At 33.9% G+C, this 72089-nt stretch overlaps 6 protein-coding genes and 3 pseudogenes across 6 annotated transcripts; 5 read left to right on the top strand and 4 right to left on the bottom strand.

Annotated features, from left to right (window-relative positions):
• The first annotated feature begins 687 nt into the window (after window positions 1-687).
• Window positions 688-2408, top strand: LOC120189121 (annotated as a pseudogene).
• An 8573-nt stretch (window positions 2409-10981) lies between these two features.
• LOC120189042 (transcription factor MYB20-like) lies at window positions 10982-12120 on the bottom strand. The gene is made up of 4 exons (XM_039192382.1): window positions 11923-12120; window positions 11680-11809; window positions 11233-11588; window positions 10982-11178 (listed from the first exon to the last, which is right to left on the bottom strand). The coding sequence occupies exons 1-4, from the start codon at window positions 12053-12055 to the stop codon at window positions 10982-10984; spliced, it is 816 nt and encodes a 271-aa protein (XP_039048313.1). The 5' UTR covers window positions 12056-12120.
• A 4118-nt stretch (window positions 12121-16238) lies between these two features.
• On the bottom strand, window positions 16239-19119 carry LOC120189120 (annotated as a pseudogene).
• Window positions 19120-20681: 1562 nt separating this feature from the next.
• LOC120189043 lies at window positions 20682-21177 on the bottom strand (annotated as a pseudogene).
• Window positions 21178-44906: 23729 nt separating this feature from the next.
• LOC120188520 (COBRA-like protein 4) lies at window positions 44907-46719 on the top strand. Its single transcript, XM_039191921.1, has 6 exons — window positions 44907-45003; window positions 45088-45167; window positions 45248-45704; window positions 45789-45936; window positions 46029-46306; window positions 46394-46719. The coding sequence occupies exons 1-6, from the start codon at window positions 44952-44954 to the stop codon at window positions 46678-46680; spliced, it is 1302 nt and encodes a 433-aa protein (XP_039047852.1). The 5' UTR covers window positions 44907-44951; the 3' UTR covers window positions 46681-46719.
• A 1578-nt stretch (window positions 46720-48297) lies between these two features.
• Window positions 48298-52153, top strand: LOC120188594 (solute carrier family 25 member 44-like). Its single transcript, XM_039191986.1, has 6 exons — window positions 48298-48474; window positions 49288-49669; window positions 49934-50130; window positions 50406-50550; window positions 50917-51070; window positions 51769-52153. Exons 1-6 carry the CDS (start codon window positions 48416-48418, stop codon window positions 51792-51794), a joined length of 963 nt encoding a protein of 320 aa, XP_039047917.1. The 5' UTR covers window positions 48298-48415; the 3' UTR covers window positions 51795-52153.
• Window positions 52154-54971: 2818 nt separating this feature from the next.
• On the bottom strand, window positions 54972-63302 carry LOC120189123 (differentially expressed in FDCP 6 homolog). The gene is made up of 9 exons (XM_039192457.1): window positions 63195-63302; window positions 62955-63016; window positions 62787-62870; window positions 62649-62680; window positions 62457-62538; window positions 62049-62277; window positions 56207-56434; window positions 55640-55932; window positions 54972-55541 (listed from the first exon to the last, which is right to left on the bottom strand). The coding sequence occupies exons 1-9, from the start codon at window positions 63285-63287 to the stop codon at window positions 55190-55192; spliced, it is 1455 nt and encodes a 484-aa protein (XP_039048388.1). The 5' UTR covers window positions 63288-63302; the 3' UTR covers window positions 54972-55189.
• Window positions 63303-64422: 1120 nt separating this feature from the next.
• On the top strand, window positions 64423-65058 carry LOC120188643 (60S ribosomal protein L27-3-like). Its single transcript, XM_039192054.1, has one exon. It carries the CDS (start codon window positions 64484-64486, stop codon window positions 64889-64891), a length of 408 nt encoding a protein of 135 aa, XP_039047985.1. The 5' UTR covers window positions 64423-64483; the 3' UTR covers window positions 64892-65058.
• Window positions 65059-69513: 4455 nt separating this feature from the next.
• LOC120188908 (scarecrow-like protein 23) lies at window positions 69514-71063 on the top strand. The gene has a single exon (XM_039192285.1). It carries the CDS (start codon window positions 69704-69706, stop codon window positions 71027-71029), a length of 1326 nt encoding a protein of 441 aa, XP_039048216.1. The 5' UTR covers window positions 69514-69703; the 3' UTR covers window positions 71030-71063.
• The last annotated feature ends 1026 nt before the right edge of the window (window positions 71064-72089 follow it).

The raw sequence follows: 72089 nt of genomic DNA on the forward strand, positions 1-72089 counted from the left end.
TCTCTAGACGTTAGCTGTGACCGAACTTTCTCGGTGATAAAAAATGAGCTTACTTGAGATGCAAGCAAACCTTAGCTGCAATACTTCGGGGATCTTGTGATGGTGGTGACCTTTTTTTTCCTTTCTTAGCTCCATTAGTGCGTTGTTTCTTCAAAGCTTCATTGCTTTTCCCCCTACAACCTATTTCGTCAATGGTAAGATCTGGCGGTATTGTAAAAGAAACGATCATGGAATTACGCGGTTTGATTCAAAACGAAAAAAACTGTACCGTATGGGGACGCTTTAGATTAGTTGCATCGGGTGATCTGTTTCCTCTATCTTGCTTTATCTGTGTATTCTAACACTTCCGCCGGCCGAGGATAGGTAGTACTACTATTTTTCGATCGAGCAAGCGTTTTGCAGACCCTTCCCACTTTGTTCAAAGCTAAGTAGAGATCCATCGGAGCCATGAACGAAGTTTATCATTTCCGTTTTACAATCAATATTCAGGATTCTTGATTGTCTTTCCCAAGTTCCCAAGAATATAGTCCGGGTATAATGACAAATTTAGCTTTAATGTTTACAATTTTTTTAATTTGATCTTTTATTTAGTTAAATCTGACCAAATTAGGTGATTAGTTCCCAAGAATCCTGAAAACTTGTTACGTATTTTTTTAGAGGTTTTGAAATTAATCACCTAATTTGTTCAAACTTGGAGAAATTTATGGGCATGACCAACAAGTAACCAAATTGCCTGCAAACTTGTTATAAAACCAAGCCCACCACCAACAAATTCCGAAACAATCGGAAAAAGAGTTTCAGTGAGTAAGATGGCAAAGCAATGGCCGGTTTTTGCAGTAGTTGCTGTAATCGTTTCGGTATTAGGAGCTTTTGTTTCAGCTGGAACTGCTGCATCAATGGTCACATTTGTCTTTGGGGATTCATTGGCAGAAGTTGGAAACAACAATCATCTACAGTATTCTTTAGCAAGGTCTGATTATCCCTGGTACGGCATCGATTTTACCGGCAGGAAAGCTACCGGACGGTTCACCAACGGAAGAACCATAGGCGACATTTTATGTACATGTCGAATTAGTGTTTGATTTTGAAGCTTGGAACTTTGAAATTATTGACTCTTCTGTCACATGACATAGTTTTGTTGTGTTTTGTAGCTGAAAAGCTTGGGAGTTCATCACCGCCACCTTACCTTTCTCTGTCACAAAATGATGATGCAATCCTCCAAGGGGTTAATTATGCTTCCTGTGGAGCTGGAATTCTCAATGAAACCGGCCAATATTTCGTAATTTCTCTCCGGTTTTGATCGATATAGTTTTGTTTAAATCGATCTAGAATTGATCTTATTCTCTTTGTGTTTGCAGATTCAGAGATTGACATTTGATGATCAGATAAATTACTTTAAAAGGGCCAAGGAAACAATCCGGGCTAAAATAGGTGAAGCTGCAGCAAACAAGCTTTGCAATGAGGCCACCTACTTCGTCGGAATTGGTGAAGCTCTGCCCTTTGTCGAAGATTTTGAGCCGAATAGGACGCCTTTAACACACTTGATTTTGTTTTTGATGTTATGCAGGCAGTAATGACTATGTGAACAACTTCTTGCAGCCATTTCTAGCAGATGGACAGCAGTATACACACGACGAATTCGTCGAACTCTTGATTTCGACGTTGGAGCAACAGTTTTCGGTATAAGTAGTCTTTTGTTGTTCTCCATGAATTTTGTTTTTGATATGAAGCTTAAACCAACAATGGGCTGAATGACAGAGGCTTTGCCGGCTCGGTGCACGGCAGATATTGTTCCATGGGCTAGGGCCATTAGGCTGCATTCCTTCTCAGAGAGTGAAATCGAAAACGGGGCAATGCTTGAAGAGAGTGAATGAATGGGTGATGGAGTTTAATTCCAAGGTGCACAAGCTGATAAATACACTAAATAAACGTCTCCCAAATGCACAGATGACGTTTGCCGATACATATCCGGCCGTTCTCGATTTGGTCGACAACCCCAAGGCCTATGGTACGACACATAATCTTTTCTCCGTTGTCATTTTCAATATGTTAAAAGTGTACAAACTATGATTCCCTTGTTCAGGTTTTAAGGTCGCGAACACGTCGTGCTGCAATGTTGATACGAACATTGGCGGTTTATGCTTGCCAAACTCCAAGTTGTGCAACGAGCGCAAAGATTATGTGTTTTGGGATGCTTTCCATCCATCGGATGCAAACGAAGTGCTGGCTCAGAAGCTTTTCGACTCGTTACCGTCTTCTGCTTCTGCTCCTCCTTCGCTTCCACCGACACCGCGCTGATTCCTTTCTCAAACAATGTTCAGAGGAAACTGCACCATTCCGGAGCCAAAACCAGAACATGATGTACACATAATGTACTATTCTATGAAAAATGTTACAGTAAATTAAAACGTTACAAAATATGATACTGAAATCATTTGATCTCAATTAGTTCAAAATACACTACAAGAGAATTGCTGTCTATAGCATGACTTTGATTAGCAGGAAAATGCCAGTGAAACCTCCCATCAGGGTTTCAAATCACGGTTGCGGTCGTGTTTTCGGTTATTTCGGATTTACCGTGATTGCGGCCGTCGCGGGTAACTCGGACGGCGGCGAAACCGCTATATCGCTATCGCGGTCACGGACCGCTTTTTAAAACCTTGCCTCCCATGCCATAAAAACTCAGACCAGATAAATCAAAGCTAACGGAATCACATAAAATATAGGTTAAGATACTCATAAATCACAGAATATATATATATAATATGTTAAAATTAATTTTTAATGTTTTAATTTGGTCTCTATTCTTTTCCTAAATACTTTAGTCTTCAACATTTTAGTTTTGTTTCATATAACTTTTAAAGAAAATTTTGATCTCCAAACCTTAAATTGTAGATCATAATATATAATAGGTTAATTATGTATTGAGTCACCCAATTATTCTTGCAGTTCCGTTTTGGTCACTCAGTCTGTCATTAAAAACTAAGCAAAATTGTTAATGTGTCTTTACCTTATGGTGATGCATCAATATCACCGTTAATTTTTTGAATGGTGGGTGACCATAATGGAACAAAAATGTAAGTTTATGTATGATTTTGAAAAAAAAAATTAGGTGGCCAAAATAGAACCTCAATAATAATTGACCGACTAAATATATAATTTATTCGATATAATATACCATAATACGCAATGCATAACTCTTTTAGTTTAAGCATAATGTCAAAAATAACTCTCTCATTTATCAAAATGGCCATTTTGGCCCTTTTTGTGTGGTGCATTTTGGCCCCAATATTTCACTTTGGGGCAAAAAACTCCATCTATAGATGAAAATCATTATATAACACATGATTAACGTTCCAAAATATGAGTTTTTTAACCTAAAATAAGATGTTGAGGGATAAAATGTCCACATAAAAAAGTAACAAAGTGATTATTCTGTCAAATGTTATGAGCATTTTTGTTCTAAAATGGAACATTGGGAGCCAAAATGCTCCAAAAAAATAGAATAGGTGGCAAAATGACTATTTTGATAAACGTTGGGGATAATTTTGATAGATGCCTTTTTTCCCTGTACACTCTTAATATATAAAAAGTAGGATTAAAACCCATTGGAACTTTGATTTGATTTAGTGGTGATTGTATATTTTTTTTTCCTTATTTGCACAAGTTGTGTAGGATTAAAACCAAGAGAAAATAACCTCAGTGACAAAAAATGTCTTATAATATACGATTTCAACCAATTTTTTTGGATTTGTCAAAATGACCAACTAAATCGCAATGCGATCGATAATTCGCAACGCGATCTCCGGTATCGCAAATCAGTTTCCAGATTTGCCAAAAATGCCTTATAATATACTATTTTAACCAACTTTTTTTAGATTTGCCAAAATGACCAACTAAATCGCAATGCGATCGATAATTCGCAACGCGATCTCCGGTATCGCAAATCAGTTTTCAGATTCGCAACGCGAACTTCGACTATCGCATTGCGATTTACATATTCACATTGCGATAGTCCAAGTTCGCGTTGCGATTTATTCCAAATTCGTTGCGATAGTCGAAGTTCGCGTTATCGCAACGATGGTATTGCATTTGTTTCTTAAGAATTTTCTCTAAAAAGATAGTATTCGCGCGGACGTGTCGAAGACACGTATTACTACGGCCACGACCACAACCCGAGACGGACGACGGCGGCGGCGGCGCGCGAGAGTCCCCCTTGTTCTCTATCACTCAACAAGGAAGTGGGAAAGCCAAGCCTTAAATACCATTCCCAATAGTGTTTCCAATACTATGTGGGATTGAGCATTACCAACACTTGTTCTCAATACTATGTGGGATTGAGCCTTAAATAGTGATATTATTTTTGAATGTTTTGCTTAAAATTGCAATAATCACGATTGATTGTAGATTGACTTTTAATTATGACATATTTAATCGTATAATACTAATGCAATTGGTTGATGATTTAGTTGTTTTAAGGTGCATGATTGTTAATTGTTTCCTGAATAATCACATTGTATTGGAAACAAGTGTTGGTAATGCTCAATCCCACATAGTATTGGAAACACTATTGGGAATGGTATTTAAGGCTTGACTTTCTCACTTCCTTGTTGAGTGATAGAGAACAAGGGGGACTCTCGCGCGCCGCCGCCGCCGTCCGTCTCGTCTCGTCTCGTCGTGGTCGTGGTCGTGGTCGTGGTAATACGTGTCTTCGTCACGTCCGCGCGAATACTATCTTTTTAGAGAAAATTCTTAAGAAACAAATGCAATACCACCAGTCGCATTGCGATAGTCCAAGTTCGCATTGTGATAGTCGCGTTGCAAATCTGGAAACTGATTTGCGATACCGGAGATCGCGTTGCGAATTATCAACATGCAAGGATATAACATACAAATATATAGGGTAAACTACGTATCGAGTCACTCACCTATTCATGTGGTCTCATTATGGTCATCTAACTATTTATTTTGTATGTTTTTATTCTGTTTTAATCACTCACTATTAGAACATAAATATAACTGCTAATGTGGTTTTTTTTACTTTTTTCAATGATGAAGTGATATTATCTTATGATTACACATTAGCTTACCATTGATTTTTTAACGGTAGATGCCAAAAACGAAACTAAAACATAGTTGAGATATTTATATGTAGCTAAAAAATAATATTCAATTAGGTCACTAAAAAATAATATATTTATATGGATTATTTAAATATATTGTTTTTCGGTCCACAATACTTAACTTTTATTGAAGATAGGTCAAAAGGCCTAAAAAAATCAATGAATTAACAAGGACGTACGTAGAATTTTGATATATATATAAGATAAATGAAAGTATATTTATTTGTGTTCTTTGTATTATCTATGCTTATACTGGATTGTTATTTCTCTTGTCCATAGATGTAGACAGACTCGAATTATGTTAAGCCTTATTTGTTTCAAGTTGATCTTATACTATTTTCAGTTCTTTTTCACTCGCAAAGTTTTAACATAAATAAAAGTATATATTTATATTATTTGCGATAACTTATTATTATTATTATTAGTGTTGTTTTTATCTTACTGAGTAGTGTTGTTCTTACTATAATTACTTATTATTAAAAAACCATAAAGTTTGGAAGTTTGCAGCCGTTACTTAGCTATTAGATTATACTAATCAATTTTTATAAGTCAAATTTTAATTTAATTGTTTGACTGTAGATTATTTCAATTCCAGAAGAAGTGGAAATAGTCAGTAGGATTCGATTAAGTCAATTGGAATCTTTACATGAAAATAATTAAAAAAAAATTATCAACATGAAATATTAAACGAACAATGATAGAAAAATATGGTAGTTGAGATATTTATATGTGATCAGGGATGAACCAATGAGAACATGATAAAAGTATAATGATCAACAAGTTCACATACATTGGGTTGACGAATACGTTGTGCAGTTGAGATATTTACATGTGATCAGGGATAAACCAATGAGAACATGATAAAAAGATAATGATCAACAAGTTCACATACATTGGGTTGACGAACAAGCTGTGTAGTTGAAATATTTATATGTAATCAGGGATGAACCAATGAGAACATGCGAGAGGGTAGTCGCCTCCTTTGAAATTTTTTATTTTTTGTATATTTTTTATTTATAATATATTTTTGTTTTATAAAAATTTATAAGTTCACTTTTGTAATATAAAATCATGAGTCCGTCATTAGTGATGATGATTAGACCAAATGTCATTATTCCTATAAATTTTCGGTTTCCACTAACATAATATAAATACATCTTAATTTCTCATGTTATTTTATATTATATAAATTATAATTACATGATTATATAAATTTAAATTTAAATAATATTAATTATTATTAGAAACAATCATCCTTAAATCTGAAAATATTTTTCAAATATTTATTTAGATATAATAAATATAAAATTACTATGATTATTGTTGTAAAATCCATATAAACTATTACTAACAATAATAATATTTATTAAAAATAAAAAGTAAAAGTAAAATCTTTAATTATATCGAGTTTAACTAGATTCATAAATTAATTATAATTATAATTATTTAAACACACCGTAATTATATATTACATCCAACTCACCCTTTAATAAAATAAAGCCAAGAGGCATTTAAAAACATACAAATAAATTATTGATTGCTTGCATCACTTTTACGTGTTCAACCCTTTAACATTATATTTTTTTTTTGGTAAAACCTTTTAACATTATTTATACAGCTAATAAATATAGGCAACGTATTTGTCGATATTATATATAAAATAATAGAGCTAATTGCATCATATAGGGCTGTAAATGAGACGAGATAGATTGCGAGCTACTCGAGATCGACTCGATCTTGGCTCGATAAATACTCGAATCGAATGGACTCGACTCGAACTCGAACTCGACTCGAGTTCTTAACGAGCCGAAACGAGCTACTCGATACTCGACTCGAAAAGCTCGTGAGTAGCTCGAAAAAAATATTATATTATAATTTTATATTTTTAAAAATTACATTATTAAAAATATATTAAAAACATTATTGATGAATAAATATTCTTGAATTGAAAATGGTTAAAATTTATTTTTGAATAAATTTTCTTATATTTATTTTAAATTAATAAAAAAAAATTATTTATCTAATGACAAATATTTAATATATTTCTAATGATAATATTTTTAATAACTAATTTTTTAAATTGTTGTTATATTTTGAGGTTTCGAGTTCAAATATCATAAATATCAAGGGTTTGAGCATTTAATATCAATATACTATATTGTATTTACCTCATAACTAATTTTTTATTTGATAATAAATATAATATAATAAAAAATATGATTCAATTTAAATATTAATAATTTAAAAAAATATATCAAAACAAGTATACTCTCTCTCCTTTCACTAAGCCATTTCACTCCTTCTAATTATGTTATAAGGTTTAGGATTTAGAGTTTAGGGTTTAGGGTTTAAAGTTTATGTGATATGATTTAAGAATTAGGGTTTATAGTTTAGGGTTTATAGTTTAGGGTTTATATACTAGGAGTTAGGGTTTAAATTATGCACATGAAGGTAACATACAAATTATGCAAAATGATGTTATGCGACTCATAAATAAATCATTCACATACTTATACATAAACATATCAACACGCAAAATAAATATACACAACTAATTAAAGAAAACAATCTGAAACATGGACTAAATTAATAGAAACCTAAATGTGAATACTAATTTAAGCTAAATATACTAACTTTAGAATGATGATTAAATTCACGTAAATGTAAAATTAAACTTACAAAATTGTAATTAAACCAATGACTTAAATACATGATGTGCATAAATTATAGGGTCTTATATGCAATTGATCCTATTCGGTTTAACCTAAAATAATATGAAAAATAACATAAATGACACCTGAACATTTAAAATAAATAAGAAAATTTAAACAAATGTGATTGAAATACAAAAATTAAAATATAACATACCAAACTATAAATTTATTAAACATGCATATACATATTAAATTAATGACTAAATTTAAATAAACGTAAAATTCAACATATATATTAAATAAACGTAGCCAAACCAATGTCCCTGAAACTTTTCCAGTGGAGCAAAACACATCAAAGCTCTTGGCTAATCAAAAATTGTTCCTTAATGGTTTTCTTGGAAATGTCTTTATGGCTAAATCCTGCAATCTCTCGATGGATATTGATTGGGTGGAACTTGTATGCCCTAACTGTTTATCACTCCTGGGAGCTTGTCCTTTTGATAATGGCGATGCACCCATTGATGGTGCAGTTCGATTATTCAAATGCTACATTTCAGCTTGTTATCAGCTGGTGGACCAGGGGACTTATTCAGGTGAGCACAAAACCGTTTGGCAATTAGGCACAATTAGTTGTTTCATATTTAGAAAACTTTTGACGCTTAACAGATTGCATTAGTTGTTTCATATTTAGAAAACTTTTGACGCTTTTGGTCTTATGTCCTGTCTTTGTTGATAAGAATTGGGTTCTAATTTTTTGCCCATTGGTCCATACATTTGTAAATCAGGGGAAATTGAAACAAGAAAAGCAAAGTCAATGGTACTACTGATAAATGAATTACATGCTTGACTTGACACTAATAAAACTTGCTTGCTCGAAGGATGAAAAAGAAATATCTGTTAGGATTGGATTGTCAGCTTTTATTACAAGATTCAGAAATATATATGTAGGGGATGTGGTTTGCATGTCTGCACGGCAAGTAGATGAGTTAATTCGAAATCTATCATCGGCAAAAGATATATTTCCACCTTCATATAACTTTCTCCAGGGTTTACCTCTTTCATCGTTGCCACGATAGAGATTATTTTTTGTGCAATAGCTTTGATCAGCATATCCTTGTGATGCTATAGAGTCAAGTCATTGACTCATTGCAAATACAACAACAAAATTTAAACTTGTGAGTGGTATTTTATTTTGCAAGTTCCTTTTGTGGTTGGTTTGAAGTCACCACTATTTTAACGCCAAAAATCAAGTCGTCGTCATGAAATTCATCCCTTTTAAGCACCAATAGGTAATTAATTATAAACAAACACATTTGCTATCCCATAACTGGACATATAGCTAAACTAAGTCAAATATATCATCTTGATTCAGACTCTGCAAGCTCTGAATTTTGCCTTTCAGCATTCTTTTCTTCTGTTTCTTCCTCTTCTTCAATGACCCTTTCCTTCTGTTCAACTGCAGCTTTCTCTATATCCTTCTTCTTTGTGTTAAGAAATTCGGTGAGACCTTGGAGTGCAACTCTGGGTTCATCACTGATCATCAGTTGTTGTGCCACTTCAGCAGGAGTAACTTCAATACTTTTAATCAAATCATCAATGCAGCTAAACAGTTTGTCATCTTTGATTCCAATATATGAAGATGCAAGTTTCCTGAATCCTGCTGGCGAACAATATCCCATGTAAATATGCACATCCATTCGCCCTGGCCGTAGCAGTGCTGGGTCTAACTTTTCCTTATGATTTGTGGTAAAGATTATGATTCTTTCGTGCCCACAGCTTGACCACAAAACTTATGACAGATTTTCAAAACTTGCATGCGGTAATTGATGTAACAAAAAAAATTATGATCAATATAGAGTTGAAAGGAACGATGAAAGAAATAAGGCTTTAAAGAAAAAGTTAGCAGACTTTGAAAACTTGCCTTCTTCAGGATTTGCAGAGCTTTGTTTCCGCGTCGACAAGGAAAGGGTATTGCAAATAAAGCTGCTGAAATGGAAATTTAGAGGCAACGAGAAGATTCAAGTCGATGGGGTCTCGATTCAAATCTCGTGGGACGTGTATAAGTGGTTGTTTGATCGGGATTTGAACAATGGGCATGCGTTTTTCGTGTTTAAGTTTGAGGATGAAGATGAAGGCTCTGAAGTTCTCGAACAATGGGCATGCTCTCAAGTCTCAACAATATCCCACATCGTCCGGATACTATAAGATGACAGGACAAGCTACTTATAAAACAAGCGGGCTTGTGCAATTCAAAACTTACCTTTCTCGGCCTGTTTGGCTAACAATTGAGCTTGCGTTGAGCTTGAATCGAGTTTAAATCGAGTTTTAGTTTTGAGTTTCAATTAAGCTTTAAATTTGAGTTTTTTCGAGTTCGAGTAGAGTTTTAATATTATGTTTTGAATTCGAGTTGAGTTTGATAATTTTTAGCTTGTGAGTTTTTGAGTCGAGTTAAGCTTATTATAAAATTTTTTGAGTTTGAGTCGAGCTCAGCAATACTTGAGCTCGACTCGGCTTGTTTACACCCGTAGCATTATATGTCCACATACTCTAACCTTTATTAGTCTTTAAGTTTTTGAATATTTTAATTTCATCTCCAAACCATGATTCTCATTTTAAATTAATCTTTAAACTTTTGAATATTTTGATTTCATCTTTGAACTATGATCCTCTTGCTATATTGGTCCCAAAACTTTTGAAAGATCCAATTTCATCCAAATATGTAATTAGTTTCAACCATAATTTAACCTAGTTTTCTTCAAACATATAATAATATAACTTGGTCATTTTATTAACAAGGGTGTGATTAATATAAGATTAATATATACGTACATTTTAGGATGAAATTGGAATATTCAAAAAAGTTTGGGTACTAATTTATAATGAAGATCATAATTTGGGGATGAAATTGAAATGTTTAGAAGTTTGAGGACTAATTTAGAGTGGTAATCACAGTTTAGGGGTGCAATTGGAATATTTAAAAGTAAAAAAAAAACCAATTTAAAATAAAAGTCATAATAGTTAAAATAATTGAAGTGTCAAATCAATACTATTAAAATCTTTTTTTTATTAAATAAGATCAAATTGAATCCACAAGACGTTTAATTCTTCTCTTTTAGTCATCATATGTACAAATCAAAAACAAAAGACTACACAAAGGAAAGATTTACCCACCAAAATTATGTACGCTACACGAATTGATCTGAATTAATCAAGACAAATCCTTAAAATCGGGAGGGTGAAAAAAATCATATAAATGTGCAGGAATTCCAGATCAAAAGGCATTCTCATTGGATAGTACTGAATCTGGGGAGAGAAAAATGAATCATCATCAATAGCCAGTTTTGATCTGTCACTAAGCAAATCCTCCCAAGCATTTAAATCATCATCATCCCACAAGCCGATGTCGTCGTCGTCGTCGTCGTATCTGTTAGTGTTGCAATCGATTGGCCATTCAAAATCAGGGAACTGCAATTCTTCGAGCAGCTTCGAAGAATAGCAGGAAGAAGATGTTGATGACGGGGCGGCATTAGTACTGGGGACCAAAATCTCATGCGGCTCGATCAACAGAACCTCGTCAGTGCAAAAGCCATTGATATCGTTCATCGTCATCGTGTCCATTGTGGAATTCAAGGATGTTTCAGGCAGCTCCTTGGGACTTTTGTCTATCTTTTGCTCTTGGGGTTCACTTAGTGGCTTGTGGGTGAGAGGGTCAATGCCCATTTTCTTTAATTTCTTCTTTACGTGAGTATTCCAATGATTCTTTATCTCGTTATCGGTTCGTCTAGAGAGATGAGATGCTATCTTAGACCATCTACACATGCAAATAAATAATTAATTAGAATCGTTTTTTTAATTCATGTTCAAAGTTTGCCATATAATTTTACTTAAAATACTAAAATAACCTGTTGCCAAGTTGAGCATGGAGATCAATCACCATTTTCTCTTCATATTCAGATAAAAGCCCCCTCTTGAGGTCTGGCCTAAGATAATTAGTCCATCTCAATCTGCAACTTTTCCCACACCTCAACAATCCTGCAATTCCAAAAACAAAAACCATTACTGAAAATGGTGGTAACAATCGCCTTAGTAGTTCCGATCGACTGTCACTTGGAGAAGTTAAATAAAATATAGAAAAAGTAATTGACCTGCTAGCTTAGGAAGAGCCCTCCAACAGCATTGGCCATTGGTGAGGATGAAGTTAATAAGCTTCTGATCTTCATCAGCAGTCCATGGCCCTTTCTTCAACCCTACTTTATCACAACATGGTTTTCTTCCCATATTTTTTTTTCAATAATTTCCCAAAAGTATGAATTTTATTCAATTCAATCCCTGCTGAGAATTGATGTACACCAGAGGTAGAGAAGAAGAAGAGAAAAATGATTTGTATATAGATCACGGACAGAGAGAACACACTCTTCAAAGTTCTTGAGGCACAAAAGCAAGTTCCCATAATCATATATAACTCAAGGGATCAACCCCACAAGCTCCCGCCCACTATTTTTCTTCTTCTTTTTATTGACTTTAAATGTCGTAATTTTTAGTATTTAGTGTAAACTACATCATTAGTCATCAATCTATTTCTTATTTTAGTCACCAAACTATGTTTTTCTTAACAAAAACATCACTAACTTTACTTTTATTTTACGATGCTGATTTAATACTTTTTGTATATATATATATATATTTTGAACTTCTACATCATTTTCTCTCTTCTCACTAGTAGCCCATGTACCAATATTTTTAATATCTATATTTGACCAATACAATGGTATTGGACAAATAAAATTAAAAAAAAAATCATATTGCTTGAGTGTTGGGAGTGGATTCAAAATTTCAAACCCTGAACATCTTGCATTGATATTTAAGGCTTGGTTAAAAAATAATATTTAAAGTAATTAATTTACATAATAATTATATATATATATTGAGAATAATAGTAATAATTATATAATTTCTATAATGATTTAATATTTAATTTTATAAAAATAAAAAACAGTTGTTTAATTAATTAATTTTATTATTAAATGAAGTGAAAAAATAATTTTAATTTGATCTTCAATTTTAATCATAGTCTAAATTAAATATTATTTTTGTTAAAAATAAAATAATTATATAGTTTGGTTTAAAGGTTAGATATTTAATTATTTTATAAGGGTTCTCCAACTCTGAAGCAGCATGTCATTGTCGTATTGATTAAGTAAAATCAAAGATTTTTTTTGAATTTAATCAAAGAAAATTTAAATGATGTTATGTGTCATTATTTGATTGGTCAAATAAAAAAATAAAAAATAATATTATTGCTAGTGATATTTTTGCTAAAAAATAGTATAGTGACTAAATTAGAAAATAGACAATATATTGACGACTAATGGTGTAATTTATGCATATTTTAAATAATATTTGCTTTTAGTCTGGGTTTATACACGTGTACATGGAACAAGCAACGCGTAAAACACGTGCAATATCAGTTTCAGAGAGCTCTACTTGATCAAACATTTGTTATTTTCTTCAGTTTTAAGGGTGAGGAACTCTAATTTACGTACAACCTTAGGACAAGGAAAAAGTAAAAGCAAAACAACGTTCCCTAAAATTTTAATTTTTTCCTTCATTTTCTTAAGTAAATTTGGTCCAGATCCGACCAAAACCGAACTATACTTTGTCCAAATCTTACAGTCTGATCTTCCTCAAATTGTTTAATATGTGAATGCCAGTTAAAGTGAAGAACCAGTCTATATTCAAACACATGAGCATCTTGATGAGTTGAAATACTACATGTTCAGGATGTAATACAATTGGTTTAGAAGGTGACAGGTCTCTTAAGCCACTTCAAATGAAAAAAACCAGTCTATATTCACATGGTTTTGTTTAGTTCGGAAGATGTTCATGTTTGATTAAATTTTGTATTTTATGTTTTATTTTTGAATATATTTGTGTTTGATTCGGTTAGTGTACACAAATATGTTTGTTTAACGTTCGTCAACATGTTCGTTTAATGTTTGTCAAGGCATTCGTTTATGTACTTAGAAAAATTGTGAAATTACACCCACTAGTCCTTAAATTCCTTATGCTTTACAGTTTGAATTCAAAAATTCACCATATATTCAATTTAGTCCATATCTTCACTAATATTTAAAGTGTAAAAAAATAAAAGGAAAAGAAAAACCAGATAAAGCTTATATGAGTCGATAAATGAGTTTATAAACGAGACAATAAACGGGCTTTCAAATGAGTTTATTTGTGAACATAAACGAACCTAACGCACTTATGTTCGTTATTAAATGAAAATGAAAATTTTGTTCATACTCGTTTATTTAACTTAATAAACAAACATTATAAGAACAATTCAAGAATAATTTATACAATGTTATGTTCATTTACACCCTTAGTTTTAATGAGCTTTGGGTTCAGAGTATTAGCAATCTTTCCTCTGATGAGCACCCAAGTCATTGAATCTTCTCTTTCATTCGACAATGTGTTGTTTTCTGCAATTTCCACAGAGAAGATCTGTGTCGAATGAGGATGACATGAGTACTACAAGATTAGAATGAAATAATAATGACAAGGCCACCACATACCATATAGTTTATTTCTATAAGAAACAAGACAGGTCATCTTTCTTACCAGACAAACAACAACAAACAAAGACAGAACAAGAGCATAAAGATCTTAGGTAAACCATGCACGTTTAATCCAGGAAAGCTCACCTCTTGTTTATGGCAAAACACAGGCAAATTAAAGGAGCACAATGACATGAAAAGGTATAGTGGCCAGTGGGGAGGCTGTGCTCTCATTCAGTTTCCAGCAATTGGTTCATCTACACCATTGTGAAAATACAGACAATTTTTAATGTAAAGATACAAGTGTGTGTTAGTGTTTATACATATGCATATGCATATGCATATGCATATGCATATACATATACATATGCATATACATATACATATGCATATGCATATACATATGCATATGCATATGCATATACATATACATATACATATGCATATACATATACATATACATATACATATACATATACATATACATATACATATACATATACATATACATATACATATACATATACATATACATATACATATACATATACATATACATATACATATACATATACATATACATATACATATACATATACATATACATATACATATACATATACATAAGATCATTCTCTGTCTCTTCATACACAATAGGTCAGTTTCTTGCCTATACACCTCTTTACAGCTTTTAACCTTTATAATGGATCCTTTCAAACAGTTCTTCAGCCCTGAAGAATGTAGTAGCAGTGAATCCGGCTGGACGAGCTACTTGGCTTCTGCAATGGAGGAAGATTACGGATGCAGTGAAGAGAATTATAACAGCAATCATAATATCAGAGAAGATGTCTATGATGGTGAGGGAAACAGTGACGATTCGATGGTATCCGATGCCTCTTCGGCCCCGAGTCATCAGCAGCAGCAGCAGAATAAACAAAAGGATGGTCAAGGTAGTCATGGCAAGTATAATTCTAGCAAGCATTCTTCACGCAAGGAGGCGAAGAAAAAAACGAAAAAGAGTTCTGAAAACAGCAGTAAATCCAAAAAGGGACTCGGGGTCAATCCAAGTCTCGCAAGTAGAGTCCGTTCGAGAGCCTGAAACGATTTTTTTTTCTTTCTTCCCGGGGTCTCTCTTCCAAGAACATATATGTATGGTCACAATATGCATCTTTTTTTCAGTACTGAGATGATATTTGTTTTGCAATGAGTTTTGATTCCAAGAACAGAATGTTATATCTTTGATATCAATGCACAAGCAAGATTATGAAATCGTTAGCATTTAACATGTTTCGCTAATGAATCGAAACAACACATTTCAATTCCGGTTATCGGATCAGTCATGAGGTAATAGCTGCAATGACAGACCATTCATGTGTCTGTAAGTGCAAAGCCAATGAACAAAAGGAGTATGATGTGCTGGAAAGAGGATGTATCCAGAGGGACAAATGACAACTCTGACGACCAAAAGAAGACATTTTTATAATTGATTCTATACCAAGAAATGCAAGTGCAAAGCGCAACAGCTAGGCAATTAAGATCAAAAGTGAGATACACCAGATAATACAAAAAGAAAAGAAAATAGTTAAATTATATATATATTATTTTATGAGTCCCAGTAGGATAATTAAATATGACAGAAAATTGTCATAAGAGCCATAATCCATATGAGAAATGAACCTAAAAAGCTTTTACTTTTTGTTCATCTGCATAAAGAACACTGCTAATATATTACAAAAACTGACCGAATATGTGAACAGAATGATCCGTTGTTAGTTTCCCTTAACCTATGAGTGATGCAAGCATTCGCACAAATTAACAAAATCGAAACACTAGTACAAGAAGTGTGAGGACCTGTGTAAAAGATGTTGATATCTAACAGTGACCCACATCTGGTAAATATCACATTTAAGTAAAAAAAAAAAGGTAGCCATCGGCTTGATTCATATTCAAATATGGAAAAAGCATAAAAAACAGTACAACATTTAACACACAACTCTTGCAGCTGGATTTGAGAAGTGAAATTAATATAAAATTTAAAGAAATAACCATAGTAGTTGCTCTGTGTAGCATAAACTCCAGATCAGATGTTATTACACTATTGGGAGTTCTGAAGAAGTACCACCAGAGTAAACCTTAGTCTTTTAGCTTTTTGGCAATCTTGAACCATTCAGTGTGGAAAGATCCGTCTATATCGACCCTTTCATAAGTATGGGCACCGAAATAGTCTCGCTGAGCTTGAACAAAAATTAGCCGGTACTCTTTCCCTCCTATAAGTGTCGAAATAAGCAAGACTGGCTGACATGCCTGGAGTGCTAATACCTGAGTTGATAGCAAGACAAACAACTCTTCTCCAAGCAGATTGCCTGTCAATGATTTCCTTTGCAAACTCGAGATCGACAAGAAGGTTTGCAAGTTCAGGATTTCTATCATAAGCCTTCTTGATTCTGTCGAGGAAAATAGCTCGGATAATGCAGCCTCCCTTCCATATCCTAGCCAGTTCCCCCAACTTCAAGTCCCAACCCTTCTCAATGCTTTTTGCACGGATGAGATTCATGCCCTGAGCATAACTGCAAATCTTGGATGCATAAAGTGCTTGCCTTACATCATCAATTAATTTTGCCTTGTCCACAACTTGATCAGTCAATATCACCAAATCCTCCAGATTTGAAGATTTTGGCGGCTTCAACCCTTTCTTCCTTCAACCCACTAAGGAACCTTGAATCCAAAAGAAGCTGCAATTGTTGGAGCCGCAACAGACAAATCCGCAGCTTGCTGTACAGTCCATTTACCAGTACCCTTCATGCCAGTTTTGTCCAAAACCTTATCAGCTAAATAACCATCTGCCTTGTCATCCTTAATTCCAAATATATCAGCAGTGATTTCAATCAAGAAACTCAAGAGCTCGCCTTTGTACCATTCTGAGAGAACACTGTAGTTCTTCATTCAAACACTGTGTAGTTCTTCATTCGACAATTTTCCAACAGATTTCAGCACGTCATAAGCCTCTGCAATCAGCTGCATATCACCGTATTCGATTCCATTATGAACCATCTTGACAAAGTTACCAGATCCACCTTTGCCAATGTAAGTCACACATGGACCACTATCTGGAACTTGAGCTGCAACCTTAAGAAGAATGTCTTCAATGTATTTGTAAGCCTCAAAAGACCCTCCAGGCATTAAAGAGGTACCATTTCGTGCGCCTCCTTCACCACCCGAGACTCCCATCCCAAGGTATAACAAACCAAGTCCCGACATCTCTTTCTCTCGTCTCTCGGTGTTTTCATACCACTCATTGCCACCATCAATGATACAATCACCCTTCTCCATGTATGCAGAAAGAGTCTTAATGGTTTGGTCAACAGGGCCCCTGCCTTAACAAGCATGATCACCACCCTAGGTTTCTGGATTGACTGAATGAAAGATTCAGGATCATGGAAACAGTATACAGGAAGATCTCCTTCCTGCTTAGCTCTTTTGACAGTCTCATCGACTTTAGAGGTAGTTCTGTTATAAACAGAAATGGAGAAGCCTTTCTCAGCAATGTTAAGTGCAAGATTTTGGCCCATAACAGCCAAACCAGCAAGTCCTATTCTCGTAGGTGGAGCCATATTTCTCCCAGTTAAATTTCCACAAAAATGAATGAGATGCCAAAAGAAAAAAGATTTGACAACAAAGGAAAGAACTTTTTATACATATAAAACCATCAATGACTAGGCACAAAACTAAACGTAATTGTGCCTGCACAGAACTACCAAAACGTTCAAGATAAGCTTAACAGGTAAAAGGTGAGCCTCACATTATAAAAGCTCTATTCATCATGTTTAGCCTGATGAAAGAGAGCTATAAGAAAATTCCAGGTCCATGATAAACCATCAAAATCCTTAACTAAATAAGCTAACCAGCACCTTAAATGAACTCTTACATGCAAAATGTGCCACTTTGATTCACAATTTAAGATCTATTAAACACAAAGTTGATTGTTTCTATAAAAGAAAAATCAATTAAATGCCCAAAAATGATGGTGCTGTAGTTACGTCTAAAGTTAACAGATTCATAACTAGAATGAAATGTAAGTGCTAGCAATTTTGCGAGTCGAAAGAATTCGACAAGAAACAAAAATACCTTGTTATAGCAGATTAAGCAAAAGAATGAACTAAACTCTTCTTTGTCAATCAAAGGTATTGGATCTATAACTTACTGTAAGACTACTAAATTACTTTCATGCAGAAGCTATCAGATCAGACAAGACAGTTCATACCCATTAAAATGTTCATGTTTTACAAGTTCATCAACTAACCCTAGTTAAGAAAATGAATTCAAAGTTTCTCAAATTACATATTAAATAGCAACTTAAATTTGGAAGTCATTCAAAGTGCACGAATCAACCAACCGAGAGAAGGTCTACCAAACGCAGATCAGCTCAATGAACAACAAAAAAATTTAAAAAAGAAATTGAAACTGTTGCATGCAGGGATTGTTAGCCAAAAACAATCATGCAGGATCAAACCAACAGATAAAAAAGATTCAAACTTTATTGAGATTTCAACATGAGAAAAAGAACCCCAAACCTTTCGATATTTCCTTGTTTTAATAGAAAAAAGAACCGGGATGTATCAAAGATCTGACTTTGAACCAAAATAGACAATGGGTACTCAGAATTGGAGCAGATATATGTATAAAAGAGAAGAAGAAAAAAAGGAATCAAATTTCAGAAAGCCGGTTGGTCAAATTTGTTTAATCTCAACTACTTGTGGTGGTTGTTGAAACAACCTCCTACAGAGGGACAATTTACCCTTCTTGTGTTTGCCCTTTCCCATGGACCCCGCTTAAATTCCAACTAATTTAACCTGAAAACTCAAAATTCAATGAACTTTTTCTTGTAAAGACCCGTAATTTATGAAGTACACAACGATATTATCTGGTTTTTTAGACAAAACTTAATGGTTGATGTTTTTTTAAAAAAATTATAAAGAAATTACAAGATAAATCACCTATTATTGTTGTATTTCATTGAATTTTGTATTTCCTGGACCCTTTAGATACCAAAATTTGATGAATACTATAAGCTGACCTTTGAAATCTAGAAACTCTTGCAAGACTTTTCAATTGTCAAAGCCTGCCTCCCGTACAGAATGTAATTCCAGTCCATACACAAATATAGTTATATTCAATTGTCAAAGTTTGATTCTTGCATTTGGTTCAATGAATGACTGCAGCTGTGCAGCATAAATATATATATATATATATATATATGGTTAGCAGCCAGGATTTGTCCACTGACTGTATATCGGTTAGCAGCCCAGGTGGACGGGTTACCAATTTCACTTACAGCAATTGAGCTTAGCAAGAGCTCCTTTCTTTTTAACCTTACTGTTCAATTGACTAGCTGTAAAAACACATCACAAAACCACAAGTCTATGGAATACAAACACACACACACACCAGGTGTGTTTCATAGATTTAAATTGTAATCATGAATGCTTTTTATGGAAGTGATTCTCTCTATGATAAACCAACCCCAATAGCACGGATAGAGGGGGTATTGAGATGCGGTCTCACCTCAAAATTTTTAATTTTTCATATAATTTAGTTTTTTTTATATTTTATATTGATGTTATAATTTTACACCTTTAAATTTCTAATGTAATTTATTAAGTACACATCCAGTGACGGATGTAGCCTTTATTCAGAGTGGGCACGTGTCCACTTTAAAATTCGAATTTCTTTATATTAGTTGTTTATTCTATTGAGAGTGTCCACCCTAAAATTTTATTTATATCTATCTCCATACGAAAAATTTATGTTATTAATATACATGTGCCCACCCTAAAAAATGTTCATGGATCCGTCACCGTAGATGTCGTAACAAAATTCTACATCCGTCCGATTGCAACGCTAAATCCCACCACCTTTCCTTTGTGTCGTTTCAATCCTACTCTTCCCCCACCTGATTCCACTTATGGCTCCTTTTCACAGTACTCCTAACCTCACATATGACATGCATATTCAGCTCTGACATATAATGCAATATAGTTCGTAGAGTTTTGCTTATAACTCTGAATAATCAAGCCTTTTCTTTTGACCAGGTTTCATATGATGTGTTGAAAATATAAAAATATGAGTCCCTGTCTGGTAATTTAAGCAATTATTAGGGACTTAAATGAAAATGAAAATGCTCAAACATGTTATTCTCATTGCCTTAAATCTTATACATCTTAAAAAGCTAGGTAGTGGCAAAGTAGACACAGAGACTGGTTCAATTACACTTAACACAACCCGAAAATGGAAAATGGTACCTAGCAAAATAGATACAATCTTTGGGGATGAAACAAGACCGACGACTCTTAGTCATCGGCCAAAGCATGTTCGAGGTCTCTCAACGTTGAGTAAGGGATATCAGAGAGCAGCAGACGAAGTTGAGATGTTTCCTCTTTGAGTTGAGCATTCTCTTGAACCACCTTGTCATGGCTTTCCGACACGGTTCAGCTTATCCAGAAGCTGGTGATTCTCGTTTCGGAGCCAGACTACCTGTGACCATAGCTCGTCGAGGTGCCTTTGTTTCCGCATACGCGACCTGCGTGCGGACTCTCGGTTGGATATCATCCTCCTTTGCTTTCTCTCGTTGATGACACATAGTTGTTGCTCGTCGGCCTCATCAGAGGTCGAGTTGCTGTTGAAATAGAGACTATGCAGGGGATTCAAGAATCGACTCAAATCGAATGTCGGTATTGAATATGGGGATGGATTCAAAGGCACCATGTATTGGAGCCCTGAAATCTCACTAGGCTGCATGACTTGTGGAGGAAAGTGAGGGGGGGGGGGGAAACACTGAATATTGGGAATCAGTGACAATGAACACCTAATAAGATCTTGTTGGAGGAGAAGAGGGTTCTTATAGAATGAGAAAAAGACGACATGGTCCCACACACCACTCCTGCTCTTGCAAATATAATACAGTAGCAGTAGTGTGACAATTACTTAAAAGCATCTTAGATCTCTTTACTTGATATGTACAACACAGATTATGTCTGAGTGCATATCAGACTCAAATGTATAGACTTATGCACATATACAAAATGGTACATGGTATCATGTCTACTCGCATAATATGCATGCAATGCATGCATGATTGAAGACTCACATACATAAACAGGGGATGTGTTGTACCTCCCCCAAACTTCCTTAGCAAAGCGTACCTCCGTTGCTTATCTTTCACCAATCGAAATCTATGGAGTCACTACTTTGTTGAATAAAGCTTCCGGATTTCTAGTAAGTTTCTGAAATTCCATATCCTCCGACTAGTTACAGTCTCTTGAGATGACCATTAATTGACAAGTCAACTTAATCTATCAAAATCAAATATGTTAATTGATCTAAATATAATCATAATGACCTTAGACCTGTAACAACACTAAAGGGATCCATACATAAGTCACCATACAAGACTAAAAGAGAGAGGGCTGAATTCTCTCTCTTGATCTATCATGTCCATCAACTCATCAGAACCACTGATTGTGACTCTTCTCTTAAATCAGAAGAAATGAACCTTCATAACCGTCAAAATCCCACTTTTCCGTCATCATAATGCAATTTGGGTGGAATTATGCTTTACATAAAAGAGAGAGAGAGAGATTGTATTGTGGGGAGTGAAATTATATTTTCATTGGGGGAAATGTTTTGGCTAAGTAAAGAAAAAGGTGTAGCAATGGGAATAAGGGTTTAGGGTTCGTGATCTTTCCAAGTAAAGGTGTAGCAATGGAGCTTTTTTGACGTAAAGAATGTTTAACTTTTTTTTATCGTGAATGTAATTGATGTTTTTTTCTCGTTACTGAGTTCATTGGGGTCTTTCTTCTACCAAAACGACACATGTTTGTGGGATTGTCCTACATAAGGCAACTTGATTTGAGAACATGGATGCATCGGTTGAAAGGTTGAAGACTTGAGTCAATACCTAATACTACCTTTATTTTCAAAGATTAATACATCACTGCTCCACCCAAACAACCAATAAGAGCATGGTGGGATATTAAATTTGTTGATACATAAACTAAAAAGCAGTGGTTTTGGATGATTTACTCGATGGGTCAAGAGTCGTTGACTGATTGGAGTATATTTGATTTAAAAGGAGAAATAGAGAAAAAAAAAAAGAATTATTATACAGATATGCATAAACTCAAATGATACCAACAAAAAAATTATATCTTTCTCAATAATAATAATAATAATAATAATAATAATAATAATAATAATAATAATAATAATAATAATAATAACAATAACAACAATTTTCTTAATTAGAGAGACAGATAGATAAATAAAATTACGTCTTAAAAATGTAAAGACATTAATTTTACATCAAAAAAAAATCATATAATTTAAAAATAATGATACTACATATTTTATTAAATATGTCTTCTAGACTTTATGATAATTTAAAAATAACGATACTACATATTTTATTAAATATGTCTTCTAGACTTTATGATAATTTAAAAATAACGATACTACATATTTTATTAAATATGTCTTCTAGACTTTATGATAATTTAAAAATAACGATACTACATATTTTATTAATTATGTCTTAAAAATATTATTTTTTTAAAAAGTTCTGAATTCAAATAATTATGTATGTAGGTAGATGTGTATACATTGACAACGACTAAAAAATTATGTATATATATTATATTATGATTATCTTAGATTATTTAAAAATAAATAAATAAATGAAAAAGGGAGAGGGCATTTTGGGAAGAAAAAACATAGCAGTTAAGGTCATCTCCAGCCCTCATCTCTACTCTAGAGCATCTCTATCTCTACACTAGAGATAAAAAAGTAATTCATCTCCAACGCTATCTCCATATTAACATCAACTTTACTTTATTCATAATATTTAACTATTATAATATTAATTTTACAAATATAAAAATCAGAAAAATACAAAAAAAATCTGAAAAACATAAAAAATTAATATGATTATTTATCTAATTGTAATATATTTTTAATTATATTATAATTTAATATACTTTAACTTTAAAAAAAGAGAAAATAACCTCATTGACCAAAAATGCCTTATAATATACGATTTTAACCAATTTTTTTTGGATTTGCCAAAATGACCAACTAAATCGCAATGCGATCGATAATTCGCAACGCGATCTCCGGTATCGCAAATCAGTTTCCAGATTCGCAACGCGAACTTCGACTATCGCAATGCGAACTTGGACTATCGCAATGCGAACTTGGACTATCGCAATGCGAATATGTAAATCGTAATGCGATAGTCGACTATCACAATGCGAATATGTAAATCGCAATGTGATAGTCGAAAGTCGCGTTGCGATAGTCGAAGTTCGCGTTGCGATAGTCCAAGTTCGCGTTGCGATAGTCGAAGTTCGCATTGCGATTTATTCCAAATTCGTTGCGATAGTCCAAAATCGCAACGACTGGTGGTATTGCATTTGTTTCTTAAGAATTTTCTCTAAAAAGATAGTATTCGCGCGTACGTGTCGAAGACACGTATTACCACGACCACGACCACGACCACGAGACGAGACGGACGACGGCGGCGGCGGCGCGCGAGAGTCCCCCTTGTTCTCTATCACTCAATAAGGAAGTGGAAAAACCAAACCTTAAATACCATTCCCAATAGTGTTTCCAATACTATGTGGGATTGAACATTACCAACACTTGTTCCCAATACTATGTGGGATTGAGCCTTAAATAGTGATATTATTTTTGAATGTTTTGCTTAAAATTACAATAATCGCGATTGATTGTAGATTGACTTTTAATTATGACATATTTAATCGTATAATACTAATGCAATTGGTTGCTGATTCAGTTGTTTTAAGGTGCATGATTGTTAATTGTTTCCTGAATAATCACATTGTATTGGAAACAAGTGTTGGTAATGCTCAATCCCACATAGTATTGGAAACGCTATTAGGAATGATATTTAAGGCTTGGCTTTCCCACTTCCTTGTTGAGTGATAGAGAACAAGGGGGACTCTCGCGTGCCGCCGCCGCCGCTGTCCGTCTCGGGTCGTGGTCGTAGTAATACGTGTCTTCGACACGTCCACGCGAGTAGATTTGGTTTATGCACGGATGGGTACTTGATTTAACAACTTTTATGTTTAGGACCAAAGTCACCCTAGAAAATAATTACAATAATGATTTCTCTAAGGAATATGCAAAAATATATAATAAAATGAAAGAAAATAATGTTAGGCGCATGATAGTCTGAATAGTGGGTCCTTTGTTAACCAACTCGCATGGCTGCGTAGTGCACCTCCCTATAACCCTATTGCTCAGCCTGTCAACTCATCACTCATGAAAATAAAAACCCTAATTTCATTTCATTTCATTTCGTTTTTTCTTTTTTCTATTTTCTTAAAAAATATTATTTTATTTTTATTCAAAAGCGTTTTCATGTTCCTCGGCACACACGCAAGTGTGATTTGTATACCCATATCCAAATTTAATTATGACATATGAGTAAAAGAGTAATATCTATTAGAAATATATATTTTTTAAAATATGATATATGAGTATTATCTAAATTTTAATTTTTATTCAGGATTTATAATATATTTGATATCATGTTTTGAAATGTTTGTGATAAATTAACTTACATTTTTATTTATTTTGTCTCAAAGGAGGTATTGAGGGTATTACATATGATCAAACAAAGAATGCAGATGTTTAACTCATATAAAGAATCATAAGGGTAAAGTATTAGTATTTGCATGTTACAAATACTTAGACTATAAGAAAAATAATTAAATGTTAAAATTAATAAAATACAATAAGATTTATAATACCTTCAATCAACTCACCATTTCTTTTTAATCGTGTGCCTTAAACAACTAAATTTTACATGTAGTTATAAAATTAATTACTTAATTTAAAATTAAATCATATCAAAACAAAATTTAAATCATAAACTCTAACATAATGCAATTTAAGAAGGATGTCTTAAACATTAAATTACTGTTGATTGAGTTTATGATGTATTGACGAAAAATATTATTTTAATTCTAATTAATATTAAATATCGATTTCAATCTTAAACAATTTATCTTCAATTTTTAACTATTGAATATTTATTCTCATTAATAATAAATAAAAATATCGACTATGGATTGTTTGATTTTTAATTATTTTTAAATTAAAGTTTTGTTTGACACGAAGCATGAAAACGAGAAATGATGAAAAACATGTTAATCAAATTATTAAGATTGAACCAATATGGTTAATTTAAGTGGTAAACAATTTGATATCGTTTAAGCAAAGTTTTGAGTTTGAGTCTTTGTGTATGTAGAAAATCTCTGCTGGAAGACTCACCTACTAAAATTAGGTGTGCAACGCAGGTCGGTCCGGATTAGTCAAGGCGAAGTCTAGTCTTGGAATATAAATTTTAACTATTTGATTAATAATTTTTTCACCATTTTTCATTTACATCCTTTCTACTAAGCAAAGCTTAAGAGTTTTAGTTCTATCGTGTATAAATATTATATATTATTTTTCAATCCACATTTTATTATAATTTAAATCTTACATGCGTGCAAAATTTGTCTATTTATATTTCAAATGTCAGCTTAAATCATGCAATATGTGTGGATCATATCAAAATATGACTTTATAATAATAGATTTTTATGATGATTATTTGAATATAAAAATCAAAAAATAATTATTTGATACATTAATAATTAAATTCTTTAACTACAAAAATAAGTTTAAAAATTATCATGTGTCAAAGATAGATATGTTTACTACCTTAATCGAGTCATATATATATTATACTGGATTAAGATCCTTATACAATGCAAAATTCTTTAGTTTGAGTGGAGATAGATGATTAAGATTGACTCATTGTTTTTTTTTACCGTAAATATTTCTCATTTCCTATTGTTAATCTCATCCATATGTTTTTACTCATCCAACGATACTAAATATGTATAAAACTAAAAGAGTTTTACATTATTTAACAAAGTCCTATCCCTATTATAATCAAGAGTTAATTAGAATGTAATTTATTATTAGTATTATTATATGTGTTTCATCATCGGATTGGGAGAGTAGCATAAAACAAACGAAACTGTACTTGATTTTCTTGAAGCACGAGTATGGAATTTACCGTCCAACGTGCAACCTATGTTTGATTTACTCTGGTTTTCTGCCATCAAATCTGGATGTCGTCCACAATCTAAAACGTTTGTTGACCAAAGTCTTTTGTTCTTCATTATAATCACACGTGTGAAGCAGAGACAATTGAATATCAGTTGAGTTTAAATCATAACAGTTTAAATCATAGCTTGTTGTTGATGGAAAAAAATAGATTATAATAGATGTTAACATTTACTTCTTTTAATTTGGATGAAGTTTACTCTGGTTTTCTGCCATCAAATCTGGATGTCGTCCACAATCTAAAACGTTTGTTGACCAAAGTCTTTTGTTCTTCATTATAATCACACGTGTGAAGCAGAGACAATTGAATATCAGTTGAGTTTAAATCATAACAGTTTAAATCATAGCTTGTTGTTGATGGAAAAAAATAGATTATAATAGATGTTAACAATTTACTTCTTTTAATTTGGATGAAGTGCAATTGATTGTTTTTGGAGGAGAATAAACGAATAATCATATCGAAGATGACGATAAATATATTAGTTGTCATGTAAAATTATTAGTTGTCATACAATTAATAATAGTTGTATAATGCATAATAATGGTTCATAATGCATTGTAAGTTGACAACAATAATGGTTCATAGTTGACACTAATAATGGTTGAAAAGTGACATGGCAAAATCTCACATTTAGTCATTGTAATTTAGGATATTTTCAAGATTAGTCCTTAAAGCTTCTACTATAAATACCCTAGCTCATTTAGCTTCAAAATCATCCCAAAGCATTATAGCTTTCTTCCAATAATACTAGAGAGAATTTAGAGAGTTTCTTGAGAGTTGTTTTCTCCTTTTTATTAAGAGAGAATTATCATTGTTTTCTCCTTGGTAGATTGAAAGAAGTTGTAATTCCTATTTTCTCATAGTGAAATTCTTCTACCGTTGCGCGTGGTTTTTACCCTATATTATTTAGGGGTTTTCCACGTAAATTTTGTATCTCTTTTATCTTCATTTTTATTTTCTCAAATTATCAGTTGTGATTTTGCTTTATTCGATAGCCGTCTTCCGCAACAATTGATATTAGAGCCAGATTTGAGTGTGTAATATCTGCTTATTATCTTTGTGGTTGCCACCAAAAGGTGGATCCTCCAACATAAGAAAGTAAGAAGGTATTACCCATTCTTTGAAGGTTCTAGAGAACTATTCACGATAGTGAAATAGTGAGAGCTATCCGTAATAGAAGTTATAACAATGAAATTTGATATTGAAAATTTAATGGGAGAAATTTCTCATTGTGGAAATTGAAGATGAATGACATCCTGAGGAAAGACGGTTGTCTAGCAGCTATCAGTGAAAGACCGATAGATTTCACAGATGACAACAAATGGATCGAAATGGACGGGAATGCTATGGCAAACTTTCATCTAGCATTAGCAGATGAAGTATTGTCAAGCATCGAGGAGAAGAAGACATCTAAGGAGATATGAGATCATCTCACCAAATTGTATGAGGCCACATCGTTGCACAATAAAATTTTCCTTAAGAGGAAATTGTACACTCTCCGAATGTCAAAATCTACTTCAGTGACGGAAAACTTAAACACACTGAACACTTTATTTTCTCAGCTTACATCCTTAAGCTGTAAAATAGTAGAACAAGAACGTGCTGAACTTCTGCTTCAAAGTCTACCGGATTCGTATGATCAACTCATCATCAACTTGACAAACAGTAATGTCACCAGTCTAGTATTCGATGACGTTACAGCTGTTGTTCTACAAGAAGAAAATCGGTGCAAGAACAAGGAAGACAGACAAGTAAATCTGCAACAAGCAGAAGCGTTGACAAAGATGAGAGGGAGATCAACAAACGTGGCCAAAGCAGCAGTCACAACATGGTAGATCGAAGTCGAGAAGCAAGAAGAATTTAAAGTGCTACAACTGAAAGAAGTCACTTGAAGAGGATGTTAGAGAAATAAAAAACTCTAATCCACAAGAAACAAACAAACCTTCAGATGATGGAGTGCTCTATGCTGTGAAGCGTCAACCACCGTAGAAGGTAGAAAGAGATATACAGACATATGGCTCATTGATTCGGGAGCAACATATCACATGACCTCAAGAAGAGAATGGTTCCATCATTATGAACCCATCTCAAGAGGATCTGTGTATAGTTGCAATGACCATGCCTTAGAGATCATTGGCGTGAGAACCATCAAATTAAAGATGTATGATGGAACAATTAAAGTTGTTCGAGATGTGCGGCACGTGAAAGGCCTGAAAAAAAATTTATTATCCTACGGATTGTTAGATAATAATGCAAGTAAGATTAAAACACGGAAAGGAATCATGAAGGTGTTCCGTTGAGCGTTTGTGGTGCTAAAAGGCGAAAAGATAGCTGCAAACTTGTACATGCTGAAGGGAGAAACTTTGCTAGAAGCAGAAGCCTCTGTTGCCTCATGTAGTTCAGATTCTGAAATGCCATGGCATCAGAAACTTGGACACATGTCAGAACAAGGAATGAAAGTCCTTGTGGAGCAAAAGCTATTTCCAGGCTTAATAAAGGTATCACTTCCTTTGTGTGAGCATTGCATAACAAGTAAGCAACACCGGTTGAAATTCAACACGCCAAATTCTAGAACCAAAAGTGTTCTAGAATTGGTTCACTCTGATGTATGGCAAGCACCAGTTACATCCCTAGGCGGAGCAAAATACTTTGTCTCATTTATTGATGACTACTCCAAGAGATGTTGGGTGTACCCTATTAAGAAGAAGTCAGATGTGTTTTCCACTTTCAAAAACTTCAAAGCGTGGGTGGAACTTGATTATGGAAATAAGATCAAGTGTTTCAGAATAGATAATGGAGGAGAATACACAAGTGAAGAATTTGATGACTTTTGTAGGAAATAATGCATCAAAAGACAGTTCACAATGGCAAACACTCCTCAAAAAAATGGAGTGGCAGAGCGGATGAACAAAACCTTGTTAGAAAGAACAATAACAATGTTGAGGGATCCAGGCCTAAAAAATCATTCTGGGCAGAAGCAGTCAATACTGCCTGTTATTTAGTGAATCGAGCTCCATCAACTGCAATAGAGCTGAAGACACCAAAGGAGATGTGGACTGGTAAACCAGCTGATTATTCAAACCTCCATGTATTTGGAAGTATTGTGTACGTGATGTACAACGCCCAAGAAATTTCAAAGTTGGATCCAAAATCCAGAAAATGAAAATTCTTGGGGTATTCTAATGGAGTAAATGGGTATCGCTTGTGGGATCCCACTACCCGTAAAGTGATCATTAGCAGAGATGATAGCACTGAAAAGTCAGAGACTACATAGATACATATGGAAATGGAGTTTGAACAAGGGGATTCTTCTGAAGCAGAACCATCACATGATGAACAAGAACCAGAGAGTTCTGAAGTTCCAAAAACTCGTCAATCAGATGGTGTGAGAAGACGTCCCAATTGGCACTCAGATTATGTTATAGAAGGTAATATTGCATAATGCCTTTTAATAGAGGACGGTGAGCCATCAATATACCAGGAGGCAATAAACAGCTCAGATGCTTCACTGTGGATGATATGATGCAAGAAGAAATTGAAGCCCTTCATAAAAATAATACATGGTAACAAATGGATCTTCAAAATCAAGCGAAATGGTGACGATCAAGTTGAGAGGTATCGTGCAAGACTGGTGGTTAAAGGATATGCTAAAAAAGAAGGTATTGATTTCAATGAAATATTTTCTCCTATGGTTCAACTAACAACAATTCGAGTAGTTTTGGCAATGTGTGCTACATTGAACTTACATCTAGAGTAGCTAGAGGTTAAAACAACTTTTCTTCATAGAAATCTTGAAGAAGAGATTTACATGCCCCAGCCTGAAGGTTTTGAAGAAAAAGAAAAGAAGTGTAACACCCCAATTTAGGGGTTATGTTTTTTCTAGATTAAATATGAAGGTTGGAAAAAAATTGGTTTATTAGACCATTGTTTTATTAAACAAATGGAGGATAATAGTAGGTAGAAGTGGACAATTGTTGGTGTGATGGATTAAATTAGGATGCATTGCCACCATGAAACCCATTTAGTCGATTGAAAAAAAAAATTAATTAGTGCTTCCATGGCTTTATTCTCTGTTGGATTTTTCCTAAAGTTCCCAACAATCCATGTGCAGTTTCAATCATGGAGCTTCTTCTGCCATCACATGTGCCTCAATCATCATAACTCCCCCTCTTCCACTAATTATTTTGTTCTCTTCACCATACCCTTGTAATCAGTTGTTGGTATATATATATTCCTACTTTAGTTCTTATGAGTAAAAAAATTAAAAGAGGCCTAGCTAGTTTTAGCTACCTTCCAATAGAAATGGATGCCGATTCTGTAGCTTGCAACAAATCATGGTCCATCACCGAGGACTCACTGATAAGATACGTTAAATTTGCAAGTGAGAGTTGTGTGCAGGAGTTGTTAGCGTCGGCTTCGTTCGAGAATTCAAGTCGTGGTCGTGACGGATGGAAGGTTCTCAACCGTAACAACGGTATGGAGATATCGAAACGAAGGTTGAGATCTCTTCAATTAAAACCAAGAAAACGCATCTCGATTCTCTTTACTATTTCTGAAGCTCATCTCAAATCCCCAAACAACCAACGTTTTGAGCCAAAAATACTCCGTTGCTTGAGCTAAAATGACAAACATGGAATATAGTATGTACGAAGCAAAGTATTCGGAGGTCGGATTCGTGATGAAGAGTTTGATACGATTCGAACCATGTATATTGGTTCTCGGACGACGATTAGTGACGACAGTTGATACGGTGGTCGTCGGCGTTCAACTACCTATCGACGAGGCTTCCTTGTTCATCTGCAATATATGGCTTTAAGCTTTAAAGATTAAGTAAAGGAATGAAAAAGAAATGGTGGAATAAAACAAGCCACGTGATTTTGGGGGTTGTTATTAAAGTGAGAAGGCAAAATTTCAAGGTAAGCCATCCAAGTTGTTAAAAGCTCAACCTTGTCTCTTAGTTTTCATATTGATATGATTATGGCATAATGGTTTAAATAAGATCAATTTAGTCCATGATGTTGGTAATTAATTGTTACTGGCTCTTCAAGTTTTTAGTTATGCAAATTGGGTTTCCAAATTATTAATTAGATTCTAATAAGTTATTTTTTTATGACAAGGAAAATTTTTGGAAGTCGTATTTGTACGATAAATTATCCGTGTTCGTTAGAAAAAGATTGGAAGCTAGAAATCAAGTTGGTGAGCTGGAATTTAAGACTAGTATTTTGGGTTTTGTTGATGTTCCGATTTTTGAGGCCTGTTTCGCCAAATTCAAACCCGGTAAGATGTTTTTCACTTATTTATCACCCGATTCGATCCGTTTTTCAGAATTAAGCTATGTTTTTTATGTAATTTATGTTGATATGCATCTGAGGAATTATTGGAAGTTGAATTAAGGATCGAGGACTTTCGAATGGAAATTAATGGTCGATCAGGATGGCATGAAAATCGAGGTAATACTTTATTACCTCTTTATGCTTTATGGAACATGTTGATATCGGTAAATGCATGAATAAGATAATGTTGATCACTTTTGTGGAGTTGAATAATTTATACACTTGATATAAATGTGGTAGAAATTCTGCAACTGAATACGGATCGAATGACTAAGATAAGAAATTGATAATTGTTAGAATTAAATTACAAGTTTGTGATTGGTGATAAAGAAATCAGCTCTGGATTTGTAACTTATATTTTATATCATCAAGGGTTAAATGTTAAAGGTACTCGGATGGAAAATTATGAGAATACTCCGATATGGTAAATTTACGAAATTACCCTTATATTGGAAAATGATAAGAATTGTCCCTGGAAGTTGATTAGTAAATCTGAAAAGACATATTGATCTGATAAAACTACTTATGTGCATAAGAAATGCTAGTTTTGTATAGGAAATGCGAATAACCGGTTTTTAAAACCAAGAGGGTTTGTGCAAGATATTAGAATTCTATTAAGGAATTATTTCAAGATAAGAGAATGTTTGGGAAAGAAATTGATCATAGGATCTCTATATTATAATTATTTTCGTTAAGAGCTATTATTGAAATTATCTGGTTAAGAAATTACGAAAATGCCCTTGAGAGATAAAATAGTCTGAATTGACCCTGAATGAGAGAGTACTTTGAGGATTTGTACTTAACTCGATTAAGTACGAATTTAATTGTTAAGATCCTGTCTTTGTACAGAAAAATTTATAATATTCCGTTTGTAAAATCTGAGAAGACACTTGACCCGAAAATATTCGAATAAGGAGTAAATACTTGAAGAGTAATTTATCGGAGGTATTCTGCTGACAGAATTGTTCGAAAGGACTGAAGTAAATGATAAGATTGCATTAAATAATAAGACCGGATGGAAGGAAATGATTAAAATATCTAGAATTATAAAATGACCAAATTACCCCTGGAATGGAAATGACTCAAGAATGTCACCAAGCTCAGGAATGAATGGATATACTCAAGCTTTGAAATGAATAGAAAAATGTTAAGCACCAAAATGACTAAAATGCCCTTATGACCTAGAATAAGTAAATGTCTTGGATTAATTAAGAAATCCAAATAAACATGGATGTTGTGCTACCAGTAAAAGTTGTGGAACGCAACTTAAGTGATCAACCAACGTTAGTACTATATCATTACCTGAATGATATAAGTATCACTTGAATGTTTGTTCATCTTCTCAAATTTGGATCGATGATAATTTTGGAAGTACTTGGCTCAGCTCAACTCTAGAGCGTATACAGTACTAATAAGTGGGTATTTGTTAGTCAAATCAACCACGAATACTAGAATGACTTTATTATATGAATAAATTGAAATGAAATGAAGTACAACGTGTATTTGAAATTCAGAAACGTCTGAATTATTCTGGAAAACTTTAAAGTAATCGGGATAGACTTGCTTACCAAACGAACTAAGTAACATCAATGACTAAGGATTAAATAGGTGATTTGATGAGTTTGGAAACACTGTTGAACTTACATGATGAATTGTCATTATGGGTTATGAGCCATGGATCAAGTACGTCAGTATTTCCTGATATTGTTGAAACGTGGAAATGAAATAAAGACAGTTGGAAGATTTATTCAGTGATGATTATGGGGATGATTTATGGATCTGCATTATGGTATTAAAGAGTGAATACACTGGAAGGATAATAAATTGACTTGTTGACATGCATCAGTTTGAGAGTTTTGTAAGTCGAGTTGTTTGATAATATGATCGATAGTCGTAGATTGTAAATAACCTGAATCTTCAATTCTATATTTCATCTAAAATAACTTCGGTCATGTTTGAAAAAAAACAAGTAACGCAGAAGGAAAAGATTCTGAATATCTTATTTGATTCAATTGGGGCTGAAATCCTATGAATTCAAAGTATATTCCTGAATACCCCTGATTGTTTGGGTAATGGAATCACTCGCAGTAAATCTGAATTTAGAATTATTATGTATAAAGGTTCCTGAACGTTTTCCTAATGCACACGAAAATATAGTGGGATTCTAATGTATCAACCTTAAATGTCTGGCTAGATCGGTTATTAATCGATTCTTCTCAATAGGACCTTGTTCCTGGAATTCGATCAAATTTCATAAGTTTCATGTTATCCAAAATGATAACTACAATGGCCTCTGAAAATACTTGGATTCTCTAGTGTGTTCCCTAATTATTACTGAACTGTTTTATTGGTTTTAATATGAGGTACACTGAGTTCTTTGGTTACTGTTTTATTGATGCACCAATTTAATGTGATGATTTATGGAATTTGTGTCACGGTGCAATTGAACTTTTGGATTGAATTACAATAGTATAGCTCTGATCAAGCTAATAAACAGAATGGGCCTAATGTGACTCTTGGGGCCCCAAGATACATTAGGTTGGCTTCCCTTGCTGTGTGCTTAGGGTAAGCTATATGGACTTGGACTTACGGGCTTAAGGATACAAGCTATAAAGCTTATCCTTAGGTTGGCTTTCTTTTTGCTGTGTGCTTAGAGTAAGCTATATGGAAAATAGTTTTGGAAATTACTGATGGTGTACAAGAAAAGAGTTTAAACTATGATTTTCAAAAGTTAAATTTCATTATGATTTTATGAGATTTACTGAACAATCATTTGATAAGTGTACCTATTATGATTTTTATTATACTGTTGGAACACACTAGACATCCTATTCGATCTCCTGAAAATGTCATACTTTGAAAGGTTTCTTATGAACTTAGATTCATGGCTTCTACTCGATGAAATTCTAAGGGAACCCCAAATTATTCTACAAACTGGTATACGTATGATTCAATAAGAAAATTATATGGCTTTCCATTTATCTACATGTCATGTAGCATCATCTGGTAGTTCTGTTTTACTGAGCTTTCCGAAGCTCACTCTATTACTCAACATTGCAGGTTAAAAGAATTGTACCAGTGCAGCTATCGACATCAGTAAGGTAGTTCTTCCGGCGTTGTTTTCAGAGTATGATACATGTGATTAGGGGGTATGTAGATTGTATTTTGTTTTCTATACGAGTCTGAAAATATGTTTTATTTCTGAATGCTGATAAAGCAATTTTTACAATGGGTCGCTACGGTGACCCTAATGTGACACTCCAGATCGGATCGGGATATCCGCATCGGTCTGAGGGGGTTACAAGAAGAACTTGGTTTGCAGGTTGAACAAATCTCTGTACGGTTTAAAGCAAGCGTCGAGGTGTTGGTATAAGAGATTTGATTCCTTCATTATGTGCCTTGGATACAACATATTTAATGTAGACCCTTATGCTTATTTCAAGAGGTTTGGTGATAACGATTTTGTTATATTAGTGATGTATGTGGATGACATGTTGGTTGCAGGACCCAACAAAGATTATATTTGTAAAACCCCAATTTAGGGGCTAAATTTTAAGAAATTATAAAATGGTGAATTTAATTAGTATTTTGAAAGAAACGGTAGATTAAATTGTAAAGTGTTAAAGTTGGCAGGCCATTTTTAAGAAGTGCAGGAAGTTCAGTGACTAAACCCATTATTTAACCATTTTTTATATATGATGAATTATAACTCCCCCACCTGTGCTCAGTTTTCCAGATTCATCCCATTTCCCTCCTCCGTTCACCCTACTTCGATCTCCGATCTACTCGCAGTCCGACCTTCGATCGACGAGCCGAAACCACCATCGTGTTCGTTGTCGAGCGAGGAATAAAACCCCTCAAAGCTTTTATCGTGAATCATCGACGTTCATCGTTAATTTCAGCCAGAAGTATCGTCGGTAATAACTCAATTTCAATTGGTTTTCATCGATTCACGACGATCCGAACATCCGTTTACGACACCTCCCGCACCATCGTGTTCATTGCATCGTTCCGAGTCTGTCGGTGTCATCCTTGGGTCTCCGTCGACGGCGACGCGTGAGGAGGTGAAGCGGTCAAAGTTTCCGATTTGTTGAAATCGATTTCTCCGCCGTTCAAAATTGTGAACCGAGCATTGTAAGTATCTCGAAATCGCTCAAAATAATTTTTAGGAATTTTTCGATATCAGGGCACTGTTCACGCGCCCCCACGCGCCGCCATTGCGCGTGGGGAAGGTAAAAGTGACATGTTTGACCGGTTTTGGAACTGTTTTGATCGGTCATAACCCGACCCGACCCGACCCATTGACCTGACCCGACCCGTTGACTGGCGTTGACCACTGTTGACCAAAACTTTGACAGGCTTTGACCGGGCATTAAACGACCTTTGACTTTAACCGAGTATACCTATCCTAACATTTTTCGACGTTCCAAATCCGATTCCGCAGTCCGTTTTTGGAAATTTGAACCCGAAGGCCTCGAAATTTCCGGTCAAACTAGTTGACTTTACTTTTGACCGAAAATTCCAAATTTTCGAAAAGTCATATTTTGTGCTTTCAACGTCCTGAATCCGAATCCGAAGTCCATTTCGCCAAATTCAAACATGGTAAGATGTTTTTTTTTGATTTATCACCCGATTTGATCCGTTTATCGTAATTAAGCTCCGTTTTTTATATAATTTATGTTGATATGTATCTGAGGAATTATTGGAAGTTGAATTGAAGATCAAAGGCGTTCGAATGGAATTTTTATGGTCGATCAGTATTGCACGGAAATCGAGGTAATACTTTACTACATCTTTATGCTTTATGGAACATGTTAATATTGGTAAATGCATGAACAAGATAATATTGGTCACTTTTGTGGAGTTGGTTAATTTATACACTCGATATGAATGTGGTAGAAATTCGGTAACTGAATATGGATCGAATGACTAATATAAGAGATTGAAAGATTGTTAGAATTAAATTACAAGTTTGTGATTGGTGATAAAGAAATCAGCCTTGGATTTGTAACTTATATTTTATATCATCAAAGGTTAAATGTTAAAGGTACTTGGATGGAAAATTATGAGAATACTCCGGTAGGGTAAAATTACAAAAATACCCTTATGTTGTAGGATGACAAGAATTGTCCCTGGAAGTTAGTTAATAACTCAGAAAAGACATATTGATCCGATATAATTACACATGTGCATAAGAAATGCTAGTTTTGCTTGGAAAATTTGGATAACTGGTTTTTAATGCCAAAAAGGGTTTGCGCAAGATGCTAGAAGTTTGTTAAGGAATAATTTCAAGATCATATAATGTTCGGCAAAGCAATTGACCATAGGATCTTTAAATTATAATTATTTTTGTTAAGAGCTAATATCGAAATTATATGGTTAAGAAATTACGAAAATGCCCCTGAGAGGTAAAATAGTTCGAGTTGACCCTGAATGAGAAAGTACTTTGAGGATTTGTACTTAACTCGATTAAGTACGAATTTGATTGTTAAGATCCTGACTTAGTGCAGAAAATTACTGATATTCCGTTGGTAAAAATCTGAGAAGGCACTTGACCCAAAAATATCCGAGTTACGAGCAAATACCTGAAGAATAATTTATCGGGGTGCTCTTTTATTAGAATTGTTCGAATAGACTGAAATAAATGATAAGATTGAAATTAATAGTAAGATCAGACGGGAGGAAATGATTAAAGTGCACTGAATCTGTAAAATGACCAAAAATACCCCTGTAATGGAAATAACCCAAGAATATCACCAAGCTCAGAAATGATTGGATATCTTTGAGCTCTGTAATGATTGGAATAAACTGAATACCAAAATGACCAAAATACCCTTACGGCCTATACTAAGGAAATGTATTGGGTTAATTAAGGAACCCAAATAAACATGGATGTGGTATTGCTCTTAAAGGTTACAAATCACATATTAAACCGAGCAACCAATGCTAGTGTTATATCAGTACCTGAACGACATAGATGTCACTTGAATGCGTGTTTGTATTCTCAAGTTTGGCTCGATGATAATTTTGGAAGTATTTAGCTCAGCTCAACTCTAGATCGCATTCAACAGTAAGAATTTGATATTTGTTAGACAAATCAACCACGAAGACCAAATTGAATTGAACGGAAGTACAATATATATATGAAATTCAGAAACGTCTGAATTACCTTGAAAAACCCTGAAGTATCTGAAATGGACTTGAATGCTAAATGAACTAAGTAACCTCAAGGACTAAGGATTAAGTAGTGATTTGGATGAGTCTAGAAACGTTAATGAATATACATGATGTAATGTTCTTATGGATCTTGAACTACAAATCAAGCACGTCAACATTTCATGATATAGTGGAAGCGTGAACATGAAATAAAGATATTGGAAGATTTATTCAGCGATGATTCCGAGGATTATATATGGACTAGAATTTGTGGTATGAAAATGTAAATACCCTGTAATGACAATGAATTGACCAGTCGATAAGCATTAATTCTGGGAGATATTCATCTGAAGTTGTTTGATAATGAAATCAATCGATATAGACTGTAAATGTCCTGAATCTTTATTTCTTCCTTATCAGCTCAAATTATATTCTGAATAACTGATGATTCCGTTAGTTATTGAACTATTCCTATAGTGATTCTAAATTCTGACATTTTATCGGTATACTGAAGATCCGTGTTTCTCTGCCTGCTAAGATTATCCAGTACCTCTGAATAATATTTTTAAACTCTAGTGTGTTCCCTAATCATATAAAATATTTTATTTGATTTCTGACTTGAATTCTGTTCTGATACATGACCTAAATTCTGTTCTGATTTCTGATCTGGATTCTGTTCTGATATCTATTCTGAATTCTTTTTTGATTTATGATATCTCCGTTTACGGACGGAAAATGTTTTAATTGAGGGGTATTGTTGAATGGAGTATTTCTGCAGGTTCCTCGGCTTTGTGCTCAGGGCCTTACAGGTTGTGTGGGTTGGGTGTGTGGTTCTCGGGAACCTACACAAATAGATTGTGAAAGGATGGGGGTATATATATATATATATATATATATGTTTTAAAAAAGATCTGAAAAGTTACACAATTTTTGGGAACACACTAGAAAACCTATTCTGATCTCCTGAACCTAGATATCTGAAATATTTCCATCAGAACTGAATATTATCTGTTACTACCTGAAATATCAATGGGACCTCAGCTCAACCTAAAAAAATCTATAGATATCTGAACGAATAAGGAAATATATGTTTATCTGTATCTGCATGTTCTTCAGCATCATATGGTAGTTCTGTATTACTGAGCTTTCCAAAGCTCACTCTATTACTCACCTTTTCAGGTTAAAAGAATTATACCAGTGCATCTATCGACTTTAGTAAGGGAGTTCTTCCGGCGTTGTTGTAGAGTATGGTACATGTGATTAGGGGGCATGTAATTGTATTTTGATTTATATATGAGTATGGAAATCTGTTTTATTTTTAAATAGTGACAACTGATTTTATAAGTTACACGTTTCAATAAAAGTTTTAAATTTTCCGTTATTTTTACAGTGGGTCGCTCCGGTGGCCCAAATGTGACACCTCGTATCGGATCTGGTTACCCTTATCGATCTGTGGGGGTTACAATATTAAAGAATTGAAGGCACATCTGGCTAGGGAATTTGAAATGAAGGACTTGGGATCAGCAAACAAGGTTCTAGGGATGGAAATTTACCGAGACAGAAGTAATAGAAAGATTTGGCTTTCACAAAAGAATTACTTAAAGAAGATCTTGTCACGATTCAGCATGCAAGATTGTAAGCCAATTTCTACCCCTCTTCCTATTAACTTCAAATTATCCTCCAGTATGAGTCCTAGCAGTGAAGAAGAGAGGATGGAGATGTATCGAGTACCGTATGCATCGACAGTGGGAAGTTTAATGTTCGCTATGATATGCACAAGACCAGACATTGCACATGCAGTGGGAGTGGTTAGTCAGTACATGACGAATCCAGGCAAAGAGCATTGGAATACAGTAAAGAGGATCCTGAGATACATCAAAGGGACCTCAAATATTGCATTATGTTACGGAGGATCAAATTTACTTATCAATGGGTATGTTGATTCTGACTATGCAGGGGATTTGGATAAAAGCAAATCTACTACAGGATATGTGTTTAAAGTTGCTGGTGGAGCTGTAAGCTGGGTTTTAAAATTGCAGTCAGTTGTGGCTACATCCACAACAGAAGCAGAATATGTAGCAGCTACACAAGCCAATAAAGAAGCAATTTGGTTGAAGATGCTATTAGAGGAGCTTGGGCACAATCAAGAGTATATCTCTCTATTTTGTGACAGTCAAAGCGCCTTGCATCTAGCAAGGAATCCAGCATTTCATTCAAGGACAAAGCATATACGAGTTCAGTACCATTTCATTCGTGAAAAGGTGGAAGAAGGGACGATAGATATGCAGAAGATCCATACCAAAGACAACATAGCAGATTTCTTGACGAAGGCGATCAACGCTGATAAATTTACCTGGTGTCGATCCTCTTGTGGTCTGTTAGAAACGTAAGCAACATGAAGGTACAAGGTAGAAAGAATGGTGTGAATATATGATTATTCTAATCAAATCTTCAAGTGTGAGATTATTAGTTGTCATGCAAAATTATTAGTTGTCATACAACTAATAATAGTTGTATAATGCATAACAATGGTTCATAATGCATTGTAAGTTGGCAACAATAATGGTTCATAGTTGGCACTAATAATGGTTGAAAAGTGACATGGCAAAATCTCACATTTAGTCATTGTAATTTAGGGTATTTTCAAGATTAGTCCTTAAAGCTTCTACTATAAATACCCTAGCTCATTTAGCTTCAAAACCATCCCAAAGCATTCTAGCTTTCTTCCAATACTAGAGAGAATTTAGAGAGTTTCTTGAGAGTTGTTTTCTTCTTTTTATCAAGAGAGAATTATCATTGTTTTCTCCTTGGTAGATTGAGAGAAGTTGTAATTCCTATTTTCTCATAGTGAAATTCTTCTACTGTTGCCCGTGGTTTTTACCCTATATTATTTAGGGGTTTTCTACGTAAATTTTGTGTCTCTTTTATCTTCATTTTTATTTTTTCAAATTATTAGTTGTGATTTTTCTTTATTCGATAGCCGTCTTCCGCAACAAAATAATCATTAAAAGAGAGATATAAAAAGGGAGCCTAAGAGAAAACCTTCACTTTCAATACTCTTGTACAGTAACTTATATATCGTCTTTTAGAGTTGATGTCAGATCTAAGATGACAATATCTATTTGAAGGATGATTTCAAACTATGTAAGCCTCGCATAATGATTTTTTTCCTATTCTAAAAAGAAATACTTTAAACGAATTCTGTATGTAAAATCTATAAAAATTTTCGATAGAGCTGCACTTGAACAAATATAATAAAATGTTTACTTTGAATTCGTGCCCCCTTGGCTAAGTTACAGGTAGCTTTTTCTCTTTTTCTTTTCTTTCAGCCTTTTTTACGAAAGCAATTGGAGAAAGGGAAGTGAAAGTTGGACTGGAATCTCTTTCTTTTTGGTGAAAAATACATGAAACAGACGATCCATTCAATTGCAAATACCAATGTCATTGTCTCTCCATTCTTTTCATTTCCCTTGTGATAACATTAACCCCATACCCGTAATTGTTGAACCTTATAAGGTCTCAATTATTTTTGTATTTGTTGGAGGAACAACCAGGAACTCTGAATATAAATCGTAAAACGAACATGGAAGATATCTTTAAAAAAATAAACAAAAATCGAAAAGCTACGGTCCTCAATGGACATATAAACTGAGGCCAAAAAAAAGTGTAGAAGAAAAGTGGGGATAATTTTAGGGCAAGCAAGAATGGGTGGGTAGCAAGGTGCATGTTGAAAACCACAATGGATGCCCTCAACATATCTGCAAGATGCACCAAGTGTCGTGCCACCTGCAACATTTTCTTTCTTTTTTCAAAGCTCAAAATGATTGAAGAAATAATTCACAAGCCCCCCATCATCTTTAACATGCATGCACGTGACTAGGAACAAACACGTGATTTTATGTTAGGAGATAAAGATAAATTTATAAAATTTTAAGAGAATAATAACATATCATCAATAGAAAATACAAAAAAAAATTAAAATTATATGAAAATTTAAATTTTTTAAAGGACAATCGTGCATATCAGTCCCTTTGATCAATCCCTGTGCAAGATTTAACCCTAAATCAGATAGATCGAGGACTTGATGCAGATCTTGAACCCAAGGATCATAGGCATTTTTGCTAGGGTATTGAGTGCCTTTTGATTCCTTGTTGAGGACACTGTGAGATCCCTCCCATGGTAGCTAGGGACTCAATTCCATTACTGATTTATCACTTACTTTTTCTCTGTTCCTTTGCAAGTGTTTGCTCTTTTGTATGTGTGTTTTGGTGGTGATGTAACTCCATGTTGTATACCTATTATAATGGTATGATAGTAACAATTAATTAATTATTTAACAACTTAATTAAAGTAAATGAGGAAAAGTAAGTGGAATGAATCAGTATGACTTGCTTTTGACCATGATTATTCAAAAGCTAATTTACAGTAAATCTAAAAGACTATTTTAAAGCAAACATATTTGGTCGGTTGGTTAAACTACTCATCTTTATTCCATTATATTTTTTTTATATCATAAGTTCTAGACCCACTAAGAATACTCCCTTCCTTTCTGTAGAATCCTTTTTTCTTCCTCTCTAGATAGGATTAGAATTTTGATTTAGAATTTGTCAATATATATTTTCAATTTTTTTTTGATTTCTCGACGATGAAACATATTCTTTCAAATGGTAGATATTATGGATTAGATTTCAGAGTGACGGGGTTTAATGAGTTTTGAATTTACGATTCACTTTTATGAATTTTAAAACGAATTAGATAAAATCTAAACCGATAAAATGATAAAAGATAATGAGAGGAGAAAACATCATAGAACAGTCCAACTTTATAGCACCTTGATCATTCTCAATGTTCGATCCTAATCTCAAATGTTTTACAGCAACTTTGTAGTCAATGCACAGTTGAATGAAAACGATAAGAAATTGACGAGTGGTAATCCCTTATCTTTAGGAAAGCAGACTGGTCCAACTTCGAGGGGGTGATAAAAATATAGCAGAGCATGGAACCGACAAACAACAAAAGTTTTGATAGCAGTGTTTCGGACAGTCAAAAAAGGCAAACCAGTCGTCACCATGTAATGACAAAAGCAGTTTGTTTTCAACAAAACATTGAATCAAATGCTCAAATTTTGCAACTGTAGGGTGATAAATACTGGGTTTTTTCTTATCTACAACCTTCAGCATCCGCCACTCAGAGCTACCTTTGATTGGGGTATTGTATTTGCTCGGAATCTTCAATGTTTCAAGTACTGGTTCATGAGTATCATTTAAGGTTTAAAGTCTTTGGTAACCTTATTTTTTTTCACTAAAATGAATAATTATGAAATGTATCGGATCATATTAGATAAGAGTGTACCACATATAAACAAATATGAACGTTTAATATTAAATGATTAAATTTTTTAAATAAATATTATCTTATATTTATCTCAAGTTAATAAAAAAAAATTATTAATTATTAATTTCTTAATCATCTCACAATCACAAAATAAACAACAATCATCAACCTAAAAGTCGGTTTACCAATTACATCATCTAGTGGTAGAGGTTGGAAAGGTATCTAATTATATTACCAATCATAATATTTTAATACTTAATTTTTAAAAAATAATTAATAAATGATTGAATCGAATCGGATTAAATAAAATAAAATTACATTTCATATCTCAAGTAGATAAGAAAATATTAATTATTAGATCGATTTGGAATTAAATAGAATAGATTACGTTCTAAATCGAATCGAAACAAACAAAATTAGACCTATTCCAGGCCCATCAACCATAACCATCGGCAAGCTATTAGTTAATCTCGAACCATCTTTCTAGTGGACATCCAAGGACTTGGTCCATCTTTCTAGTCTCTTGCTATTACATTGGGCCTCCGTTAGTCCATCTTCAACTTTTTATTTTTTGTATTAGTTTCGCGTGGTTACAAGATAATATTTGTTTGAAATATTTTTAATCATTAGACGATGAACGCTCAAACACTTCTACAAATATCGTGCTCAAACTATATGTAACCACTAACAAACCAATCAAAAAACAACTTTTTACCAAAGATATGATCTAAACCAATCAGAAAACAAACGTTGTGAGAATCTTTGTGCGACCATCAAAATGACTACAAAGATATCCGAAAAACGTACCATTTTCGTACACATTGGTAAATTGCTTTCATCTATCTTTGTTAGTCGAAAATATCAGTTGAATAAAACCATACGTTTATCTTATTATAATGGCAACGTATATGTCACCGCTTTAAGAACGGAATGAGATACCAAAAACCATTGAATTATTTCTAAATAAATAATTTTATTATTAAACTTTTAAAATTACAAAAAAATATTATTAAATTTTATCAAATTATTTTGTACTTTTACAATTATTACAGTATGACTGAGGTGGCAAAATCTAATGATTCACCTTTGCTTCTTTCTCAAACGACGACCGATTATTATTACCTGCAACTTTGAAAGCTATAAAATGTGTAAAAATCACTCCAAATGTTCTTTTTCTTCTCTTATCGATACAAATAATATTTATATACCTAATCTATTAAAATTATAATAATTTTTAAGATTATTAATTTATTTATATACCAAGCTTCCGGAAATAACGTAACTTCAATGTTGTTAGAAAAAAAACCTGGCAAGGTCACCCTCAACGAGTTGAGATGTTGTGTTCAGATAACTTTTTAGTCTTCTACTTAGTCTTGGACATAGCAGTTGCTTTAAGATATGGAAAGCTCAGAAGAATATATAGATATATTTACACACACACACGACTGAAAGACACGATACCAGTACTTAACAACCAGTTGGTAAGCTATCCTCATTCAAAGATATGGAGAATTGTTATTTATAGTTAGCCATTGCAGTTTCATTTCAATAAATCACTCGAATTAGGAATCCGATCTCTGCTACAAGTCGACGGAGATCATGAGGTTCGTCGTCTCGGCCTTGTTCCTGTTTGTGCTATTTTCCCATACAGGTGAACATGATAGAGTTTTCTTTTTGATCATCCTCTGGTTGGTTCGTTTCAGTTTGTTTAATGGCCCTGCATTTGTGGTTGCAGATGCATATGATCCCTTGGATCCAAATGGAAACGTGACTATCAAATGGGATATCGTGTCTTGGACGCCCGATGGCTACGTCGTAAGTGTTAGTTCGATCATAGATGATTGACGTAATGTAAGTTCCGGTTGGCAACTTGGCAATAACAGTTTCCCCTGCAGGCTGTCGTGACAATGAACAATTTCCAAATGTATCGGCACATCATGAGTCCCGGTTGGACCTTGGGGTGGACATGGGCTAAGAAAGAAGTGATATGGTCGATGAACGGGGCGCAAACGACCGAGCAAGGCGACTGCTCCAAGTTCAAGGGGAACGTACCTCATTGCTGCAAGAAGACACCCACGGTTGTCGACCTGCTCCCCGGTGTTCCCTACAACCAACAATTCACCAATTGTTGCAAAGGGGGTGTGGTTCCGGCATGGGGTCAAGATCCTCAAGGTGCCGTCTCTGCTTTCCAAGTCAGTGTAGGATCGGCCGGCACTTCGAACAAGACCGTCAAACTTCCCAAGAACTTTACATTACTCGGTCCTGGACCAGGATACACCTGTGGTCCGGCGAAGGTTGTCCCTTCCACCACTTTTCTCACCCCGGATCGCCGCCGAAAAACTCAGGCACTCAGTAAGTTCCTTTTTCTTTCTGCTCACATGAATGTGATCCTAATTTACAGTGATTAATCATGTCTTATGCTGTATGTATCTGCAGTGACATGGAATGTGACCTGCACTTATTCGCAGTTTCTAGCTCGAAAAAACCCGAATTGTTGCGTTTCTTTCTCGTCTTTCTACAATGAGACCATCACTCCTTGCCCAACTTGTTCTTGCGGATGCCAAAACAAAAACAACTGCGTCAAGTAAGCTGCCATTTCAGACATCATACACTTGATTTTTATTTATTTGATTGAGCATGAGAATCGGAACCTTACGATGACTGATAACGATGCAGGGACAGTTCCAAGATTCTTAAAATGAAAGGACTAAACACTCCACGGAAAGATAACGCCCCATTGCTTCAATGCACGCACCATATGTGCCCGGTTCGGGTTCATTGGCATGTCAAACTCAACTACAAGGACTACTGGCGAGTTAAGGTCTCGATCACGAACTTCAACTACCGGATGAACTACACGGTTTGGAGCCTCGTCGTCCAGCACCCCAATCTTAACAGCGTAACACAAGTCTTCAGCTTCGATTACAAGCCTCTCCTCCCCTACGAATCGATCAGTGAGTATCCTGAGTTTTTTTTCTCCGTTTTCTCTCGATGCATTATCCGATATCACGTAACCATGTTATTCGGTCACGCGTATGCAGACGACACCGGGATGTTCTACGGCATGAAGTTCTACAATGACCTATTGATGGAAGCCGGGCCATTCGGAAACGTTCAATCCGAGGTGCTTCTTCGAAAAGACAAAGATACCTTCACGTTCAAGCAAGGATGGGCGTTTCCGAGGAAAGTATATTTCAATGGCGATGAATGCATGTTACCTCCCCCTGATACTTACCCTTTTCTACCCAATTCTGCACACCAACAGTACCTTTTCTCCATCTTTACACTCATTGCTACAATGGTTTTCTTGTTACTCACTCTTTGCTGATTATTATACTCTCATCGAGTATGAAAGTTTTGTATTCATAACACCATGGCCGAGATTACTCTCGTATTAAAACTGCACCATTCGATCTGGTTTAATTATAAATGAAATAAATCGAATCGAAAGATTTATTCAAATTTTTATAATACATGATCCAGATTAATTGACTAATAGATCAAATAACTCTCAATATTTTAACGTTTGTACTCCTGATATTTCTGATGCGCGAACCCGAAACTTATAATAATTCATTTATCACAAAAATCACAAGAATTCGTGCTTTTAAATATATTTAAAAATATAAAGCCTTTTATCTAAATGTTTATCCCTTATTTGAATATATAACATAATATTAGAGTTTTGTTTGATTACTTTTAAAGATTAAATCTTTATACGAATAATCAGTTGAACTTTTATGTGAGCATTTATCTTAATTATTTTCAATTTTAATTCAAAATAAGTTCGCTGTCCAAAAACAAGCTGTATTGATGTACAGTAATCAGCCGCCAAACGGAACCTCCGCGGTCAAACAACTTCCAATTTCCAAAGCCGTGAAGAAAAAGTTTAGGACAAATTCTGTAAAAGATCCTTAGATTATGCATATTTGATGGATTTGTCTTTATAATTCAATCCTTTGTAACTTTTACTTTTCCAAATTTGTAACCACACTTCCGAAGTCAATATTTCCCGTTAATGCTATTGATATAATTTAATCATTAATGTTATACTTCAATTTTTAAAATATTAGGTTAAATTGATGACTAAAAATATGTTAATTTTTTAGGAATTTAAAACTGAAAAATAATTAAAGTGAGATAAATATAAAATAAGACATGTACAAAAGATAAGATTTAATGTGATTAAATTTTGTCTACCTCCACAGATAAAAAGAACAATAGTCCATTATAAATATAAAAACCACGAATGGTAAAAATACATAGTATCTCAATTACCTTAAAATTTGATATCTATACCTAAATCAAAAGTATCCCAAATCACTATCTTAATGTCCTACTATATATCTCTGCAACATAAATCCCAAAAGTTATAGAATTAAATTCTTGTCGCCAAGAATTCTTGTGAAATAAGAATTATTTTCTAAAATAAGTATTCACTTATTAAATAAACTCAATTATCAAGTAATCTTCGACTATTAGAATTACATCAATTATAATTTGAGTCAAAATACAATATTTTTTAATTGGTATAATTATATATTTATTTTCTAATACTTATAAATTTTATTAATTTTAAATAATTTATATACTTTAGTATATTTATTTATTTAAAAATCCTATCAATCTAGTATTCTAAATTTATATATTTAATTTTCAATATTTATAAATTTTACAATTTAATTCTAATTCTAAATCATTCAACAAATTTAACCCTTTGTTTGTATTTTCTATCAATTCAACAAATAGGGATCTCCTACAAAATTTGACCAAAAATTCACACCAATTGTCAAAGAACAAAAAGGTTAGTTTAATTATTTTTAAATTTTCTAAAGAATTATTTCCCCTCGATATCTGGGAATGCAGGCACTTCGAAGGGGGGAAAACAAAAAATAAAAGAAAGAAAGAAGCAATCCCTCTCTATTCCTTTCTTTCTTCCATTTAACAGGATTTTTGTTTTGCTGTTTTTATGAAGGAAAGGTGGATTATTACTGTATAAATTAATTTGAGGGAGTTTTGTTTTTTCTTTTCCTTTTTTCGTATTGTTTTCGATTGATTTTAGAATGGATGCTTCGAGTTCGAGAATGCAGACGTTTGGTCAGACGGAGATTAATTGGGACAAGTACGTTTATTTATTCGTTAATCTCTTTAATTAATTCATAAATTTTATTTATTCTATTCTGTTTTAACGCTTTTTTGTTTTGTTTTTATTTATTGTAACGAATTGCTTGATCTATTTCATTTCATTTATCGAGTTTCTTGTTTTGAATGAAATGAATTACTTGCTTTGTGGAAATTTTGATTTTGTTGTTGTAGTTGATTTTGTAATCAAGTTTTGGGTTTAGCTTGGTTGAATCCAGTCTTCTTATTTTTGTGTGTGCAATGGGTTAAGGATTATAAATTTAGAGTCTAGATTTGATTTTTATTGAGCTGTTCAAATGATTGAATCATATCCTCTAAGATGTCTTTCTTATTGTTTGTTTTAGTTCACAGATTTCATTTTAAGAAAGTAGTGACGAGGATAGGATTTTAGATGAATAAGGATGAAAATAGAGTATCCATGTGTTGTTCAAGATTAGATGAATGATGCCTCTTCAATTGTGAATATCCTCTGCGTTAGTGTTATCCTTAACATTTCTCGGCCTTTCCCCCTTTCAACTGCTTGACAGACTCTGCATTTTGTGCAATAAACTGCTCGGCATTTCATCGATTTTTATTGTCTTTATTTGCGGGTGGAACTTCATTCAGTTAACAATTAAGAATTTTGAATCTGATAAATTTCTTAGTGAATATCTTCAGCACAATCCTTGTAAGATGATCTTGCTTTCCTACTGCTTTTTGAGTTATTTTGATTGGTATTTTGTTGTCAACAGAGATTTGGAAATAGTTTCTTTTTCCTGCTGTCAATTCTTATTAGCTTCTGCTCTTGATGCAGACTCGACAAAACTAAATTTTACGTTGTAGGAGCTGGAATTTTTACTGGAGTTACAGTAGCATTGTACCCTGTATCTGTTGTAAAAACTAGGCTTCAGGTTGCTTCAAAAGACACTGTAGACAGAAATGCCTTCTCAGTTATCAGAGGCATATTGAAAAATGATGGAGTCCCTGGTCTCTATCGAGGGTTTGGAACAGTCATCACTGGTGCGATTCCTGCGAGGGTGATATTTCTAACTGCTCTAGAAACTACGAAAGTTGCTGCTTTCCGCATGGTTGAACCATTTAAGTTTTCTGAACCTACACAAGCCGCTATAGCTAATGGAATTGCTGGAATGACTGCATCTCTGTTTGCTCAAGGTGTTTTTGTTCCAATTGATGTGGTCAGTAGTTCAGATTCTTACATGAGAATTTTTCTCTCTAGCTTAATTTGTTGTGTTATTTAATATATAAGCAAAATTATATGCTGCAGCCTTCACCCGATTCGATGAAATCCCCCCTCCCCCCATACTCAGAATCTTTTCAAAATGCTTTAATGCACAAAAAAATTCACTCTATCTATTAAATATGCTGTCCTTCTTGTTGCTCTTATCCTTTAACTAAAGCTGAAAAAATGTAAATTTTCATTGTCATGAATTTATGCACAGATTAGTCAAAAGTTGATGGTACAAGGATACTCAGGCCATGCAAACTACAATGGGGGTCTAGATGTTGCTCGGAAGGTTATAAAGGCTGATGGAATCCGAGGGTTATACAGAGGATTTGGTCTGTCTGTCATGACTTACTCTCCGTCCAGTGCTGTATGGTGGGCTAGTTATGGTTCTAGCCAACGTGTTATCTGGAGGTTAGTTGTGATTGCTTTTGTTGTTATCTTCTCTCTTTTGTTTATGGCCGGGTTAAATTTTGTTTATGGAAAATAGTTGAGTGTGCTTTTAGAGTGCAACAGGTAATTGACTTATCAACAACTAATCATTGCCTAACACACTTTTTCTTAGATCAAATTTAGGCTTCCAAAGGGGATGGATTTTTCACCTTTATGATTTTTGGTTAGCAGAGTTTCTGCCATTTGATGTGTTCTTAATTTTTCTCTGACTAGGCATGTACTATCACTTTTTGTAGTTTGTTAGGCCATGGTTCAGACCTGAAGGAAGTTGCTCCTAGCACATGGACTATAGTGTCAGTGCAAGCTGCCGGGGGAATCATTGCGGGTGCTACAGCTTCCTGCATCACAACTCCATTGGATACTATTAAGACTCGCTTACAGGTGTTCTTCTGACCTCGTTGACATTAATTTATCTTTGTATTTTGCTTCCTCTCTATGTTGACCGTAACATATCTTTCTTTTTGCTTTGCATTGTGATTTAGATAATTCCATTGTTGAATCTGGAGTTGCTCTTTCTTTTAATAATTTATGTGATATTTCCTATTACAAAGATTGTGTTTAGTTATAGTAAGTAAACCATTTTCTTTGAAGGTTGAACACATATTCTCAAATTAGAACTAGAATGGTTACTGCATTTTCTTTTTTCCTTTTCTAGATCTGTATAGTGGTGGTTTGGTTGATATACTGCACATTTTCACGGTGTTTTATTTTATTTTGTTTTATTAATTAGCTGTTTCTGTATTCCAGGTGATGGGGCATGAGAATCGACCTTCCGCAAGACAAGTCGCAAAGATCTTAATTGCAGATGATGGTTGGAAAGGTTTTTACAGAGGCTTGGGTCCAAGATTCTTCAGTATGTCAGCATGGGGAACCTCAATGATATTAGCTTATGAATACCTGAGTATGGACCCTTTCGTCTCTTTTACTTGTACTTCCTTCTAGTGTCAAAGTGATGATGTGATACATAAAGTATAAAAGTTCCCTTTGCTTGGTAGGGTGGAAAGAAAATTAGGAAGATGAAAAGAGTAAGAGAAAACTAGAGAATTTTTTTTTTCATTCCATTAGTATGCTTGGGAGGAAAGACGGAAAAAATAAAAAAATAAAAAGTAATTATATTCCATCAATTGCTTGGTTGAGTTGAAAAATGAGAGGAAAGAAAATTATATATATATTTTTAAAATGCATAATCTTGTAAACATGCACACGTCTCTCTCTCATTTTCTTTCCTTTTTTTTTCATTCCGATTGGAATGAATTGTTTTCGTGCATTAAGTTGGAAAGTGTTCATCTTTCTTGCATTCTTTCCTCTCACTTTTCGTTAATACCAAGCACACTCAAAATTTATTTTCTTTTCTACCATCCTTCCACTTTTCCATTGAACTCAAATTATTATCTGTATTCTTTTACAGTTGAAGGTATTGCTATAGTTCTACATGTGACTGAATTAATGGATTGATTGTTTCCCTGTATTTAGTCATGCGTATAGTTCCTGTCAAGTTTGCATTTTAATGCTGCCTTCATCTTAATTTGTGTCCTCTTGTTTCCTTCATAATTGTAACCTGAACTCAGTTTGAAAAATGTCCTTTTGTTTTCATTTCAGAGCGGTTATGTGTGAAAGACAACTAAACATGACCAACAACGTCAAACAATTTTGCTTCTCGTCACATGAAGAGCAGAAATTTAGGTCGTTGGCTGACTGAGAGTCGTTATATTTCAGAAGACAGCCGTGTCAGATTATTACTATTTTTCATACTCCAAATGGCCGGCGATTGTGCGGCAAATTTGGTGATAAACAAGTTGAATCACTTCATTAAACAGATTAGTTACTGATTTTAAGAGACACATTGCATCTGGCTATGATTCTTTGATGCTTTTGAATACATTCTTTCCATGAACAGAGAAAAAGGAAATTCTGAAAAGTTAGAAACTGAAGCAAGTAGCCTTATGTATCTGTCACCAAAGGCAATAAAAATTGTATCCTTATACATGGTTATTGTTATGCTATTGTTATTGTTGTAACATTCTACAGGTTGCGAGTTCGAACGTGCTTCGGGGAAGATTTGTCAAAGGATCATGGCGGATTCGGCCTAGTGGGTCACCATTGTTTACAAAGTCAAGTGGCCTCCTCCGACTCCGTTACGGTCCGGCGTCGCCCTTGACAACCACCTACCGATGTAAAAGCAGATTCTTACAAGTTCCAAATTTTCAACTGGCTTGTATTGTAATTTAGAAAGACCGAGTCGTACCTATCAGTTTCTGTCGAGCAAGGTGAAAGAAAATCAGGACAAACGAAAAGGACAATGATTCAGTGTGAAACAGTAGAATACTTGGTCTAAAAAACATTGAGGTGGGTTCGCATCAGCAATGACATAAACAACATTAAATATTGGTCTCGTTTATGTAAGGATTGTCCAATTAGACTCTTTGAGGGTTTTTCTTCTCCTCTAAAGTTATAGCATGATTATTAAATATATTAATGGTTATTAAATGATCATTATTTGTTTTAATTTTTATGAATAAAGTAATCAGATGATCTCTGAATTATATAGAATTAATCCTCTTGGTCACTGAAATTTAAAAAATTATAAAATATTAATTAAACTTCTCAATGGTCACGAAATGATCATTTAATTTTATCAAATTATTACAAAATGAAAATTAAATATATCGAATTGTTATAAAGTGATCTTTAAATTTATTAAAATTTATCATTATTTTATAACGTGCAGAGATAATTTTGTAATAGTTTGATAAGTTTAATTGTCATTTTTTAATTTCTAAAACTTTAGTAATCAAAAAGATTATTTCAGTATAGTTTTGTGGCCATTTATGTCTTTTTTCATAGTTATTATAATTATTTTATAACAATTTAATAATCATTTTATAACTATTATATAATCGAAATTATCATTTGAGTATAGATTAATAATCTCTAATATAATCTAACCTAAATTTTGCCGTTGTGAATAGAATAAATTGAGTTAGGAAGGTCGCTACATAATAAACCTCTATAAATTATAATACCTGACTGAACTAATTGATTAATATATCAGATACTCGATAGTTATAATATATATATATATAATCTACCTAATTTAAAAGAGAGTTGAATGAGTTAAAATGAAAGTCAGTAGGAGCAGTCAACCAGTGGACTCAGTTTCAATATTGAAAATAAATAAGAATAGAAAAAGGTAGCCAATAAGGGAAAATGATCAAAGCCCCACGCTCTTTCACATTTGCTGAATACTCCATGGCTGCTTAGCTATATATATATAGACCCTTCTAACTCATTTCTAAACAACTCACTCAACAAAAATGGGACATTACAATAAAAAAAGAGAGGTTTATTTTTGGCAATTCTGATGACGGTGATGATGGTGGCGAGCACCTCTCATTGTTTTGCAGCGGCTGCTTCCGAGGAGGTCGATGTAGCCTTAAACGACGTTGGATTAGTGGAGTCGGAAACAATTCAGTTATTTCCTGATGAAGCAACTGGAGCTAATTTTTTGAACGATCAAAACGTATTTGAAGTTCTAGCCGTCGCAACATGCGGGCGAAATGGTTTGCACCCGTGCACACCACCGGGCAATCAGCCGAAAAAACATCCGAACTGCGACAAGCGCAACCGTGAGTGCAGAAGGTGACGCAATGTCTTCCGGCCAATCATCTCTTCGGTGACTATGTTAGTACATTCATCGGCGTTCAAGATTGTTAGAAATTGCTATTTCGTGTATTGAAAAAGGATATAATAAGAAATACATTATTATTTTCATTTAATCCTAGTTTGAAGTACTTTTATTGTGATAATAATTTAATTACCAAAATAGTTAATATATTTTAATTATATTAAAGAATTAATAACATTACATGATATTAATTATGTTTATTTAATAATTTCGTTTAGATGTGTGGTTTGTCTAGTTTTAGCATACTAATTTTCTTATTCAAAAATTTTTCAAAGCATTCAACTTCGCATTCTATTTGATTTATTAATAATTTATGTGTTTTCGCATTTTATAATTTCTTACTCTTTCTCCCTTTCATTGCTCAGATTGTGTTTTAATACGATTTTATTATGAAAGATTTTTAACAAAATATCTTATTATTTTTTTAAGAAAACTATTTAAAAGTTAATAATAAAAATTATAATCATTAAAAATATATTATTTAATGAATTATTAAAAAAATATCATTTATCGATAATTGAAAATGAATAAAGTACTACCAATAACCAATTGATTTAATGAGATAAAACACTAATTTTTTTAATAATAAGATCGTGAGTTTAAGTTATTACATTGTAAATGAAACATACTGTATTGAAAGTATAATCTAATGATAGATCTTTATAGTATTTGATTGATGAGTCGGACACTCATGTGATTAGTTAGAAAAGAATGAATAAAGCACACGCGCCTTCACAGCTGATGAATATTCCCAGGTGGTGGTCGTGGTGAGCAATAACCGTTGTCTTGCGGAAGTGGTTTCACCGGAGAAGACGAAGAGCTCCACTGCACAGTGCACACTATAACGACTCAATCGAGGAATCCCTTTTTCCCGAGGCAGACTTAGGTCCCAACAACGTCGGATTGACTCGAAATGCATTTCAAGTTGAAGTTTTTTTTTCCGACACCACAACATGATGACGAGGTGGTTCGGGCCCGTGCACTCCACTGCCCGGACCCACAGTGTTTAATTGTGTAATTATTCACGTTGCTAATTAAGGAGTTAATGGTATGGTATCAGTTTGTAAAGAGAAAACTCGGTTGAAGATTTCCTTTGGCTATTATTTCACGACTACTGTTAAATTTACAATCCATACAACCCTAACTTTATTCAGAGCTCTCTTGTATTTAAGTATAGTTGGTATCCACAACATCATAACATCTTGTCAATAGCTTAAAATTATGGAATCCAAATGGAGGATGAAATTTTAATATAAATAAATAATCTTTGCATTTCCCCTACCTTGAATTCCCTAAAAACCCGAGTGTCTTTATATGTGTAATACTCTCTTAAGGCTAGTGGAAAGAGGATGGTCCTTGTTCGTGGTGCTTGTCGATTGCTTGGTTATCGACAGAAATATCATGGCTACTTCCGTCCGTCTCCGGGTCTATCTCCCTCACATCAGCTATTCTTGCCTCTGTCGCCTGAATATCGCTCCATGCACCGTCACCATCTGGTTGGATGTTAACTTGATCCACTGCCATGTGAACCACGCTCTCCCCTGGCAGTGGGACTGATCTAGAAACGCTAAGACAAGCTTTATCTACATTATCTGACAAGTCAACATCCTTCGTATCGGGTGGACTGTTACTGGTGTTTGAGGACTCGGTCTTCTCCTCAAAAATTTGCTTTGTGTCACTCTGTTGTCTGCAAACGAAAACAGAAGAAAATTTCTACGTCTGTTGCTTCACAATCGTATTTACAAGACACAGTTCAAAGGATTTCTAGAAAGGGTAAAGGCAGACCTTTGGAGATGTGCCTGTAATACATTCATATATGCGAGAAGTTCTTGCTTTTCCTTCACAGCAGCAGCCTCTTTCTGTGCTGCTTCTTTTATTCTTGCTTCGGCATCCGCTTCGGTGACCCTGACCTTCTCCTCTGCTCTCACAACTGCTGCTTCTACTATCACAGCATTCTCTCGAGCTTTTGCAAGCTCAGTACGCCACATATGTGCCTCCTGCACGAAAGAGTCTCTCTGCTTAATCAATTGTTCTCTTTCTTTACTTAGGACCCCAATCTTTCCTTCAGACTCCATCAGCTACAAAAAACAAAGAAAAAAACTTTACAACAAAATTTATGATTATTACCACCGGTACGTCAGAATCATAAAGCCCAGTTCAAGACTATTAAAGGTGACTTCTCAGAAGTGAAAAGCAATTTTAGTGATGCTAAGTGAATTAGATTTGAACAATAATGATGGAAGATGATGATAGAAGAAGGGTAAACAAATAGATGATTCTCGGATGCAATTGACTCCATCACAGCAAGATGCTAACAATAAGATGGGTTAAACAATTTAAATTTAGTCATACCTTTACCATGAATGCTTCCTTTTGTTTTTCTGAATCTTTGGTTAAGCACTCAATTTCTGCGCAAGCAATTCTCCTTTGGTCATCCATTATATGAGCTGCAGATGCTGCAGATTCAGCAGCTTCAGCAGTCTCTGAAAGTTTCTCTGCTATTTCTCTTATTGTTGAATCATGAGCCCGAAGATCTCGAGCCAAATTCTGCAATTCCTCATCCTTGACTCTTAGTGTCTCCTACAAGATTTAGCTACCACTCAAAAACAAAATACTTAACCACAATAAGGAGACAAGACAGTCGGTTAGAATGCCAGCTTAAGAGGCCAAAACTGGTGTAAATTTTTTCTTAGGCATCAGCATTATCAGAACTCATCACAACTCAGCACACCACAATTAGCTCTTATTATCACATTAAAATCTAGATAACTGTAACAAGACAGGGCCATGATGCAAGAGTGTTAGCTTATGTTTGTTTTGCAATAATTGAACAAAAGTATACACATCAATATTCCCAATACACTGCCAACAAGGGATTTGATTTAAGAATTATGAGAAACTGTCATCTTGGTCGTTCTCACAATAAAATCAAAATGTAATAACACAGAAAACAATACATTGATTGCCTTGTTTCAACTCTAAGGGAACATTAACTTTGGCATAATATGTATAGAAGGACTTCTTTATTGCACCAATACAATCCGCAAGGTACAACAATGGCGGAAACAACACTAAATAACAGCACACATACGATTTCCAGAAGTCAATATTTCTTTTATCTCAGCCAAGCTTGCCACATTGTTTGAAAGCTCTCCAACTAATTTGAGTAGGGAATAATTTGGTCCATGAAGAGTTTTAACAAGTATTCAACTCAGATGCTAATATGAGTTAAATTTTGAATTTCAAACCTAGTGAGAGAAGTTCCCGCTTCTCTCTTGGTTCAAGGTGATTTTGTTATCATCCATCTTTTCAGCACATCTTTACCTCTGCATCATGTTTAACATGAACCTCATCGCCGTCCGCCGCCAAACTCCGTCATCCGTTCGCCGCCGTTTTTCCTCAGGGAAGATCGTCTCCTCACCATGATTCCATTTTCGAGATTAGATTTACGAGAAAGTCTTTCAATCGGCGCAGATCTAAACGCCGTTTTTCACCGATTTATGCGGCCGACCGTCGTCCGTGATCGACACCGTCATACCACAGTGCTCGTCGTACACTCGCGAACAAAACCCATCTATCCTAGTGTCCAGACTCGTTGCCGTTCTCCGTGAATCTGCCTTTGACTGCTCCGACGAAACCAGAACCCGCCATTGTTCCGCCATGTTGCAATCTCCCGATCTAATCCATCTCTGAGGGTTTCGTTGAAGGACGACTCCGCAGTTCCACCTTATCTCAGGCTCAAGATCTACCTGTCGGGCTCTCTTCATCACCTCCACCCTTTTCTTCTTCGCCGGCAGTCACAGCATTCACCACCGCCGTGCGCGCGACCAGAAAAGATCGTCAAGTCTCTGGGATTTTAATTTCAAGTCATTTCTCACATGCCGGGTGCTGGAATCCACCCTTTTCACCAGCATATACCTCCGGTCCAAGCTCCTCTGCCCTCTGCAGCCGCTCCATCTCCGCCATGTCACCCTTCTCATCATGACGTGGTTCGTACTATCTTCATTACGGGTCTTGTAACATCCCAAACTACGGGTAGTGACCAAATTGTAAAATTTCAAAATTTGGTGATTAAAGTAGAATAGTTGAATAGTTCAATGATTTATTTGAAAATATTTCTGGAAAGTTGTTAGTAATTATTCAAGGAATTAAAGGGCAAAATGGTCAATTGACAAGGAAAGATATTTTCTCCCCCTTATTAAGAGATTAATACGTGGGGGGAGTGTAAAATGAAAACTCTTTTCTTCTTCATTTGCTTTCTTCTTCTCCAACGTGCCCAAGCTAGGCAAAGATGAGTTTTCCATTTTGCTGATTATTTGTTGAATTAAAGGTTGAGTTTTGATCATTAGATGATAACTAAGCTTAAGGAAAGCTTAAGTTGTCTTAAAATCAAAAGATAAAGGAGTTATGACAAATTAAAGAAAATGGGTTTTGAAGTGAAATTTTGAATAGGAAGATTTAAATGAATTTGGAGGATGAATTTGACTTGTCATCTATGAGAATAAGAAGTGTTAGAATTAAGTTTGGATAACATGGAAAATTTGGTATGATTATTGATTTCTATATGTAGAATAGAATTTTGAGGTTTAAGATGAAATAAATGGATATAAATTAGTTTAAGTATGTATATTTGAGTTAAGAATATGAAAGGGAATGAAACATGAAGAATTTAAGCTGATATAGTGAATTTTCATGCATGAACAGTGATTTTTTGGACAGGTGCATCGATGCACTATGAGTGTGTACCGATGCACTAAGACAATTTTTTAATGTGCATCGATGCATTAAGGGGTGCATCGATGCATGGAAATTTCGAAGCTATTTTGTGTATCGATGCATCCATAGTGCATCGATACACCCCTAAAGGAAAAATAGAATTTTGGTTCATTAAACTAGCTTGAGTTATTAATATCAAGTTATAAGGTTTAGGCTTTTGATAATCGTATCGGAATTTATGTTTATGTAGATATTGAGCCTAAACAAGTTCTGGAACAATCAAAGAATTAGGATCGAATCAAAGCAAGGCTAAGGTGAGTGCAATTTAATTGTACTTATGTTATTAATCAAACATTGACTTGCGATGAGCCAGTGACAGAGTTACTATAGTAAGAAGTAACTCCTAAAATGTTATATGATTGATGTGATTCTTATTAGTGTATATTTTAAATGATATGTGTGAATACATGTTAATGTGACGGTAAATAGGTATAAAGGAAATAAGTGATAATATGAGAATCTATTATAAGATATATAATATAAAAATGTGATAGTGAACTATGTGAAAGAACCATGAGATACATAAACTTATATGAATAAGTTTATATGTTATTCTATGTGCTATGTGATATATGAACATATGAGATTAAATGAATGAACATAGATGATATGATATATATGTTTATGTGAAATCATGTAAAGTAATACGAGCTATGTGACATATGAATATGAAATTATATGAAAAGTGACATGAATTACATGAAAGTAAACTACGTGAATACATGCACTTGTGATACATGTGATATGATATGAGATATATGGTTACACATACATGTGGTATGTGATAGAAGAGAAAGAACAAGTGATATGAAATGTATAAATGATAATGCCCATGTTATGTGATATGAGAGCTAGTGGTATAGTTGGCATGTCAAGAGTCGAGGGTTTACCTATGTTCTACGGAACATATGGACAGAATTACCTATGTCTTTTGAGACATATGGACAGTATACCTATGTTCTAAGGAACATATGGACAGTTTACCTAGGTTCTTCGGGACCTATAGACAGTTGCCGAGGTTCTTTATGACCTCTGGATAGGTCCTTCGGGATATTTATACGAGCTGTGGTGACAGCATAGTGGTGCACAACCTCAATGTACTCACATACCTTAAGTTCTCAAAAGTATACATGGGCAAATACCTAGGATTTTAAGAGAGTAAATAAATCAATTGATGTAATACTATGTGTGCCCTGTTATGAAATGATGTATATGCTTATATGATAAAAATAAATTAGTGATAGTAATATAAGTACCGATAAGCATGTTAATGATGGTATATATGTCTTTTGTTATATGAAATGTTTTATGGTTTCCATTATATGTTTATATGCCTCACTAAGTCAACGACTTAGCGTGCGATTGTTTCACGCGTAGGTTTCGAGAAGAAGAATATTGGTAAAAGTTATACAAGACAGTTTAATTTCTCCTTTCCAAATATCAAATCAGAAAAGAAATGTATAGTATGTATTTTGTAATAAGGATAGTTGTTGGCATGTAAATAAAGGTTTTAAATCCGATATATTCTAATCGATTTTGTAAAATCATATGATTGAGTTTTATAATGTTTTAAATGTGTATATGTAAATGGTAATTTTATACGAATGAAAACTTAGATTTTTTTATGAACTTATACATATTTTGCCGAAATCACTATAGTAGTACTGTAACAGTGCATCGATGCACTGCATTCGAAATTTTGGTGCATCGATGCACTGTAGCACTGTTCATTACTATTCATGGTATTGTTCATACCGTATAGTACTGTTCATAAATACGTTTTTGCCTTAAACTTTTATAATGAAGCATAATTTAATAGTATATTATTGTATTTTCTTAATATGAGTTCAAATATTCAGATATTTTGTAAGAATATCGTTTTTAAAAGTCAATGTGACATATCGTACTCGTATTCGGGTCAAGTACGGGTTGGGGTGTTACAGGTCTGCCTGAAGATGTCAAAGAAAGAGAGCTGCAGAATTTACTGAGATGGCTTCCAGGTTTTGAAGCTTTGCAAGTGAGCTACAAGGGAGAAAAGCCTTTGGGTTTCGCTCTCTTCTCAAATGCAAAATTTGCAGTTGCTGCCAATGATGCCCTTCAGGAAATGGTTTTTGATGTCAAGTTGAAGTCCCTTTTGTACATTGAGATGGCAAAGAAGAATCTAGTTGTTAAAAGAGGAATACTTACAGATTCTGATGCATTTGACATGCATGGATGTTTTCCTGTTCCTCCAGTACTGCCAATGCCAAATCCAGCTCCTGTAGCATTTCCAAGTATTTATGTGACTGTTAAAACTGGGTATTGCGATGAAAAGTCTGCCGCAGATGTTATCCACGATGAAACCAAGGAGTCCACCACAAAGGGGTGCAATAATGACAAGTCTGGATACTACACGTTATTTATTGAAAATTTACCAGAGAAGATCCATTGGAAAAGGTTTGGATCTTTATTTTGCACCCATGGTCGGGTAATTGATGCTTTTATTCCAAATAAAAGAAATTCAAAATGAGTTCGCTTTGGTTTTATTCGCTTCGCAACAATCGAAGAAGCAATGAAAGCGATCTAAAAAATGAATGGTTCTCATATTGACGGCAGCAAAATTGGTGTTTCTTTCGCTAAATTCAAACCTCGACATTCATATTAGAGAAAGTCCTCGACAGCTGTTCACCACAAGTCTGGGCTGGAAGTTGTTTCAAGAAATAATCACTATGAAGTTGAAGGAGTGGTGGACGATGATAAACTTCTCGTACTGAGTAAATGTCTAGTGAGGTGGTGTAAGAACTTTATCAAAATCAGTAATCTTGCTAATCAAATGCAAGCCAAGGGCCTCACTGGTTTCTCGATAATGAGAGCTGTTGGAAATGTAGTTCTAATGATTTTCGAAGACTTTGCTTCGTTGAGAAGTGTAAAGAACGATAAATCAAAGATGACCGGAAACGCGACTGTGACCGCGATTTGAAACCCTGGTATATATTAATCTATCCAGTTATTTCAAGAACAGCCAGAAGAAATGAGGGTAGGCATGTTATGGTTTTTCCATCTACCTAATCCTAATGCCAGAAGCAATCCACTAAAAGTATGTTTACATAAGAATCATCTAGATTGCTAAATAATTTAGTGGAAAACTTTTCACGCTTTCAAGTACAAAATGATATTTGATTCCGGTAACTCTAAGTCATGTTAAAATTTTCAACCATCTCAGGTCAAGCTCCTAACATTAGGGAAAAGGTTATCTTATCAAGTGTAAATGTTTTGCACTTTGAATATGCTCTCACAACAAGTTCTATGTGTAAATAAGGCTTCAATCCGAGTATAACACTGGTATCTTCAAATAATTTAAAAGCACTGGTATGTTCAAATAACTCAAAAGAACAACCCCCAAGGACGAGATTAAAATGAGAAACTGCTCATAGCATACCTTCATAATTGTAAGATCATCCATTGGACCATCAGTGGGTGCACTTGTCACCAATCCTAAGGCATTTCTCAAAGATATCTGCATTGCCGCTTCAATTTCTTTAGAACACTCCTTGGCTGTTGAATTGGCAGCAGCAACTACTGTTGCAACCGTACCCAATTTCGCAGAACCATTCCCACTTAAGGAATTGACAGCCTCTTTGTGGGCCTTAAGAACCAACTGTGCCGCACTATTTTTGAAAAGGAGAAACACCAATCAAACGACAACACCGTATATATGAAAAAAGAGTTTAAAAAATAAGTCTGTAAATCGTATGGTGAGCAAACTTTTTCTGATGACAAGAGATGGTATCAACCATCATCCTCAGACAAGTTGAAAGAAATATAATGCTGTGAAAAGCTAACTTACTGTAAAGTTGATACCCAAGCTCTAGCAGCACCAGGAGTCTCCGCACAAAGAAAGTAGTCATTTTTCTGGGGAGTACCAATATCTAAATGGTATAGTTAAAAAACATGCAAGTTTAGCAACTAAATTTTCCACATAACATAATAGAGAAAACCCTAAAAAAATCAATTATTCTTTCAAAAGTTATTTGGATACAGAAACAGCAGCCTTCGTACTTGGGAAGTCCACTGCAACAAATAAATATTAAAAACAAATATTAATAAAAATTCCCAGTCAAAGAATCTGAACTAAAAGCAACTATCGGCCAAATGAAAAACTAGAAAATAATCTTACTGAAAGTTAACAGGAGATATGGCAATGGTGCTGTTTTCATTGAAGGCCACGATTCCCTTAATAGTAGGTTCATTCCTCCTAGTCCTAAAAGAACAAAAACAGCAGCATTTCTAGTTCAATTTCAATCTCAAGAAGAAAACAAAGAATAAGACCTACAAATAAACTTACTTGTATTCCATTTCTCCCGTTGTGGGATCTAATATCACCCAACGTTCATTCCATCTCCTCAACTGTTAAACCAATGCGAACACACAAACTAAATTACCAAATTGCTTGAAAAATTATCTTTAAAAAATACAAATGGATGAAAGCTATAACTGATAATAAGTAAAATCGAAAAATTAGCTGGAATTAGCACAGTAAATGAAAATTAAAAAATTAACGAGAAAGAGTAGAGGAAGATCGTACGGTCTCAGATCGCTTGAGAAGAGGACCTTGGAGCAAGTTCCTGCTGGAGCCAGAGGCCAGCTGTCGCTTAATCTTTTCCAAACTGTTCTCCATCGTATCCCTAACTCCCTATTCCTTTTTTTTCAAAGAAGAAAGAATGAATTCCAATTCCAATTCCAATTCCAGTTCCAATTATAATTACTATAAGACAGAAGAAAGGGAATTACCGTAGAAGCGACATTGGAAGCCATGAGGGCTCAAATCCGAGGGAAAAAGCTTTGATCTTCAACAGGAAAAATATCCCGTTTGTTGTTGTTTTTTTTTAATTCTATATTTTCATTTCAGTAGAGCTGTTAGGTTTGTCGCTTGGACCGGCAGTTAGGCTATGCCCCCGTTTTCCCCAACTTTCTGTCAATTGCATTTTTTCAAAAAAAAAATCTGTCAATTGCATTTTTTATTAAAAAAATATATTTTTACTTAAAAATATTAAAAATAAATAAATTGAAAGTCACATTTAAAATTTTCAACATAGATTAATTTTTTTTAATAATTAATAAAAAATATCATTTTTTTAGGATTGACTTAATTAGAGAATATGATATTAATTTAAAATATAAAATGACACTTTAAATGATAATTCATGTCCAATTGACTTATTGTATTAAGTTCATTCTTTATATTCAATATATGAATATGATATAGAATTAAATCAGGTAAATAGAACGGCTAAAATTAACTTTAATCTCAATCAATAAATAAATAATTTAAATTCACATTTTTAATATGATTTTACTATAATAATTGTTTTTTAACTCTAATTTTTTTTATAGAAAATGGTGATAAGTCGAGTCAAATTAAGATTTTAGTATAGTTACATTTATTTCAAACAATAAATCCTTTCATTCACATTCAATTCGATCTAGATTTACGAGAATTTCAATCCAAAATCTGACTTAATTTTTAATTAAAAGTTCACACCATATGTGATATATATAAAATAAAATAATAACTTAATTAAAAAATAATATATAAATATATATTATTATAATCATCCTTAAATATATAAATAAGAATTATAATATTACATCAGATTATGTCGGATCGAATTTTTATCTTAAATCAAACTCAATTCGACCTCGTCTTATTGACTACTTGACTAAGACCCAAGCTCATAAGACCGCCACACAACCTAAACCAAATGTGTTGGGCTTTCACTAAAACTCGTACTATATATGTCTCATTTCCAACCATTTGCCCCGTTTTTAGAGTTAGGGTTTTGCGCGAGAAGATAATTAAAAGCCGCCGTGGCCATGGTGAAGTTTCTAAAGCCCAACAAGGCAGTCATCGTCCTCCAAGGCCGATACGCCGGCCGTAAAGCCGTGATCGTGAAATCCTTCGAAGAAGGCTCACGCGACCGACCCTACGGCCACTGTTTGGTCGCGGGGATAAAAAAGTACCCGAGCAAGGTTATCCGCAAGGACTCCGCCAAGAAAACGGCCAAGAAATCGCGCGTCAAGTGCTTCATCAAGCTCGTGAATTATCAGCACCTGATGCCCACGCGCTACACCCTCGACGTGGATTTGAAAGACGTGGTCTCCGTCGATGCGCTCCAGACGAAGGACAAGAAGGTTGCCGCTTGTAAGGCAACGAAACAGAGGTTCGAAGAGAGGTTCAAGACTGGAAAAAACAGGTGGTTCTTTACCAAGCTTAGGTTCTGAGTGTATTGTTCAATTTCTTTATAGTAATATCTTGAACATTTTGGATTTCGAGAACGGATCTGAATCTGTTTGGATGAGATAGTTCTGGGTTTTTATCTTGATTTGCTCATTTCCGTTAGAACTTTATGTGATTGCACTTACTCGGGTGCTTTTATACTTTTTATTTAGCTGTAGAACGATGGATCCGTTTGGATAGTTGTGAACCGAGCCCTTTTTGTTTGGCCATTTTTGTATTATCATTGCTGTTTAAAATCGGAGATTTTGATGCTATACTCGTGTTGCACTATTGAACTGATTGGCTGTTATTTCTGTTGTAATTATTAAGCTGATTCTGCTGTTCAATTCTTCCATGTTTATCTATGGGTATGTTGATTTGATTTTTCGTTAGTTGATTGTGGTTTTGCTGTCTCTTCCTCACTCAAGTTCGTTCTTTTACTCGGTTCAGACAATAGATTAAAATCATAAGAATATATTATACCATTAGTCATTAAAATTAAGGTAGTGTAAAAATTTTAGCACTAAACCTTAAAATGTTTCATTTTAGTATTAAACTTTAGTTTATGTTTCAATTAGGATATTGGGATGATAAACCATTAACTATTCGATGGTATGCTAATATGGTGTTGATGTGGAAGATAAAATATTAATTTTTGTTTCAACTTGTCATATTCTTTATCAAAATTAGGTTTCTTTTCTATCCATTTTCAGTTTTAGAAATTATCATTCCTTAGCGTTTGTTATTGTCTTGTCATGTTTTACCATATTATTAGTTTAGATTTTCTTATAATCTTTTTAAAAAGTCGTGAAATTAAACAACAACAAAAAATCATATTTGTAAGGGTTTTAGACTTATCTATCAGCTACACAGCGAATGCCGAATAATACCTTGGTACCAGCAGAGTATATATATATATCAATAATTCACATCACACCCCAATATAAACGTCCACATCAGAAATTCAATAAAATGACGTCTAAAATTTAATTTCTTCAAATTTATATTAGGGAGTTGATTTATTGAAATTGTTATACAAATTATAATCGTACTATTTTATAAAATAGCAAGGCAATGACATCGATTAAACTGGTCGATTATGATAAGAATAAGGATTCAAATTAACAAAATGGACACAGTGTGGACAAATATAGGTTAATAAAGTGATCAAAAAGGGCTAAAACTGTAACAAAATAAATAAAATGAATTTTAAAGATTAAAATTGTTATTATATCAATATTATCGTTAAATTTTAATAATCGATGATCAAAATAGAAAAAAATAAGCATAATATTATTGATAACCGTGTGCAGAATAAATAATTCGGTGATAAAAAATATGAGAAATGTAATCATTTAGTGACCATTTTAATAGTTTATTAATTTTAAACTAGATAAGAGGCTAGTAACACAACATACCAAAAGTAGTGCTAGTGGCGTCTGGCAACTTGGGTACTAATTTGTCAGTTATTATGTAGCCAGTTTTCATTGTATTCTCTTACGCTGCACCCACGAATAATTCCTTCCCATTATTTAGCCTCTGAATTATTATTATTTTTCACTTTCGCACTTCCTTTTCTCATATTTTAATCTTTTAATTATATTTTTTCTCAATTCATCCTAAAATAATTAACACCGCACAAGGGAACATGTAATTATTAGTCACATTGTTGTTGATAATTTTACTGTTTTAAATAGGTCGAAATAAACCATTTTAAATACTACAGTGAAAAATAATATAAGTTGTATAGTTTGTTTCTCGTTTTTTGCTTTTCCTTTTTCTTTTTTTTTTCAAATGTGTCCCTTAAAGTTTCGTTCCATCAAAAGTTTTGACCCTTTTGTCGACATCGTTAAAAATTATAGGACATTTATACAATTAATGAGTGTCGTATGAAGGATCAAATTAATAATAAAATAATAATTTAAAAGTTAAAATGGAAAAAAAAAACATAAAAATATATGCAAAACGAAATTTAAATTTCGACAAGTTCATAGTATTTAACCATCACGCTTTTAAGTATGGGCACGAGACCATAGATTTCAATTCAACTCGATTTAATTAGGTCAGATTTTTTAAAATAAATAAAGTTTGAGTTGGTTTTATGGTAAAAATATACAATCTAATTTGACTCGAAAAATAATATAACCATATCTTATATATTTGGGGATAATTACAATAATACTTCTATTTATATTGTTTTTTTACAAATAAATTTGTATTTATCGAATTAAATTAATATTTTTTATAAATATATTTATTTTAAGTCAGGTCGGAGTCTAAGTCGAATTTCATCTCGAAACAGGTCAATTTCGGATAGGGTCAGACCACTCTAACCTCGAGTCGTATCAAGTTTCGGAATAGAAGAATTATAATTTTGAATCAGATCGATCAAAATCCCGACCAATGCCCATTCATACATGCTTTTGCTTTCTTATTGACATGATTTTTACACCAAAATTATCGTTGTATTTTTAATCATAATTTATAATTAATTTTTTCAAAAAAGGGAAAAATCATGACATCGATATAGAATCAAACTCCTATATCCAAATCTTTAAACATCATTTAGCATTTCAATTCGTTAAAAAAACACCTCGAAGCTCTTAAAACCGGTCGAAATACAAAAAATAATAATTATGAAAGCAAAAATAATGTAATATATTTTAAAGCTTTTTTTCGTTGACATTTAATTTATTCTTAATTTGACTATTTATATATCGCTTATTAATTGTTTAATATTTAATTACAATATAATATTTATTTCAAAATCTTTTTAAATTATTGACGACATATATATATTTTACATAATAGTTACTTAAATATAAAGCATTTAAGAAAAACAACACTCTCTTTTAACCCTCCCTTTCTAACTACAATAATCAAAGAGACCAAAATTATTGAAAAATTAGAAGGATTAAAATGAGAATTTGATCTAATTTGAGGGGTAAAAGTGTCTATTAAACCGTAATATATTAAATATATTTTTATAATAAAATAATGATAATGAAGTTATAAAGTCCAGCTCCTTCGATGAAATCATAAAATATAAAATAGGGATAATCTACAAGGATAAGACCTATCGACGTCCTAACATAAATGACAAAATGTTCATCCCCTAAACAACATCCCCAGAATCATTTAGCTTAATTAATTAACTATTAACTACCCTAATCCTTCCACTTAATCAAACAGACTTAACGACAGCCTCCCCATGCACCTTACGATCATCACATAAAATATTATTTTTAAAAAAGGGTAAAGTATATAAATGGTCACTGGATTTTTTAGATACTTGCATTTAGGGTCTCTTAACTTTTAAAAATTATAATACAATCACCAAACTTTAGTTTGTTTACAATATGGTCCCCAACATTACGGCTGTTAGGGTAAATTATATGAATGATCACTAAACTTTTAAAGCATTTGCATTTAGGTCTCCCAACTTTTAAAACTTGCAACACAATAATCAATTACATTCTATACCTCAAATTCCAAAAATATTTCAATTACATACCCAACCCCAAATTCATAATCCATTCTCAAAAAATACAATAACAAATTGAACTTGAAGCAGCAACCCTACACCTTCAAAACATAACCTTAAATATTAAATTTCCCCTACAAATTAACCCAACATAATCAACAACATTTAGTTCATTTTGGGTCCATAACAATAAGTGATTATGTTGGGCTTAGGATTTAAAAATTAGATTTAACCAACTATAAGTGAACAATACTCAATTCGATTCGAAAAAATTATTTTTCTACTTGAATTGATTCAAAAAATTTGATACAAATTGACTTTGAGTTGTAATTTCATAAACTCAACTTAAAAAAAACCAAGTTAAAATCTAGTTGTAAAATACAACTCGAATATCTCAAAATTTTTAGTAATTAGTTGTATCAATTCGACTTGATTTAAATTTTATAAACTCAAATAAAAGAATTCGAGTAAATTATTTTATAAACTGAACTGAATTAGAATCAAATAATATTATAATATGATAAATATTTATAATTAAATTTAAACAGAAACTCAAAAATTCAATTCAATTCAATTCGGCGTGATTAAATTTTATAAACTCAAATCGAAAAAATTTCGAGTAAACTATTTTATAAAGTGAATTGAGTATTTAGGTCCAACATACCCCTCAACCCTAAACAAACATAATCACTTATTGTTCACTTATTGTTGGTTAATTTTTCTCTCGAAGTGATTATGTTTTGAGGGTTTAGAGTTGCTGTTTCAAGTTTAGTTTGTTATGGTTAATTTTGAGAATGGATTATGAATTTGGAGTTGGGCATGCAATTGAAGTATTTTAGAATTTAAAGTTTAGAATGTATTTGAAGTATTTTGGATTTTAGGGTTTAGAATATAATGAATGAATGTGTTGTAAGTTTTAAAAGTTGGGGACCTAAATGCAAGCTCCTGAAAAGTTTAGTGACCATTTATATAATTTATCTTAACGAAAGTAAAACGGCCATTACGTCGGAGACCATATTACAAAGAACTAAATGTTTGGTGACTGTTGTGGAAGTTTTAAAAGTTTAGGGGCCTAAATGTATATATCTTAAAAGTTCAGTGACTCTTTATATACTTTACTCTTTAAAAAATTAAGACCAAGAGATATTTTCTTTCAGTTTCTCACCTCCCAAACAGGCCCAGCAACTTTCAATCTCTGACACATCCCTGCAAAAAAAAAACTCTGTACAGAAAAAACTTTGGTTAGTCCTCTTCAAAAGATATTTGTCCCTTTTCTCCCAAAAGTTACTATCCTTTCGAATCTATTCTCTCTCCCTTCCTCCCTTAACCGATCATGCTTGAAAGCTTAGTTCCTCAATCTCCAATCAATTCCAACACCAGCTCCAATCCTAGCTCCTCCATGAAGTCAAAGCGCGTCGAAAGAGAAGTCTCCGCTGCCCCCGGTAAAGATTCCGCTGCCGACAATCCTTCTAACAAGCGTCCCAACTACTCCTCCGGTGATAAGTCGGTTGTCGATGAACAAGAGGAAACGGTGTTCGAAGGTGAGTCCACGGCGCTAAGGCTCTTAGGTCTCCTTCTCCAATGCGCCGAATGCGTCGCCATGGATAACCTCGACGACGCCACCGATCTTTTACCTGAAATCTCTGAGCTGTCTTCTCCGTTCGGTTCGTCTCCCGAACGCGTCGGCGCGTACTTTGCACACGCTCTACAGGCACGTGTGGTGAGTTCTTGCTTGAGAACCTATTCTCCCCTCGACAACAAATCGCTTACCTTGACTCATTCCCAAAAGATCTTCAATGCTCTCCAATCTTACAATTCGATAAGTCCTTTGGTCAAATTCTCTCACTTCACCGCCAATCAAGCCATATTCCAAGCGTTGAGCGGTGAGGATTGTGTCCACGTCATCGACCTCGACATCATGCAAGGTCTCCAATGGCCGGGACTATTCCACATCCTCGCTTCCCGCTCCAAAAAGATCCGATCGATGAGAATCACCGGGTTCGGATCCTCCTCGGAGCTTCTAGAATTGACCGGGAAAAGACTCGCCGATTTCGCGGCTTCGTTAGGGTTACCATTCGAGTTCCATCCTCTGGAGGGCAAAATCGGGAACGTAACAGATCTAAGTCAATTCGGTGTCCGGTCGAGTGAAACGGTGGTGGTTCACTGGATGCATCATTGCTTATACGACGTGACTGGGAGCGATTTAACGACGCTGAGATCGTTGACGGTGCTGAAGCCGAAACTAATCACGATCGTCGAACAGGACTTAAGTCACGGAGGTAGTTTTCTAGGAAGGTTCGTGGAGGCATTGCATTACTACAGCGCGTTATTCGACGCGCTGGGAGACGGATTGAGCGTAGACAGCCTGGAGAGGCATACGGTGGAGCAGCAGCTGTTCGGGAGCGAGATCAGGAACATCGTGGCGGTGGGTGGGCCCAAGAGGACGGGGGAGGTTAAAGTGGAGAGATGGGGGGAGGAGTTGAGACGGGTCGGGTTTCAACCCGTATCGTTGGGTGGGAACCCGGCTGCACAGGCTAGTCTTTTGCTGGGGATGTTCCCTTGGAAAGGGTATACACTGTTGGAGGAGAATGGGTGCCTCAAGTTAGGGTGGAAAGATTTGTCATTGTTGACCGCCTCCGCATGGCAGCCGTCCGATTAAAATACTTTTTTTAATCTGTTTTTTGTGTATCTAAAATTCTATTAAAATTATAGTCCCTCAATTTCTCAAGAATTTCGGATTAAAAACTTCTCGTCTTTCATAATAATAATAATAATAATAATAATAATAATAATAATAATAATAATAATAATAATCACATATGGAGAAACCACTCTCTTCTCAATTGTAGATTTAATTTATTTTTTAGTTTAATCTCTTTTATTGTTTTTAGTTCAGTCACAAAACTTTTTTTGAGTTAAAGTTTTAAGAAATATAGAAATTGAAATTAAATAAATTATAATGTAAAATATAATTTTTTAATTTTTATAAATCGGAGAGTAATAATATAATTTGTTTTTTTAAGAAATTAGTAAGCGTATAGAATCTTCATAGGTATTAGAAAACAAAATTGCATTCAAAAGGCAAAAATCTAATTAATTCCCTCCCCTCCAACATTTATGCTTCAACCTAATCAACAACCGACACAATTCAATCATGACGGTTCAAGGGTATGGTCTTTTTTTCTCGCTCCGATGCCGGTCCAATTTCACTTGTATGTCCTAATTTATCTATTATTTTGTGTAATTCGATTTTAATTGGATCTTGAAAATAATTAAAAATATTTGTAATATTATAAAATTTAAATTTACAAGTATAAAATAATAACTTATAAAATCTTTTGTTATTTGAATTTAATTTTTCTTCTTCTGAATCTATGTTTTATAGACTAGAGTGAATCAATTGCTTTTAGCTTCCTTTTATCATAATTTTTTTAATAGTATGATATGCTATAAATTAGATTATGTTCATAAATTTTTTAACCATTGATGACGTACACACATTCTGCAAACATAGTTACTCGAACTCATGACTTCAAGAGAGAACAATACATCATTTAATCACTAAGGTCACTCATTTTTTTTAAATAATGTTAGTTATAAAAATTTAACCACAATTGAAATTTTACCCACAATTAATGCAAAACGTCACAAGAAAATAGAAATCCCACATTTTCTACGCTTTGTAATTTTGTCATGGAAGTGTGTAGTTATACTTTTAT

Source organism: Hibiscus syriacus, unplaced genomic scaffold (genome assembly GCF_006381635.1).
Source record: "Hibiscus syriacus cultivar Baekdansim isolate YM2019G1 unplaced genomic scaffold, ASM638163v2 tig00116951_pilon, whole genome shotgun sequence".
Taxonomy (NCBI): domain Eukaryota; kingdom Viridiplantae; phylum Streptophyta; class Magnoliopsida; order Malvales; family Malvaceae; genus Hibiscus; species Hibiscus syriacus.

Bases quoted from the DNA above. Each gene is read 5' to 3' on its own strand.
- LOC120189042 (XM_039192382.1), bottom strand. From the start codon at position 12,055: ATGGGAAGAAAACCATGTTGTGATAAAGTAGGGTTGAAGAAAGGGCCA. The intron at 11,810-11,922 runs GTCAATTACTTT...TTGGAATTGCAG, and splicing joins GGCTCTTCCTAAGCTAGCAG to GATTGTTGAGGTGTGGGAAA. The intron at 11,589-11,679 runs GTTATTTTAGTA...TTGCATGTGTAG, and splicing joins CATGCTCAACTTGGCAACAG to ATGGTCTAAGATAGCATCTC.
- LOC120188520 (XM_039191921.1), top strand. From the start codon at position 44,952: ATGAGGTTCGTCGTCTCGGCCTTGTTCCTGTTTGTGCTATTTTCCCAT. The intron at 45,004-45,087 runs GTGAACATGATA...TTGTGGTTGCAG, and splicing joins TGTGCTATTTTCCCATACAG to ATGCATATGATCCCTTGGAT. The intron at 45,705-45,788 runs GTAAGTTCCTTT...ATGTATCTGCAG, and splicing joins CCGAAAAACTCAGGCACTCA to TGACATGGAATGTGACCTGC.
- LOC120188594 (XM_039191986.1), top strand. From the start codon at position 48,416: ATGGATGCTTCGAGTTCGAGAATGCAGACGTTTGGTCAGACGGAGATT. The intron at 49,670-49,933 runs GTCAGTAGTTCA...ATTTATGCACAG, and splicing joins TTTTTGTTCCAATTGATGTG to ATTAGTCAAAAGTTGATGGT. The intron at 51,071-51,768 runs GTATGGACCCTT...TTTTCATTTCAG, and splicing joins ATTAGCTTATGAATACCTGA to AGCGGTTATGTGTGAAAGAC.
- LOC120189123 (XM_039192457.1), bottom strand. From the start codon at position 63,287: ATGGAGAACAGTTTGGAAAAGATTAAGCGACAGCTGGCCTCTGGCTCC. The intron at 62,539-62,648 runs GTATCCAAATAA...TATACCATTTAG, and splicing joins GTACGAAGGCTGCTGTTTCT to ATATTGGTACTCCCCAGAAA. The intron at 62,278-62,456 runs GTAAGTTAGCTT...TTTCAAAAATAG, and splicing joins GCTTGGGTATCAACTTTACA to TGCGGCACAGTTGGTTCTTA.
- LOC120188643 (XM_039192054.1), top strand. From the start codon at position 64,484: ATGGTGAAGTTTCTAAAGCCCAACAAGGCAGTCATCGTCCTCCAAGGC.
- LOC120188908 (XM_039192285.1), top strand. From the start codon at position 69,704: ATGCTTGAAAGCTTAGTTCCTCAATCTCCAATCAATTCCAACACCAGC.